General features: G+C 42.6%; 2 protein-coding genes across 2 annotated transcripts; one reads left to right on the top strand and one right to left on the bottom strand.

The window, feature by feature from the left end:
* Window positions 1-14,390: 14,390 nt before the first annotated feature.
* Window positions 14,391-16,166, bottom strand: LOC311306269 (zinc finger BED domain-containing protein 5-like; the record flags this gene model as incomplete). The annotated part of the gene is made up of 1 exon (XM_084434590.1): window positions 14,391-16,166. The coding sequence occupies one exon, from the start codon at window positions 16,164-16,166 to the stop codon at window positions 14,391-14,393; it is 1,776 nt and encodes a 591-aa protein (XP_084290716.1).
* Window positions 16,167-17,882: 1,716 nt separating this feature from the next.
* LOC311306270 (uncharacterized protein) lies at window positions 17,883-30,787 on the top strand (the record flags this gene model as incomplete). The annotated part of the gene is made up of 5 exons (XM_084434591.1): window positions 17,883-17,984; window positions 18,083-18,164; window positions 22,498-22,658; window positions 22,807-23,026; window positions 30,374-30,787. 5 exons carry the CDS (start codon window positions 17,883-17,885, stop codon window positions 30,484-30,486), a joined length of 678 nt encoding a protein of 225 aa, XP_084290717.1. The 3' UTR covers window positions 30,487-30,787.
* Between the last annotated feature and the right edge of the window lie 41,302 nt (window positions 30,788-72,089).

Here is a 72,089-nt window from a genome sequence, read left to right on the forward strand (position 1 = left end):
CTTGAAACTTACATTGACCTCTTCTGTAGTTTCTGATAGTCTTTCTGAAGATGGTTCACTTACGGGGATCCAGGCATCAAAACTGGCATGAGCTCTTGGCTAAACAAAAGAAAGGACAGTTTCAACGTAATCAATGCAACAAATTTGACCAAAATCTGTAACTCAACGACAATCTAATAAAGTATATTGCAAAATTACTAACAATATTGTCATTGCCAAAATGTACTTGTAGGCTACACATATTTTAAGATATTAATGAAGACCTCTGTGCAGGAGATGCATCTTGCAATACAATAGTATTTATTTAAAATAAGAAGACAAATAGTTATTCTTTCTGTTTTGTGACAAGTAGGATGTTCTGGCTAAAGACAGCACAGCACAAGTAAGGTCTAGTTTTACATTTACATGTTTAAAGTTCATGACTTACCAGATCCTGGTTTGGCTGATCAATCTTGGTCTCTCTCATTTCTTTCCTGGGGCCCGTTCTTCGTGCGTCGCTAACTCAGTTAGCTGGATTTGATTGTTGGGGATTCGGCATGATCTTGGATTGTTTGGTTCTTCGACGCTCATCCTGGACTTGCTGTCATAGCAACAGGTGCGCAATCTTAAACCTGCTCGGGAGCAGGCTTATTTCATGTTATCAGGATTAGACTGCGGCTTTATAAGCGGAGCTGATACGGGAAGTCCAGCGCAGCGCGATAGTGCTTTTTCTGAGATATATATTTTTTTCTCGTGACTCGTGAGATTGTCGTTTACATTATTAATTTGTTGGAAACGCACATTTATTTTAGACTTGTCGGAGTCGGGCTTTAACTAGCACAAAGTGTTTGCATTGCCCTAAGATTATTTGCGAGTGGCTCTTTCCTTTACACTATTGGAGATGCGGAGAACTTGATGGAAAGTGCTGTCTGTCGTGTCATTCGGAATTTACCTGGCGCTTTTAGGTTTAAAAAACAGTTTTAGGTTGTTGTTTTTTTGGCATTTCCAAGCCACTTAAGACCCAATGTTGTAAAGCATTTTTTTAAAGCCTTTTTTCTTTTCTTTTTTCTTTTTTTTAGGCTATCATAATTTTTTATGAAGATCATGCAATCATGACCATGCCGATTACACTATATGTCACTCAGGCTTCACTAACGTGATTGGTAGACTATAGGCTATAGACTGCCATCAAGGCCTCAATGAAGGGGATTATGTGAACAGAAAGAGGGTTCACATTCACAATGTAAATGTGCAGCCCAGTTACTATTGTGATTCTTAATATTCCAGATTAGTAATATTATATCAAATAAAAAAAAAGGCAGTTGACTAAAATCTTCCATATCACAAATGTGAAAGCAAAATGTCCAGGATCTGTGCATGACTTAAGCATTTTCAGAGATTCACATTCACATTCAGTGGTAGGAAAGTTCCACAATTAAATATCAAGCTCACTGTATTACATACACTTATGCTGATCCTAACAGAACTGCATTTTTTCATAGGTGATTACATGTTCCTGTCTGCAGACAGGTGTTTTATGACCCCATTCCCTGACCCAAACCAGTTACAATGCAGCTCTAGCCAGGACAAGGGCACACAATGAAATTAACTTTGGCTAACTAAAGGGAAGATGTCAGTGTCTGAAAACTCTTGAGGGTTGCACACCTGACAGGGCCTGTGACATTGTTGCATGTGCCATATTACACAACATTGCCAAAAAAACACACTTTTCATTAAATGTTTAATAAAATACAAATATGCTTAGTTCCTTGAGTTTTATTTCAGTTGTTCTTTGTAAAGAAAAGCCAGTGGTCAAGTGCCTGCAACAAGAGATATTAGACACATGCCTCATGCAACAAATAAAAAGGAAAAGTTGGCTATACACTGGCCACCTGTAGGCCTATGTCTCCTCTGTCTGTGCAGACTCTTCTGTAGGCCTTTCTGTAGATGTGGAATCCTGCAACTTATATTGCAGCCATAAAGCATACAAGTATAAATTAAGTAAAGTTATTTATGCACTTGCAGGTAGGCTAGTTCCTCCATATGACAGTTATCTGAGAGGGTTTATTCACTGTCCAGTGCAATGGAAACAAATGGACATTACAAAGTCTTATACTTTATTTATTTTGGAAAGTTAGAAAATGTCCACTTACTGCACATATTTCAGCCACCATTTTCTTGGGAACAGATACAAGTGTTAATATTTTTACATTAACATAAGTTTATCAGTTTTCACTTTCACAAGTCAAAGCAATTCATCACTCAAGATTTAACAGTTGAAATGACTATACGGCCTTAATTTAATGCAGCAAAAATTATTTTACAGTGTAGGCTACTAAGATCTTTTCTTTTCTTTTCTCAGCCTTTTTCTTGGTTGCTTTTATAATCAGACAACCATTTATTTAACAGTGCCTTTTATAAAAGAGACTATATAACAAAAAATTACCATTATGTAGAATATTTTTGTACTTCACTTTTATTTGTTCCCATGTTCTAGTGTGGTGACTCTGACATTACAATGAACAAAGTAATTATGCAATTATTAAAATACAAAAATTTAGGCTAATAAGTGATAAAAACATCTAACATGGCCACTTCTAACGGATTTAAATTGTCTGCTACTTTTTGCCAGCCCTCTCTCCTGGCTTTTGCAGACTTTGAGGTGTTCCCTGGCGTTTTAATTAAACATTAAAATTCCGAATAAACTTTGACTATTAGTTCTTGCTCTGCTAAGGAGAAAAACTGTGCGCACTCTTTGGCCACGCCCACGCTGAGCAGCCAATAGCAGTGTTGCTGATCAATGTTTCTACTATCGATACATATCCCCTTTTAACCAGCGCATGAACGCGCAATTATCTCAGATGACTCAATCCAGCTATACTAATCATATCCGGCAAGTGTGTTCGAAGAACCGAGTTAGCCAGATCATGATTAGCACAATGATATCATCTTGGATGTGTCATTTGGTCTCGGATGTTTTAAGCAACGTACGAAGAACGGGCCCCTGGGTGCAAGCAATAGAAAACACTGATTCATATTTATGTTTGAAACATCAAATTATTTAAATGTTTAGCTCGGAGCTTGTGTTGCCCCTCTGAGGAAATACATGCATCTATGAAATAAAAATGCTACTGTGACGTGATCATATCAATAGATGCAAAAGATAAATGGTGTAATCAGGGGTTCTCAAGGTCGCGACCCAAAAGTGGGTTGTGGACCCGTGGATCACGGACAGCTGGTCAAAGAAAAGTAAATAATATTTAATGCGCATCTGATGTTGGTCATGTATTTATTTTTATTTTTTTTGTGGAAAAGTAACTTATATTATCTGTCTCCATGTTGTGCAGTTTGATATTTAATTCACTCTGTACATGCAGGTTGTCATGCTTCTCATTTTCTCATATGCTCTGAAATTCACTTGTGAATAATACACAGTGATGGGCAAGCTACATGGAAATTGTAGTGAGCCAAGCTATCTGTTACTCTTTCACGAATAAAGCTTCACAACAAAATAGCTACAAAATAGCGGCCGCATGTGCGCCCAGCGGCCATAGCTAACGTTACTCTCTATGTCTATGTTGAGAATCCCTGTGCTAAATGCTAGTAACGTTAGACGATATTAGCCTTGTTGCAAATAATGTTATGTCATCCCAAGTAGGGTTGGGCAACGATTAATCGTGATTAATCGCATCCATAATAAAAGTTTGTGTTTACATAATATATGTGTGTGTACTGTGTATAATTATTTAGTCTATATAAATACACACATATGTATGTGTATATTTAAGAAAAATTTGGTATTTATATATAAAATATTCATATATAATATAAATTATGTATAAATATATCTACAGTATATACATGCAAATTTTTCTTAAATATACACATACATATGTGTGTATTTATATATACAAAATAATTATACGCAGTACACACACATATATTATGTAAACACAAACTTTTATTTCGGATGCGATTAATCGCAATTAATCGTTGCCCAACCCTAATCCCAAGTTGCCTTTCTTTGGCGACATCATGGCTATATAATCCCATTCAGAGCAAGACAAATAAAATGAACTATCCCCTTGTCATACCTGCCTCGAAAACAGTTTGAGACAAAACATAAAGTTAGCATTATCATGTGTTGCATAAATCAGCCAGAATCAAGCAACAACAGAAAAAAACCTAACCTTTTTTTCCATAACCATCTTGTTCTTCTTGGAATATCAGTTTGATCAGAACCCGGAAGAATATATTTCCTTTTCAATCGGACTCGGTCCATTTTCTTTGTCAGTACTCACCACTCACTCAGCACCGATTAGCGCGACGAAGGACTGAGCTCACGCATGCGTAATGCTTTGAGCGGGAAGGTGTGTTTTTTTTTATAATTTTTTTTTTATAAATATTTATTAAATCTTTACGATACAAGGAGTAAGAACACACAAATAGAGTCATTAATACAGAGAAAAAAAAAATATATAAACAAGAGCAGAGCCAGGAAGGTGTGTGTGATTCAAGTAAGGTACACACACTTGGACTTATTTCCTACCAGTTATTGTATTCGCAAATACAGCTAACGTTACAGAATGTCTGTTCTTCTGTTTATCTATCAAAATGTGTATCCCATATTTGACTGTTTTACAATGGCTAACTAGCTCTAATTGTGTAAATGTATCCCATGATGTTTGTATGTTTTACAATGGTAATCATTACCCGAATCTGCATAGTAAGTTTTTAAGGAGGCAGTGCCATGATTTAATTTCCCCCTATAACATTATATCTGAGTATTAAAGCTAGGGTAATTGATATTGTTTGATCAAAAACAATAGTTCTCTTACGAGAGGTTCTCTCGTACTGCGTAAGTCTTACGCTAGGGGAAAATCTCTTTTCCGCGAGATACTGAAGCCAAAAATTATCCTTAATTTTGAAATAATGTAAAACGCGTTGCGGCAGCATGCAGACACAGGCGAGACGGCTCGCGCGCCTATTGGCTGCCCTGCGGCAACTGCAGCAGCCTATCGATAAGGCCTTTTCGTGACGTCAGCTCCAATGGGGGCGCTTCGCGCCCAATACGTCACGTCCCGCCAGAATGGGCGTGGCCTAGGGCTATAAATATAGCTTCAAGAGGCTAGCTCACTGATTTTTCATCTCTTCAGCGAAGCTCTCGCATCGCTGGATCCGGAGAGAAGCCGCGCCGTCTGAAGAAGCCTTTCAGCGGGACGAGTTGACACTCCGAAGCCTTCCTGCTGCGCTATCCGGCGTTATATCCTTTCTCTGCTACTGTGTTTTGTGTATGTGTGTGTGCTCGCCGCCGCGACACACACTCTCATTGCACTAAAAGAGCCGGGCGTCTTTTTCAAGACGCCCCTTTCCTGAGGATCACGCAGCTCTCGCGCTCGCCGACGGCGACTGCCCTCACTGCGAGCCAGTTACTGCCTATGGTGACTCTGAGGACTCACCTGGCATCCTTCTCCGAGACTGCTCCTCCAGCAAGCCTGTTGTGAACACGCACGCTTGCAAGCAAACGCCGAAGAAAACATGTTGACGCTCTCTTATATGCTCATGCATCTATAAACCTTTGTGTTCCCCCCTGTGGCTCAGTGGCGGAATCATAGGTTTATCGCACGAGAGACCGGTGTTCGAATCCCGGTCTAACGGCAGATATTTTATGCCGCCAATGCTTCGGTCTGTCAGTTCCCTGAAAGGCGACTGCAGATGTGCATTTTGCAGCCAACGAGCGCGTTGTACAACCCGCTCGCCTGCACCCAAACACCGTTTCTATGGTTCCCGTGCGTCACTGGCGAAAGGAGAAAAGGGTGTTTTTAGCCCCGCTGCGGCCGGGCCGACATCCACTCATTACACATTTCTCATTCCCCTCTGAAGTTCAGGTGACTGGAAATGTCAATATTGCAGTGAGCGAGCCTGTTGTTTTGCACGCACGCCTGCAAACAAACGCCAGCATGTTGACGCTCTCTGATAATACTCGCGCTAACTGCATGCCTATGTGTCTTCCTCTGTGGTCCAGTGGGAGATCATCAGGCGTTCGCGCGAGAGACCTGTGATCGAATCCCGGGTCTACCGGCAGAAATATTTTTTTGCCGTCAATGTTCGCTCTGGCAGTTCCCTGAAAAGGCGACTGCAGATGTGTATTTTGCAGCCAACGAGCGCGTGGTACAACCCGCTCGCCTGCACCCAAACACTGTTTCTATGGTTTCCGCCTCTGAAGTTCAGACGACTGGAAATGTCAATATTGCAGTGAACAAGCCTGCTGTGATACACGCACGCCTGCAAACAAACGCCAGCATGTTGACGCTCTCTGTTTCTATGGCAACTTCTCACTCGTTCAGTTCCAGTAAATGCGACTGTTCCAGTGTATTCTGCAGTAAACAAGTCGGCGAAGCAGCCCGCTTGCCTGCACACAAACGCCGCTTTTACGGCTACCCAGATAAATCCCATAAGAGTGTATTTTCTGGTGTCCCGGCCACGGCCGATGGTGTTACGAGTGTAAACAAAATGCCCACTGCCCAGTGCTCATGCCTACACACAAACACAGCCCGTCACAGGGCTCGCGCACATGAAATCGACCCAGATCGATTGCGCATTAAACGTGGTAAATGTGCCCACTGCCCAGTGCCCACAAACACTACGTTCCGCATATCTCAAGGTTTCTGTAAAAACAAAACCAACGTGCATTCGCTCTGCTCAGACGGACAATGCTCTCAGTGTTGTAAATGTGCCCGCTATCCCGCGCCCACATTCACACATAGACATGACAGGTCCTACGGGACTCGCCCAGCCCTCCCCTCTCGGTTGACCACCGCAAAGGAGTCGAGCGCGGGCACTCTGCCCGCTGTTATCAGCGCGCCCCCTGCCTCAAAGCGCGACGCTTATGTTGCAGCACACCGAAGCCCCTCTGTCGTTGAGCGACCGGAGCACGCTCCGCATTCAGCCCCTAGCCATTCGTGCAGATGCATGGGCAAGGCTACCCGGGGGTTTTGAAGTGGGTGCTAGACATTATAGAAAGAGGCTATTCGCTACAGTTTCGCAGACGCCCTCGCCGCTATGTGACGCGCGTCAAAACTACGGTAAAAACAGAAGTAGCACCACCTACTTCGAGCCGAATTTTTGAAACTGTTGAGCAAAGGGGCCATAGAGCCGTTATCTCAAGCTCAGAGCGAAGGAGGGCTATACAGCAGATACTTCCTGGTACTGAAAAAAGACGGGGGTCTCAGACCCATACTAGATCTAAGGCAACTGAACAGAGTGCTTGCGAAGCGACAGTTTAGAATGCTCACGACCAGAAAAATCCTCATGCAGATTCGCCGAGGAGATTGGTTTGTGTCAATAGATCTGAAAGACGCATATTTTCAAATACAAATAGCGTCACGTCACAGGCGACATTTGAGATTCGCCTTCGAGGGCCAGGCATATCAGTGCTCAGTCCTACCGTTCGGCTTGTCTCTAGCACCCCGTACATGTACGATGTGCATGGACGCAGCGCTTGCACCCCTCAGACTACAGGGCATGCGAGTATTGAACTACTTGGACGATTGGCTGATTCTAGCTCAATCTCACTCGGTGCTCATAGAGCACAAGACCATTTTGCTCGATCACCTCGAGAATCTGGGTCTCAGAGTCAATTGGGCGAAGAGTTCTCTGTCTCCCAGACAGATAATATCTTTTCTGTCTATGATAGCGCGACTGTCACCACAGCGCGTACTAGACATTCAGCGCGCAGTGAGCTCTTTCCGCTGCGGCGCATCTGTCCCGCTCAAGAAATTTCAGAGGATGCTAGGTCTCATGGCCTCAGCATCATCAGTACTTCAGCTGGGCTTGCTTCGCATGCGCCCGCTACAGTTCTGGCTGAAAGCGCGAGTACCACGCCGAGCGTGGGCTTCCGGTCTGCTTCGTCTCAAGGTCAATCAGAAATGCATCGCAGCTCTGAAACCTTGGAAAGCAAACGACTTGTACTAATCAGGTGTAAGCCTGGGGACTTCCTCGAGTGTGAAGGTAGTGTCTACGGACGCATCCACCTTGGGATGGGGAGCACTGCTCAAGGGCAGACCGTTCTTCGGCCAATGGTCAGAACGGGAGAAGCTTCTACACATAAACTGCCTCAAAATGTTGGCAGTGGACAACGCGCTGATGCATTTTTGTCCCCAAATACAAGAACACCACGTCCTGGTCCGCTCGGACAACATGTCAGTGGTGTCCTACATAAATCGCCAGGGCGGCCTCAGGTCCCGAAACCTGCACAGGCTGACAGAACGCCTCCTGGTGTGGGCTCAGCGCAACCTGCTCTCGCTGAGAGCAGCGCATGTGCCAGGGCTCCTAAACGTAGGACCGGACAGACTGTTCAGGAACAATGTTCCGACAGGCGAGTGGCCTCTACACCCACAGACAGTCCAGCTGCTGTGGAAGAAATTCGGCAGAGCGGAAGTAGACCTGTTCGCGTCTCAAGAAAACGCTCACTGTCTGGAATTTTTCTCCAAGAGCAGGGACGCGCTGGCTCATGTATGGCCCCGCCGCCCGCTCTATGCCTTTCCTCCCGTCTCTCTCCTGCCTCAGGTGATATGCTCAGTGCTACTCGTAGCGCCGTTCTGGAAAAACCAACCCTGGTTCCCAGTTCTGATGCAGATAGCAAGCACTGCCCCATGGCCAGTGCCAGTGAGGAGGGACCTCCTCTCTCAGGCCAAGGGCTCGTTTTGGCATCCGCGCCCAGAGCTGTGGTCCCTTCATGTTTGGGCCATCAACGGGTACCCGCTGACCTCCCAAGCGGAGTGTTAAACACGATCACGCAGGCTAGAGCTCTGTCTACGCGACGTCTCTATTCCTCAAAATGGTCAGTGCTCTCCAGCTGGTGCACAGCTCGTGGCATGTCGCCCCTAGACTGTGGGGTGACGGAGGTTCTCTCCTTCCTACAAGAGCTGTTGGACAAGGGCAGGACCCCTTCCACGCTCAAAGTGTATGTTGCGGCCATAGCAGCGTTCTCAAAAACAACGCTGGGTCAGTCAGTAGGAAGGAACGATTTAGTCATCCGCTTCCTTAGAGGAGCTAAGAGACTGAATCCTCCCAGACCTCCCTCAGTCCCTGTATGAGACCTTTCTACAGTGCTGGAAGCCATGAAAGGTGACCCATTCGAGCCTTTACAGACAATTGATCTTAAACACCTGTCTTTCAAGACAGTGTTTCTTCTGGCTCTCGCTTCAGTCAAGCGCATAGGGGACTTACACGCGCTCTCAGTAAGCGCGACATGCATGGAGTTTGGGCCTAATGACTCAAGAGTTATACTCAAACCTAAGCACGGTTATGTTCCAAAATCCCTCAACACACCGTTTAGGGGGCAGGTCATTTCCCTGTCAGCCCTACCGGTCTCTGACGAGGAAGGAGACGCAAGCTTCCTTTGCCCAGTCAGGGCATTAAGAGCTTATGTGTCTCGCACGTCTGTTTTCAGACAGACAGAGCAGCTCTTTGGTTTCACTCTACGGACGTTCTAAGGGACTTGCCATGTCGAAACAGAGCCTATCCAGTTGGATAGTTGATGCTATAGTGCTGGCTTATACCTCTAAGGGCTTACAGTGCCCATTAGGTGTCAGAGCACACTCCACGAGAGGCGTGGCCTCGTCGTGGGCTTGGTCTAGTGGGATTGCCTTGCAAGATATCTGTATGGCGGCAGGCTGGGCCTCCCCGTCTACATTTATAAGGTTTTATAACCTAGAGGTTCCCGCCTTGCAGGCTAAGCTGCTTTCGGTCTAAAATCGGTACTGTCTGCCCTGATGTGTTCGGGCCAGAATACTGAAACTGCTTGAGCAAATGCTCGCTGTTTGATCGCGCAGCTCTATGGGCAGTGTGTAAGACCCACTATATTCGTCAGTCCAGGCCGGGGGTCGCCCTGACTGTACGACACATCATCAGTATAACCGCTCCTTATAGGATGTTATATTATTACAGGAATGATGCTATTCTAGCCACTCTTTCCTGGGCTCTCTGTGATTCCCTTATGATCATGTACTATATGAGCCCGGGCACTTGCCCTTGGGACTTTGGTGCTGGATCTTAGCATGCACGGCGTTTTACACTGTGTTCCCCTAGCGTAAGACTTACGCAGTACGAGAGAACCTCTCGTAAGAGAACGTACTCGGTTACTAACGTAACCTCGGTTCTCTCTAGAGAGGGAACGAGTACTGCGTATCTTGCCGTGCCTGCACACGCTCTGGTTCGCTTCGGCGATGAAAAACCAGTGAGCTAGCCTCTTGAAGCTATATTTATAGCCCTAGGCCACGCCTATTCTGGCGGGACGTGACGTATTGGGCGCGAAGCGCCCCCATTGGAGCTGACGTCACGAAAAGGCCTTATCGATAGGCTGCTGCAGTTGCCGCAGGGCAGCCAATAGGCGCGCGAGCCGTCTCGCCTGTGTCTGCATGCTGCCGCAACGCGTTTTACATTATTTCAAAATTAAGGATAATTTTTGGCTTCAGTATCTCGCGGAAAAGAGATTTTCCCCTAGCGTAAGACTTACGCAGTACTCGTTCCCTCTCTAGAGAGAACCGAGGTTACGTTAGTAACCGAGTACGTTTTTTGTTAGAAGGTTAAAAGACTAGCCTATATTCTGATAATAATAATTGCTAAAGAGTGTTTTTTCAGTAACAGGAGTCTCGATGTCTCCATCTCTTTAAAGGGGCATTATGCAAGTCTGAGTGTTTTTTCTCTACGAGCTCCCCCTAGTGTCTGGTAGTATAATGCTTTCAAACACTCTGTCGTAAAAACGAACTGTTGTCCCTCCCCCCTCGCCACGAGCAACCCAGCTGATCAGCTGTCAACCTAGCTGAGCAGAGGAACCGGCTATTTCAAAACCAGTTATGTCTACCGAGGCAAGTAAAGCAATACTTTCTTTCCAACTGATGGCGATTTTTTTATTTATTGTGTTGTCATGCATACTAGTATTTTTACCGGGAACGAACGATATGAACGAGAATGGGCATGAGCATAAAAAATATATATATATCGGAGGCTAATATTTGTCTAAAGTTATATTAGCAAGGTCTATAAGTTCATCTGGTAGAATGATGGTTTACCTTTGCTTGTCTAAGAAAACATCAGAACGTTTTTTCTAGCTCGATCATGATATGTGCAACATTTTGCGCGTCTGATATTGCCTACTATCAGACGCGTTGACTTAGTGACATAAAATAAAAGTGTAAGTTACACAAATAAAACCGACAGAGGAACGGCCACACAACTACAGAAATCAAACGTGTTTGCTAATGACAATGCCTAACATCAAAGTTATAGTATCTAGCGTAATGTTACTAGTAAGCCCCTAACAGACAGCGATCATAATAAAAACCTTTACAGACAATAGCAAACATCCTGAGGTCGCAATTACTTGAAATTTAAATATTAAACACAGTTTATTCCAAAGATACTTAACTTACAAGTGCAACAGCAGGATCAGCATCGTTTTGCAGGCTTCTGTTTCTCTCAGTTCTCACCATTCTGAAAAAGCCGGTCCGATATATTTACTCGAGTCTGACTTCTTGCTCGGTCAGTCTCCCGTTTCCTCTTTCGTTGGTCCTCCGACAAAGATTTCCTAGCTTTCTGCTTCTTTTTTACAGGCTCAGCCTCAGCCATAACTCAATCTATCGTTGCCCTTTGCTTATAGCTAGCCCGCCGGTGTTTGAATAGGGGCGTGTACGTGTGCAGTGCCGTCAAGCAATTCGTTACATCGCGAGACCTGATATCACGCGATCAGTAACGTGCGGTGAAATCTTGTCATGGGTAGGCTGTGACCTATCAATGTGGCATATATGTTTATATATTCATTCGGTTAATGTAGCAACCCAAGTTCATATCAGGCATCATCACGCTGCCTGCATACAGCAAAGTCAGTCATATGTGAGGCTAATGCACAAACAAATCTAATAATCAAATTAATGGACACATCTATCTTATGACTTATACAACAAACAAATGTTTTGTGCGGGAACCCAGTAACGTTAAGAGAGGGAGGCGGCGCGGTGTCAGCGAACTGACAAGCAGCCTAGTCACTATTGTAGTTTGTATTAATGCCATGGTTCAACAAATAATGTAAAGGTTAAATAATAATTCACTTAGACTTTATAAGAAGCAATTGCGACTTTATTTCACACAATTCTGACTTTATATCTTGCAATTCTGACTTTATAACATGCAATTGCGACTTTATTTCATGCAATTCTGACTTTATATCTCGCAATTCTGACTTTATAACACGCAATTGCGACTTTATTTCACGCAATTCTGAGAAATAATGACAAGATTGCGAGATGTAAACTCGCAATTGTGAGATAAAAAGTCGCAATTATCTTTTAAAATGTTTTATTCTGTAGCGGAAACAAGCTTCCATACCTCCTGGCCTCTTCCTCCCATCCATCCTCCCTGACGCGTTAGTAGGGCCGGCCCAGCTATCGGTAGGCGCCGGCGGTGCCGCGGTAGCCTACTCCTGAGAAAACGTTTTGGAAAAGACGGGCTATGGACCCAACCAACTCTATAGGAGGGGAGGGGAGAACTCCCTCACATGGTACAACCCATGCAGAGGCTGCGCGCTGCGGTGTCAGAATGCGGAACGTCCGAACGTGTGTAGCCTAATGTAACTAACGTGACAAATGTGAAAAAAGAAAATTTAAAAGTGAAGCGGCCCACCGGGAATTCTCCCGATTACCCACCCCGGGCCTGTTGACAGCCAACGCTAGGCGCTGCTAGATCGGGAAGCGCGGATTGAGTGAGAGCGAGTGGATCACGTGACATGAAGCAAGCTCGGTCTCTGCCTCAATGTTGATAATTCAAGACAGCATGAGAACTGACTGCGCATGCGCAAACCTACATAAACTACGTTCTATGGACCAAAGAGGCACTGCTAACCTCTGCCTCAATGGCCATTGCCTTGCATTTCCTGCATGAAACAATGGTTTTAGGAGCAAACAATGGCAAAATGAGTATATTATATGTGTATTCCTGAAATTTTTGTTACAAAAATTAATATTTGGAATAAAATAAATGCAATTAATAATGTGGTGAATTAATAAAGTTCTTGGAATTAATAAATGTAATGTCAACATTTCCTTTGGTGAGGCACTGCCTACCCTGCCTACCCTGACCGCACGTCCCTGCACGCGATACTTCCTGACACCGACCCGCGTCCCAAAGTTGCAAGTGAGTTTTTTCCGCTCTCGGGCACCAGGGGGGTGCGAAACCACCACCATTCAACCCGAAATGAGTAATATAACCATTCCACTGACTCCGAAGCTGTTCAGTTAAGGTTAAAAAGCTACCTAGTGTCCCTTTAATAAACAGAAAATACTTTTTCAGGTAACTTAGGTGACAAATGTCAGCCAATCAGAAAAGAGTACCAATTTATTAGCTTACATTTTTATAATGTTTCAGTTCTAATTTTTTCAGCTCAATTCTTTGTCTCATCACTTCCAATTGAAATGGTTTAATCTGTATCCTGTGTGAATTCTCTCTCCTGGTTGGACAAAATTTGGAACTGAAACTAAACTGAAAATGCATTTTCTGTTTGATAAAGATCTAGAGAGACATGGAGAGTCCTGTTACTGAACAAACACTCTAATGAACTATCATAATATACAGCGGGGGAAATAAGTATTGAACACGTCATCATTGTTCTCAGTAAATATATTTCCAAAGGTGCTATTGACATGAAATTTTCACCAGATGTTGGTAACAACCCAAGTAAGCCATACATACAAAGAAACAAACAAAAATAAGTTCAGAAATTAAGTTATGTGTAATAATGTGAAATGACACAGGGAAAAAGTATTGAACACATGAAGAAAGGGAGGCGCAAAAAGGCATGGAAAGCCAAGACAACTGCTGAAAACTTACAGTAATTAAAAAGCAATCCAGCCCCCTGTCAGTGGAAATTAATAACAGCTGGTTCAGTCCCAAATGATGGCCTACAACAGTGGTTCCCAAACTTTTTCTGCAGGGCCCCCCTTTCTGAAGATAAGAATATTTTCGAGCCCCCCCACACTGACACAAACATACAAATCCTTTGTTTCTAAACTCCACTGGACTTTACTTAACATTGTAAGTCATACAAAATGGCAACTTCTTCCTGAACAAAACTAAAAAAAAAAAAAGACAAATCACCTTCACAATTATTAAAAGTGACACTGCATCATGTATCATAAAATTTTACCATGTAATGGTGTTCATGGCTTTCAACACATCTTCTTATAAACTCCATTCCTGCATGAAAGTGGCCTTTTACACTTTACCAGCTCTCTGAAGAAAATAACAAAATCCTGAACATTTAACTCTGCAAAAACTGCACCTTTAATGTCCACATCTTTTCAGTGACTGGTGTGGGCTTGCTTCATGCTGCAGATCTTCTCAAATCGGGGTTGCAGCTACGAGACTGCTACTCTTAGTTCATTTTCAATGTCCAGCTTTGATCTGTATTTAGTCTTGATGGAGGCCACAGCAGAAAAACCTATCTCACATAGGTAAGACGTGGCAAATGGAAGGAGTGTGGCCAGAGCTCTTTTACCTAGCAGTGGGAAATCTTTCTCCACTCCAATCCAAAATGCAGCTAGTGTCTTAGACTTAAACTCAAGCCTCATTGTTGAATCAGAGGTGACATCAATGAACTGTTCATTCTCTGTAGTGCTGAATTCGGCAGGTGGTGTTGCACTGAAGGGGTCTCGGATCCAGTCATATTGTGTAGGATCCTGCACTGGGAAGTACCTCTGGAAATGCTTTTGGAGGGCAGAGATGTGAGCTTTCATGCATGGGATCACTGTGTTCTGCAGCTTGTTGACCTCAATGAATGACTTCAGGTTCTCAAACGAGTCTATATTTCCCTCTGTAACTCGCTGCTCCCACATCTCAAGCTTTCTTGTGAATGATGTGATTTTATCTGCCAGATGTGGAAGGTGTGTGTTGCTGCCCTGCATCTGCAGATTTAGCTCATTGAGTTTTTGAAACATGTCACTGAGGTACGCAAGTTTCTTGAGGAACTTGTTGTTGTTAAACTTGTGGGCAAGTTCATTTTCCTCCTCCTCCAAAAAGATGCGGATCTCATCCCGCAGTTCAAAGACCCTGGATAAAACCTTCCCACGTGACAGCCATCGGGACTCGCTGTGAAACAGAACAGCTGTGTGGTCGGAGCCCATTTCCTCACACAGTGCAGAGAAAATACGTGCTTTGACAGGTCGTGTTTTAATGTAGTTCACTGTAGTGATGACATCCGTCATAACATCGTGCAGGTCGGGACTCAGCTGTTTAGACGCCAGCGCCTCTCGGTGTATCATACAGTGTGTCCACTGCACGTTAGGGGAGATGCGCTTGATGAGCGCTTGCAGCCCCCCTCTTCTCCCAGCCATGGCCTGAGCCCCGTCTGTGCAGATCCCCACACAGTCCTCCCATTTCAGATCGGCCTCTCTCAAGTAAGTGTCAATTATTTTAAACAGTTCGTCTGCAGTGGCTCTGCTCGTCACTTGTTTGCAGAAAAGCAAATCCTCCCTCAAATCATCGGCATCAATGAATCTGACGTATGTTATCAATAAGCAGTCTTTATTACTGTCAGTCGCCTCATCCATCTGCAGAGCAAAGCGTCGGTCCCGTATCTTGTCATTTAGCTGCTCTTCTATGTCTTTTGACATATCATAAATACGCCTTGAGATAGTATTGTTTGAGAGAGGAATGGCCTTTAGCTTGCTGGCAGTGGCTTCGTCGATCATAGTTGAGACCATGTCGATCGCAGAGGGAAGTATTAATTCCTCGGCTATAGTGTGTGGCTTTTTACACTGAGCAACTCTGTAGGCAACTTTGTAGGATGCGATTTGAGCATTTGCAGGCAGGGATGCTGCTTTAGTAAAGCGACTCTGCTGTGCACGACACTGTGTGAGTTTTTTTCTGAAGAACTCCACCGGCTTGTCTTTGTGCTCGGGATGTGTTGTCTCCAAGTGGCGTTTTAATTTGTTCGGCTTCAGACTGTCGCAAGCTAGTATTTTTAGACACACAACACACTGTGGTCTTTCCTCCTTACCCACTGTTGTGCTGGTGAAGCCGAGTGCGAGATATGCCTCGTCATATTTTCTTGTCTTTGCTTTTGAAGTTGCTACATTTGAAGATTCATCATCTGGTTTGCGTTTAGCTGGGAGCGCTGTCACAAACTTGTCCATGCTGTTATGCTAGCATTGTAACTAACCCGGGAAGCTGTAGCCGTGCCGCGCCCCCCCTGCAATACCTCCGGGGGCGCGCCCCCCAGTTTGGGAACCACTGGCCTACAAAAAGGTCTCATTGCCAAGGTGTCACACAAGACACATCTCATGATGGGTAAAAGCAAAGAGCTGTCTCAAGACCTTCGCAACCTAATTGTTGCAAAACATAATGATGGCATTGGTTATAGGTGCCATTCTAAGCTTCTGAATGGTCCAGTGAGCACTTTTGGGGCCATAATACGGAAGTGGAAAGACAATAATTTCACCATAAATTTGCCTCGACCAGTGCTCCTCGCAAGATTTCTGATAGAGGAGTGAAAAGAATAATCAGAAGAGTTTTTCCAAGAGCCAACACCAAGTTGTATGGTGTTTTTAAGGGTAATGTGCACTGCCATTTCTCCTCCAAATATGGTGTGTATTATGGCATCCAAACAGTTCAATTTTGCTCTCATGTGACCACACTATATTCTCCCAGTATTTCACTGGCTTTTCCAAATGTTGTGCAGAAAACTTTAAATGAGCTTCAACATGCTTTTTTTTTCAGTAATGGAGTCTTGTGTGGTGAGCGTGCATACAGGCCATGGCGGTGGAGTGCATTACTTACTGTTTTCTTTGAGACAACAGTACCTGCTATCTGCAGGTCTTTTTGAAGCTCTCCACAAGTGATCCTTGGCTCTTGGACAACTCTTCTGATTATTCTTTTCACTCCTCTATCAGAAATCTTGCGAGGAGCACTGGTCGAGGCAAATTTATGGTGAAATTATTGTCTTTCCACTTCCGTATTATGGCCCCAAAAGTGCTCACTGGACCATTCAGAAGCTTAGAATGGCACCTATAACCAATGCCATCATTATGTTTTGCAACAATTAGGTTGCGAAGGTCTTGAGACAGCTCTTTGCTTTTACCCATCATGAGATGTGTCTTGTGTGACACCTTGGCAATGAGACCTTTTTGTAGGCCATCATTTGGGACTGAATCAGCTGTTATTAATTTCCACTGACAGGGGGTTGGATTGCTTTTTAATTACTGTAAGTTTTCAGCAGTTGTCTTAGCTTTCCATGCCTTTTTGCGCCTCCCTTTCTTCATGTGTTCAATACTTTTTCCCTGTGTCATTTCACATTGTTACACATAGCTTAATTTCTGAACTTATTTTTGTTTGTTTCTTTGTATGTATGGCTTACTTGGGTTGTTACCAACATCTGGTGAAAATTTCATGTCAATAGCACCTTTGGAAATATATTTACTGAGAAAAATGATGACGTGTTCAATACTTATTTCCCCCGCTGTAGAGCTATTTAACAATTATTTAAACAAAAAAATCACTTAACCTCAAGATTATGTAGGCTACAAAGGAACATTTATTTAAAAAAATGTACAGTGAGTGTTACGTTTGTTGATCACTACAGTATCACTGCAAGGTCTTTTTCCATTGGCCAAGTGGTTTACAGGACTAAAATCAATTCCATACATAAACACTTAGGTTACATAATTGAAAAAACAAAACAGTTCATGGAACCTCCTTAAAGAAGTCTAAAAATGGGACACAATTATTTTTTATTTATTATTCATTGTTGTAATGGTGTTGATTTTTGGCATTAAGAAAATCTATCCTTCTACGTGATTGTAGAAAAAGAGGCTACACTCAGAGCTGCTGAGCGTGAACTATATCCAGAGGACATGGCGGGCAAGAGGGTAAGGAAAGCCAAATGCCTAGACTTTGGTGAGGAAGATACCACCAGTACTGGCAACAAAGCCTCTGGCTCTGGAAATCCTAAACAGGTAATTACACAGCAAAGATTGATATATCAGATTAGGGATCATTTGTGTATTGGATTATCCATGATTAAATATAAAAAATGAACATCTTTGCCCTATAGAAAAAGGCCAAGGTTGCTGCACAAAGACGGGCGGAGGAGGAATTACTGTCTGAGGACAGAGCAGAATCGTCAAGCCTGGAAAGTGACCTTAACCAGAGACCCGCAGAGCCAGATCAAGGCTCTACAAAAAGAAAATGCCAAACTGCGGAACATGGTAGTTAAAGGCAAGTATTGAGTATTATATCATCAAATATTACTCTAAATCAAATGGTATTAAAGAGGTCATATAATGTCATTTTTGTACAAGCTAATATGATTCTTTAGGGTCTAAATTAAAAGTTTGTAATATACTTTAATTAAAAATTCTCATTAGTATTGTAAGAAAACACTCATTTTACCTGGGGCCCGTTCTTCGTACGTTGCTTATTACATCCGAGATCAAATGACACATCCAAGATGATGTCATCGTGCGAATCATGATCTGGCTAACTCGGTTCTTCGAACACACTTGCCGGATATGATTAGTATCGCTGGATTGAGTTATCTGAGATAATTGCGCGTCCATGCGCTGGTTTAAAGGGGATATGTATCGATAGTAGAAACATTGATCAGCAACGCTGCTATTGGCTGTTCAGCGTGGCCAAAGAGCGGGCTCAGTTTTTCTCCTCAGCAGAGCAAGAACTAATAGTCGAAGTTTATTCGGAATTTTAATGTTTAATCAAAACGCCAGGGAACACCTCAAAGTCTGCAAAAGCCAGGAGAGAGGGCTGGCAAAAAGTAGCAGACAATTTAAATCCGTTAGAAGTGGCCATGTTAGATGTTTTTATCACTTATTAGCCTATATTTTTGTATTTTAATAATTGCATAATTATTTTGTGCATTGTAATGTCAGTCACCATACTAGAACATGGGAACAAATAAAAGTGAAGTACAAAAATATTCTACATAATGGTAATTTTTAGTTATATTATAGTCTATTTTATAAAAGGCACTGTTAAATAAATGGTTGTCTGATTATAAAAGCAACCAAGAAAAAGGTTGAGAAAAAAAAAATAAAATAAGAAAAGATCTTACTTTCCTACACTGTAAAATCATTTTTGCTGCATTAAATTAAGGCTGTATAGTAATTTCAACTGTTAAATCTTGAGTAATGATGAATTGCTTTGACTTGTGAAAGTGAAAACTGATAAACTTATATTAATGTAAAAATATTTTATTGATCACATTTTTCCCGAGTGTAGTTCATTGTAATGACATTGTGTTTTCCTCTTTTGTGCAATTTTACACAATACACCAACACTTGTATCTGTTCCCAAGAAAGTGGTGGCTGAAATATGTGCAGTAAGTGGACATTTTCTAACTTTCCAAAGGAAAGAAAGAATAAGACTTTGTAATGTCCATTTGTTTCCATTGCACTGGACAGTGAATAAACCCTCTCAGATGACTGTCATATGGAGGAACTAGCCTACCTGCAAGTGCATAAATAACTTTACTTAATTTATACTTGTATGCTTTATGGCTGCAATATAAGTTGCAGGATTCCACATCTACAGAAAGGCCTACAGAAGAGTCTGCACAGACAGAGGAGACATAGGCCTACAGGTGGGCAGTGTATAGCCAACTTTTCCTTTTTATTTGTTGCATGAGGCATGTGTCTAATATCTCTTGTTGCAGGCACTTGACCACTGGCTTTTCTTTACAAAGAACAATTGAAATAAAACTCAAGGAACTAAGCATATTTGTCTTTTATTAAACATTTAATGAAAAGTGTTTTTTTTTTTTGGCAATGTTGTGTAATATGGCACATGCAACAATGTCACAGGCCCTGTCAGGTGTGCAACCCTCAAGAGTTTTCAGACACTGACATCTTCCCTTTAGTTAGCAAAAGTTAATTTCATTGTGTGCCCTTGTCCTGGCTAGAGCTGCATTGTAACTGGTTTGGGTCAGGGAATGGGGTCATAAAACACCTGTCTGCAGACAGGAACATGTAATCACCTATGAAAAAATGCAGTTCTGTTAGGATCAGCATAAGTGTATGTAATACAGTGAGCTTGATATTTAATTGTGGAACTTTCCTACCACTTTCAAATAATGTGCATAAATGTGAATCTCTGAAAATGCTTAAGTCATGCACAGATCCTGGACATTTTGCTTTCACATTTGTGATATGGAAGATTTTAGTCAACTGCCTTTCTTTTAATTTGATATAATATTACTAATCTGGAATATTAAGAATCACAATAGTAACTGGGCTGCACATTTACATTGTGAACCCCCTTTCTGTTCACATAATCCCCTTCATTGAGGCCTTGATGGCAGTCTATGGTCTAGCTAGCCTATGGTACCAATCATGTTAGTGAAGCCTGAGTGACATATACTATTACAGTATATGGCATGGTCATGATTGAATGATCTTCATAAAAAATTATGATAGCCTAAAAAAAACCTGCTTTAAAAAAACCTGCTTTACAACATTGGGTCTTAAGTGGCTTGGAAATGCCACAAAAAACCCCCCCAAAAAAACTGTTTTTTAAACCTAAAAGCGCCAGGTAAAGTCCGAATGACACGACAGACAGCACTTTCCATCAGGTTCTCCGCATCTCCAGTAGTGTAAAGGAAAGAGCCACTCGCAAATAATTTTAGGGCAATGCAAACAGTTTGTGCTGTAGTTAAAGCCCGACTCCGACAAGTCTAAAATAAATGTGCGTTTTCAACAAATTAATAATGTAAACGACAATCTCACGAGTCACGAGAAAAATATATATCTCAGAAAGTGCTGCGCTGGACTTCCCGTATCAGCTCCGTTTATGAAGCCGCAGTCTAATCCTGTTAACATGAAATAAGCCTGCTCCCGAGCAGGTTTAAGATTGCGCACCTGTTGCTATGACAGCAAGTCCAGGATGAGCGTCGAAGAACCAAACAATCCAAGATCATGCCAAATCGCCAACAATCAAATCCAGCTAACTGAGTTAGCGACGTACGAAGAACGGGCCCCTGGTCAAAAACAGCTCTGTTTTCAGCACGTTGTTTCAGTGCATGTGTCTTTAAATGATAATGAGCTTTGCTCACCCCGCCCCTCTGTTCTGTGGGCGTTTTGCCACAACAACACACATGGAGTGTTGCCTTGACAACAATTGAGGGTAATGTTATATTTTGAAGAATGGCAGCGGGAGTCTCTGAGGACACTGTGCAACCGTATCAATTTGAACCGGAGTTGGAAAACAGGACGTTTCTGAATGGTTGGTTAACGTAATGTCACTTTGATCTATCTTTGTGTGTACTGGCAGGGTAGAGTATTGAGATACGAACGCTATGTGTTTACTGATGTATACGTTAGTTCATTGACAGATTTATGTTACAGCTAATGGTCATGAAAAACTTTTTTTCGGTAAATGTAGGCTTGTCCGTGATGCGTAACGTTATCTATGCAGTGTTAGGTACAGCTGTCAGGGCTGAAGCACTAACATTTTCCTGATCTGTTTAAAAAATAACCAGTCTATGAGACTATGACAGTCATTAGGCACATAAACAACACATACTCAGACAGGAGCTATGATTCGCGCAAACATGAAAGCATTGCTGTTGCACGGACTATGATTGACAACAATCGTGGGAGGGGCGTCCGACCGTGTGACGTCACAAAATCGAACGGCTTGATTTGAGAGAAGGGAAAACATATAAGGAGATTTAAAAAAAAACACTGGGTGGATTTTTATCAGGCACTGCCAACACACATTTCAGTACAATCAACTTGTAAAAGTGCATGTACCATTTATATGACCCCTTTAATCCATTTATACCTGAAGGTTATTCTAAATACCCTAAAATACGCCCACCTATGTGGTCAGATAGGTTAACCGCATGCATTTTCAGAGCATGTTTGAAGAATAAATAAAAAATAATAATACCTCTTTATATTTATATAGCGCTTTTCAAAATACTCTTAAGACGCTTTACAAAAGAAAGAAACAAACTTTATTAATAAATTACTATTTAAAAGACTAAGAACTTAATGAACAAAAATCACGAATCAAAAAGACGAAGAAAATTAGGAGGGGAAAGCAAGTCTAAAAAGGTGGGTTTTGACAATTCAGGGTCAAGGTTGACACTTGACGAAACATATTTGTCACTCACTTACAGGTATAAGCAGGAAAATTATGTTGCAATTTGTTCCATGTGATTGTGCAAGTAACAAGTATCAACCATCGGTTGCAGTCTGTATCATTATACTGATTGCTACTGTCTAATGAGCCATGTGTGCAAACAAGAATGATATACTGTACACCCAGTGTCAGTCCTATTACTTGTTCCTGTTTTGATGTGTTTATTGTAATAATGCCAATTGATTTGTAGCTTCTTGGACAAGTTCAGCTCTAAATGGGTTAATATTAGAAAACTGGATATGTGGTTTTCAGGCACATATTTGCTTCTATGGTTGCTGTCTGTATAATCTTGTAGCACTTTTTTTTTCGTAGAAATTCCAGCGTTGTTGGTGGACGTGAGAAAGCTTGTCTCCATCAACAACCCCACCAACAAAGATGTTGTCGACCGCCCCACCAAAGATGTTGATGACCCTGATGCTGAGAGTGACGGCCCAGGTGAAACGTCACTTTGCACACCTTGCAGACCTTCACAAGTAAGTATTTATTAATTGGTAAATTAAAACAATTAAACAAAAATTAAAGCTTTTTTGACATTCTATTGCTTGTGGTGATTTTCCTTGTTTATTTCTTTGCTTATGGTCTTATTTATTTATTTATTTATTTTTTGTTTGTTTACAAAAGGTGAAAATCGGGAATGATGGAACAGTCACTGTCTCGTCACATTGTTGGGAGACTGCAAAAGCTAGTACCACCCCCAATGGGATGGCACGGGTGCTACTGATGGGGCTCTTCAGTGTGGATGTCCTCCTCAAGTCCAACCTGAAAGGAGGGGTCAGCAAGCTGGATACCTCTGCTGATCGTCAGAAGGCTCTCGACCCGAGGAAACTTCAAGCTTTACTAGGTAAATAGTTTTTAGAGCTGGTGCTTTCCAGAATCTACCAGGCGGGGGGAGGGGGTCGAGATTTTCGCAAACCTGAGGGTAGGCATGTGCCGGTATAAAATTTTCATGCTGCGATTAATTGATTGAGCTTTTATCAAGGTATACGGTATTATCACGATATTTTAATTGCTCAAGAGAAACGGATGGATTGGGTGGGGGGGGTGTAGAAAAAACAACAACTTGCATCACAATAGGTGTGATTGTGATTGTCAAAACATTTGGTAACTAAACACAATTTTACACAATTTTTACGATTTTAAAGGTGCTCTTGATTCATTGATCCAAGATGGCGGCGCGAGTACATCGCGAGGCTCGCGGTCTCTCCAGATTCTGTAATTTAGCAGTATTTTTCTTGCTCATTTCGGGTCTGTTCGTCCAGAACAGTTGTGCCTTAACATCGTACACCCAAGGTGAGCTTTTGGATATTGGTTTGCGAATTTCCGACAGTTTTATGGACAACCTTCGACTCCTTCCTGAGATCGCCAGATCACCCGAGGCTATGCACTCTGCCCGGCCGGGCGGAAGTGCTCGCAGGCGCCGGCGAGATCGTAAACAAAGGCGGGGGAAGCGCGGAGGACTAAGAGCTAAGCTAAAGCTAACACCACACCGGCTCTCTTTACCCAGCATTTTCCTTGCCAATGTACGGTCGCTGTTGAACAAAATGGAGGAGATTCGACTCAACATCACATACAGCAAGAGACTTTTGAACTGTAATGTTCTAATTTTCACGGAAACATGGTTAAACAGCGGAATACCGGACAACGCTATTGAGCTAGCGGGACGCCATACATTCCGGGCGGATAGAACATTACATGGCTCCGGTAAGACCAGAGGTGGTGGATTGTGCATTTACATTAACAAAGCTTGGTGCACAAACTCTGCTATTGTTGGGAGACATTGTTCAGCTAACCTTGAGTTTCTCATGGTTAAATGTAGACCGTTTTATCTACCGCGGGAGTTCACTTCCACTATTATAACTGCAGCCTATATTCCCCCGGATGCTGATGCCAAGTTTGCTATGAAAGAACTTCACGCAGCCATCAGTAAACAACAGACCGTTCACCCGGAAGCTGCGTTTATTGTTGCGGGTGATTTTAATCATTCAAACTTAAAGTCAGTGCTACCGAAATTTCACCAGCATGTTTCCTGTCACACCAGAGGAAACAAAACCTTAGACCATGTTTACACAAACATGGCTGAAGCTTACGTCGCGACACCCCTCCCCCACTTGGGACAGTCAGATCACCTTTCTTTGTTCCTCACCCCCAAATATGCACCTCTGATCAATCGCGTGAAGCCATCAGTGAAGACCATCAAGGTGTGGCCTGCGGGGGCAGATTTCTCACTCCAGGAAAGGTTTCTACACACAGACTGGAGTATGTTTGCTTCTCAAGCCACCAGTGGCTCTCACACGGACATTGACTGCTACACCTCCTCTGTACTGGATTATATTAATACCACCATTGACAGTGTTACAACCCAGAAGCAGATCACCACATACCCAAATCAGAAGCCATGGATGAACAGGGAAGTGCGACTCCTATTGAAGACACGCAATACTGCCTTCAGATCAGGAGATGCACAAGCCTATAGCACATCCAGAGCAAATCTGAAAAGGGGCATCAAAGAGGCCAAGCACTGCTACAAGCTTAAGATAGAGGGACACTTTTCCAACGCTGACCCTCGGCGCATGTGGCAGGGCATTCAGGCCATCAGTGACTACAAACCCTCTCACTCCACCCCCGCAGCCACTGATGTCAACTTCCTGAACGAGCTAAATGACTTTTATGCTCGCTTTGAAAGAGACAACAGAGAAACTGCCACCAAGCTCAAATCCTCAGCTGACCACCCACCGATCACACTCTCCTCCACAGATGTCTGCAATGCACTGAGCAGGATCAGCGCGCACAAGGCTGCTGGACCAGACAACATCCCTGGACGCGTACTCAGGGCATGTGCGGAGCAGCTCGCTGGGGTTTTTACAGACATTTTCAACCTGTCTCTTGCCCAAGCAACTGTACCAACATGCTTTAAATGCACTTCCATTGTGCCAGTGCCAAAACACTCCAGCCCGAAGTGCCTTAATGACTACCGCCCTGTAGCACTCACACCCATCGTAATGAAGTGCTTTGAGCGGCTGGTCCTGGCACACCTAAAAGACTCTCTACCATCCACATTGGACTCACACCAGTTTGCCTACCGTAGCAATAGGAGCACAGAGGATGCAGTCTCCATGGCACTGCACTCTGTGCTCACACATCTGGACAATAAGAACACTTATGCACGCATGCTGTTTGTTGACTTCAGCTCAGCATTCAACACTGTCATCCCAACTAAGTTAATAGCCAAACTTGGAGACCTGGGCTTCAACACCTCCATGTGCAACTGGATTTTGGACTTCTTGACCAACAGACCCCAGAATGTTCGATCAGGCTCCAACTGCTCCACATCCATCACACTCAACACTGGTGTACCACAGGGCTGTGTGCTAAGCCCGTTCCTCTACTCCCTCTTCACCTCCGACTGCAAGCCTGTGTACGGATCTAATTCCATCGTCAAGTTTGCGGACGACACTACGGTGATTGGTCTCATCAGCAACAACGATGAGACTGCCTATAGGGAGGAGATCAAGCACCTGGCCACATGGTGCACCGAAAATAACCAGCTCCTCAACACCACCAAAACGAAGGAGCTCATCGTGGACTTCAGGAAAGTGTCAAGAGGCACACACGACACCATCCACATCAATGGAATGGCTGTTGAGCGTGTCTCCAGTTTCAAGTTCCTGGGGACCCACATCTCGGCGGACATGACCTGGACAACCAACACCTCCAGCCTGGTCAAGAAGGCTCACCAGCGCCTCTTCTTCCTGAGGACACTGAGGAAGAATCAGCTTTCCTCCACTATCCTGGTGAACTTCTATCGCTGTGCAATAGAAAGCATCCTGACCAACTGTGCTACAGTGTGGTATGGGAGCTGTTCTGTTGCAGAGCGCAAGGCACTGCAGCGGGTGGTGAAAACCGCCCAGCGCATCACTGGGACTCCACTACCTGCCATCGAGCACATCCAGAGGAAACGCTGTCTGCATCGAGCTCGCAGCATCCTTAAGGACTCCTCTCACCCAGCCCACAGACTGTTTTCTCTCCTGCCTTCCGGCAGGCGTTTCAGGTGCCTCCGGACCAGGACCAGCAGACTAAAGAACAGTTTTTTCCCCAGAGCTGTCTCTTTATTAAACTCTAACCCTCATTGATCCCACTCCCCTCATATACTGATTGACTCTCCTCTCCCTCCTCACACCTGCCTCCATTTTGTTATTTGTTATTTGCAATACTATAATGTTCATTTGCACTGCTGACTGTTATTACAGTAACAACTGTTTACATATGCATCTTGCACTACTACCTTGACTGGAATATGCTCATTTGCACTGCCGACTGTTTATTTACAGTACCGACTGTTATATATACATTGCAATATCGTACCTTAACTGTAATATGCAATTACTTTCCACTGCACTCACTCGGATAGCTTCTGTCCAAACTTTATTTGCACTACTTTAAATCCATTGTTATACTGCTCATTAGCCTAACTTATACATATATCTATTTGTAAAATTCTGTTTATAGTAATATCCATCTGTATATTATGCTCACATTCTGTTTATAGTAACAGCCATCTGTATATATATTCATAGTACATATCTATCTGTAAAATTATGTTTATAGTAACAGCCATCTGTATATTATATTCAGTACATATCTATCTGTAAACATTCTGTTTATAGTAATAGCCATCTGTATATATATTCATAGTACATATCTATCTGTAAAATTCTGTTTATAGTAACAGCCATCTGTATATTATATTCAGTACATATCTATCTGTAAACATTCTGTTTATAGTAATAGCCATCTGTATATTATTATATTCAGTACATATCTAGCTGTAAATTCTGTTCACAGTAATAGTTATCTGTATATTATATTCATAGGACAATCTATCTGTAAATTTTTGTTTATAATAGTATTCAACTCTATATTTATTCAGTACATATCCATGTTCTGCACTTATGAACCACTGTATATCCTGCACTTGCTGCTATTGCACTTCTGGTTAGACCTAAACTGCATTTCGTTGCCTTGTACCTGTACTTGTGTAATGACAATAAAGTTGAATCTAATCTAATCTTGGTAACTTTTTAACCTTAACTGAATAGCTTCGGAGTCAGTGGAATGGTTATATTACTTATTTTGGGTTGAATGGTGGTGGTTTCGCACCCCCCTGGTGCCCAAAAGTGGAAAAAACTCACTTGCAACTTTGGGCCGGCGGGTCGGCGGCCTCGCCGTCAGGAAGTATCGCGTGATATCAGGTCTTGCGATGTAACGAATTGCTTGACGGCACTGCACACGTACACGCCCCTATTCAAGCACCGGCTAGCTATAAGCAAAGGGCAACGATAGATTGAGTTATGGCTGAGCCTGTAAAAAAGAAGCAGAAAGCTAGGAAATCTTTGTCGGAGGACCAGCGAAAGAGGAAACGGGAGACTGACCGAGCAAGAAGTCAGACTCGAGTAAATATCGGACCGGCTTTTTCAGAATGGCGAGAACTGAGAGAAACAGAAGCCTGCAAAACGGATGCTGACCTGGCTGCTGTTGCACTTGTAAGTATCTTTGGAATAAACTGTGTTTAATATTTAAATTTCAAGTAATTGTGACCTCAGGATGTTTGCTATTGTCTGTAAAGGTTTTTATTATGATCGCTGTCTGTTACGGGCTTACTAGTACGCTAGATACTATAACTCTGATGTTAGCATTGTCATTAGCAAACACGTTTGATTTCTGTAGTTGTTTGGCCGTTCCTCTGTCGGTTTTATTTGTGTAACTTACACTTTTATTTTATGTCACTAAGTCAACGCGTCTGATAATAGGCAATAAACATGTTGCACATATCATGATCGAGCTAGAAAAAACGTTCTGATGTTTTCTTAGACAAGCAAAGGTAAACCGTCATTCTACCAGATGAACTTATAGACCTTGCTAATATAACTTTAGACAAATATTAGCCTCCGATATATATTTTTTTTATGCTCATGCCCACTCTCCCAAAAACAAACAAACACGAAAGCAGTAGTTCGCCTCGTTCATATCGTTCGTTCCCGGTAAAAATACTAGTATGCAAAAAAAAAAAAAAAAAATCGCCATCAGTTGGAAAGAAAATATTGCTTTACTTGCCTCGGTAGACATAACTGGTTTTGAAATAGCCGGTTCCTCTGCTCAGCTGGGTTGACAGCTGATCACCTGGGTTGCTCGTGGCGAGGGGGGAGGGACAACAGTTCGTTTTTACGACAGAGTGTTTGAAAGCATTTACTACCAGACACTAGGGGGAGCTTCGTAGAGAAAAAAACACTCAGACTTGCCTGGTGTCCCTTTAATTCAATTCTTGGGATTTGATTTCAATCTTGATTCAATATTGACTCTTTGGATAAATATTAGGTAGGCTACAGTAGATAGCCTACATGTTAATTTTTCTCAAGAAAAAATATCTCTCACATAATGCTGTAAACATACAGAGAGCCCTGTCAGCTGGTACTATTAAAGGTTAAAAATTAACAAATTAAATTAAATATAATTTGGTTTTCATTATAATAACAATTATGATACAAGTAAAAATTAGGGCTGCACGATTTGGGGAAAATGTCATATTGCGATAATTGAGGTCAATATTGTGATTGCGATATAATAAACAAATGGTTTCATGAATCAACTTGCTTGGTTCTCAAGGAAAATAAATGCACACACAGATTAGTGATAATCTGCCTAAAGAAAAAAAGTTATTTAGTCAAGAGCAGTGAGTGTTTTTCTCTGTTCCCTTTGTTCTTTGATTAACTTTAGCGACAGATATAATTAGTGGCTACTGTGTACTGTCCCTTTAAGACCAGCCGCTGCTGTCAGAGACGCGGATCTCACACGCGCCTCATTCTCTCACGAGTCACAACTCTTCACGTTCATCATAAGACTGCTCTTATGTTATGAAGATACTCGACAAAAAGACATTTTGGCATAATTGTGTGTGTTATTGTTCGTTCAAGCTCGAAAGAGAACTGTATTCTGGCATGCTGTTTTGTGCGCACGCACGATATCAGCGCGAGTCTTTCTGTGTGTCACAGTCAGGACATTCACAGGCAGCGCGTTCATTTTGGCATACATGTGTGTTGTTCGTTCTACCGCGAAAGAGAACTTGATAGGCTGGCGCGCTGTCTGTACGATACTGGCGTGTATGTGTGTGTGTGTCAGGAGGACATTCACAAACAGCGCGCTCTTTTTTTGTCTTGTCGCGCATGAATGGTTTAAAAGCATTTGCATGAATAAGAGCGGGATCATGTAACACTAGCCAAAGGATGCCAAAAATGAACAGATGCTGCGTTAATTGCATTAACAGCGCTAATTTGTTTATTTAATATAAAATCGCAGCATTTTGCGTCATATAATCGCGTAGGCTTGACATCGCGATTGCGATACGATTAATCGTGCAGCACTAGTAAAAATATAATACAAATGTAATATAGTGCACATATTTAGCAAAATACTCCTCTCTATAGCTATTTTTTCTAGTCAACTAACGTGTTGGTCATTAAATGGCTTTCCTGAGGTAAATGTAACGTTCTGTGACATAATTGTTTTATTGACCTCTTTCTGTGGTTGAAAAACACTGATTGATCGATATTATGTATGAGGCATAAATAACTTTCGGTAAGTTGTACTGTATCTTTAAATAAAAAGTAATAGAGGATCGGTTTACTTGAACTGAGGCGCTACAGCGATCTGTCACGTCACATTTACAAGCACCAAAACGAGAGCATTTGAAAAGTGTCAATTGCGTGAGTCTCACGCTGAATGCGTAGAGTTGGTAGCCCTGCTTTTAGAAGGGGGATAAATCGACGGCAGCGTTCCTCCTTCCGCCATGCTTTTTCTCCATGTGAGCATTCATTACATTAGACTAGAGTGCTGCGCCGCATGCACACAGTGCTTCTACATGTGGGGATTGTTTACATCAGAGTGCGCACGTGTTTCGCACAGCATACACGCAGTGTTTGTTTAAGCGGTTGATGGAAAATAAGCTAATGCACGTTATATAAATATAAATTCTGATCTATTATTTTTCACGGTATTTTGAAGTGCCCGCGATAACAATATCGTGCATATACATTACCGTGATTTATCGCATTACCGAATACCGGCACATGTCTACCTGAGGGGCAGCTGGAGGAGTGAGGAGGGGTAGAGTAATCATTGTTGTTCTGTTCCACAGATGCTGTTGTAAACCAGTTTCCGACGGCCAAGGAAGCTGATGTCAGAAAATCGATTAACGGTAGAATCTGCGAGCTAAGACACCAGGTGAAGTCCAAAAGTGTGCTCGTTTAAATCAGTGACCAAGATGGACTCCTAACCAGGATAACGCACTGTTCTTTTGGCATATTTCTTGGCTTTTCCACAGTTTTTATTTATCTTATAATTATTATTTTTTTGTTTTTCTTTTATAGAAATTTTATTTATAATTTATAACAGCACTGCTGAATGTTTAGAACAGACATTGGTCATTTAAATTGCTTTAATTTATAATTTATATTTTGTGTTCAATGGTACCGTTTAAAAATGTTGCACTGTTAAGTTTATCTGACCATATGGTTTTAATACCGGTAGGCCTGTGTAGCTCTTTATTATCTGCCTGATTAAAAGAAAATAAAGGTAACTTTTGATAGATTACCCATTAGTCTGTGTTAATATGTGGTATAAAGGTTTGCACATATATTGCAGATTGCATATTTATTAATTCATATTTTAGATGTTACATGTAAATATACTGTATATATCACCATATGTATATACATTGTATGAGCATGTTCTCATATGTACACATATTGGCCCTCATTTATCATTCTTGCGTAGAAACGTACTCGGTTACTAACGTAACCTCGGTTCTCTCTAGAAGAGGGAACGAGTACTGCGTAAGTATCTTACGCTAGGGGAAAATCCCTTTTCCACGAGATACTGAAGCCAAGAAAATTATCCTTAATTTTGTATTATTGTAAAACGCGTTGCGGCAGCATGCAGACATAGGCAAGACGGCTCGTGTGCCTATTGGCTGCTCTGCACCAACTGCAGCAGCCTATCGAGCGAGGCCTAGCGTGGCCCGAAACGGGCGTGGCCTAGGCCTATAAATCCAGCTCGCAGGCAGCTATTTCTGGTTTTTCATCGCCGAAGCTTAACCAGAGCGTGTGCATGCACGGCAAGATACGCAGTACTCGTTCCCTCTTCTAGAGAGAACCGAGGTTACGTTTGTAACCGAGTACGTTCTCTTACGAGAGGTCTCTCGTACTGCGTAAGTATCTTACGCTAGGGGACCCAATGTAAAACGCCGTGCGTGCTGGGATCAAACACCAAAGACCCAAGGGCGAAGCCCGGGGTTCATATAGTGCATAATCACCAGGGGAACTCACAGGGAGTCCGGGAAGAGGGAGGGGCGGAGCCGCGCTCTTCCACATGCAGTAGCGTCCTTAAGACGCAAATGTCATCATACAGCCAGGGCGGAGTGCGGCCTGAGCTGATGGGAAATCGTGGGTCTTAACAATGCCCATAACCATTTATACGTCGATCAGTGAGCATTGCTGTTGAGCAGTGCTCAGCAGACACAGTATGCTGAACCAATAGCATTGGGACAGACAGTACTGGTGTATTTAGACCGACAACAGCCTGGCCTGTAAAGCGGGAACCTCTAGGTTATAGAACCTTATAAATGTAGACGGGGAGGCCCAGCCTGCCGCCATACATATATCTTGTAAGGCAATCCCACTCGACCAGGCCCACGATGAAGCCATGCTTCTCGTGGAGTGCGCTCTGACACCCAACGGACACTGCATGCCCTTGGAAGTGTATGCCAGCGCAATGGCGTCAACTATCCATCTGGATAGGCTCTGTTTCGACGCGGCCAGCCCCTTGGAGCATCCGCTAAATGAAACAAAGAGTTGCTCCGTCTGTCTGAAGACAGATGAGCGAGACACATAAGCTCTTAATGCCCTGACTGGGCAAAGGAAGCTCGCGTCTCCTTCCTTGTCAGAGACCGGTAGGGCTGACAGGGAAATGACCTGCGCCCCAAACGGTGTGTTGAGGGATTTTGGAACATAACCGTGCCTAGGTTTGAGTATAACTCTTGAGTCATTAGGCCCAAATTCCATGCACGTCGCACTCACTGAGAGCGCGTGTAAGTCCCTATGCGCTTCACTGAAGCGAGAGCCAGAAGAAACACTGTCTTGAAAGACAGGTGTTTAAGACCAATGGTCTGCAAAGGCTCGAATGGGTGACCTTTCATGGCTTCTAGCACCGTGGAAAGGTCCCATACGGGGACTGAGGGAGGTCTGGGAGGATTCAGTCTCTTAGCTCCTCTAAGGAAGCGGATGACTAAATCGTTCCTTCCTATTGACTGACCAAGCTTTGTGTTCGAGAACGCTGCAATGGCCGCCACATAAACTTTGAGCGTGGAAGGGGTCCTGCCCTTATCCAACAGCTCTTGCAGGAAGGAGAGAACCTCCGTCACCCCACAGTCCGGGGGCGACACGCCACAAGCCGTGCACCAGCTGGAGAACACTGACCATTTTGAGGAATAGAGACGTCGCGTAGACGGAGCTCTAGCCTGCGTGATCGTGTTTAACACTCCGCTTGGGAGGTCAGCGGGTACCCGTTGATGGCCCAAACGTGAAGGGACCACAGCTCTGGGCGCGGATGCCAAATCGAGCCCTTGGCCTGAGAGATGAGGTCCCTCCTCACTGGCACTGGCCATGGGGCAGTGCTCGCTAGCTGCATCAGAACTGAGAACCAGGGCTGGTTCTTCCAGAACGGCGCTACGAGTAGCACTGAGCATCCTTCTTCCCGATCCGCTCTATCACCTGAGGCAGGAGAGAGACGGGAGGAAATGCATAGAGCGGGCGGCGAGGCCAAACATGAGCCAGCGCGTCCCTGCTCTTGGAGAAAAATTCTGGACAGTGAGCGTTTTCTTGAGACGCGAACAGGTCTATCTCCGCTCTGCCGAATTTCTTCCATGGCAGCCGGACTGTCTGTGGGTGTAGAGACCACTCGCCTGTCGGAACATTGTTCCTGGACAGTCTGTCCGGTCCTACGTTCAGGAGCCCTGGCACGTGCGCTGCTCTCAGCGAGCCATGAGACCCAGCATCCTCTGAAATTTCCTGAGCGGGACAGACGCGCCTGGAAAGAGCTCACTGCGCGCTGAATGTCTAGTACGCGCTGTGGTGACAGTCGTGCTATCATAGATAGCGAGTCCAGTTCTGTGCCCAGAAAATATATTATCTGTCTGGGGAACAAAGAACTCTTTGCCCAATTGACTCTGAGACCCAGATTCTCGAGGTGATCGAGCAAAATGGTCCTGTGCTCTATGAGCATCGAGTGAGATTGAGCTAGAATCAGCCAATCGTCCAAGTAGTTCAATACTCGCATGCCCCATAGTCTGAGGGGTGCGAGCGCTGCGTCCATGCACATCGTAAATGTACGGGGTGCTAGGGACAAGCCGAACGGAAGGACTGTGTACTGATATGCCTGGCCCTCGAAGGCGAATCTCAAATATCGCCTGTGACGTGACGCTATCTGTATTTGAAAATACGCGTCTTTCAGATCTATTGACACAAACCAATCTTCTCTGCGAATCTGCGCGAGAATTTTTCTGGTCGTGAGCATTCTGAACTGTCGCTTTGCAAGCACTCTGTTCAGCTGCCTTAGATCTAGAATGGGTCTGAGACCCCCGTCTTTTTTCGGTACCAGGAAGTATCTGCTGTACAGCCCTCCTTCGCTCTGAGCTTGAGATAACGGCTCTATGGCCCCTTTGCTCAATAGTTTCAAAATTTCGGCTCGAAGTAGGTGTGCTACTTCTGTTTTTACCGTGGTCTCGACGCGCGCTGTATAGCGGCGCGGGCGTCGACGAAACTGTAGCGAATAGCCTCTTTCTATAATGTCTAGCACCCATTTCGAAACCCCGGGCAGCCTCGCCCATGCATCTGCATGGATGGCTAGGGGTTGAATGCGAAGCGCGCGCTGGTCGCTTAGCGACCGGGGGGGGCTTCGGTGTGCTGCAACATAAGCGTCGCGTTTATGACATTTGAGGCAGAGGGCGCGCTGATGACAGCGGGCAGATTGCCCGCGCTCGACTCCTCTATGGTGGTAAACCGAGAGGGGGAGGGCTGGGCGAATCCCGTAGGATGTGGGCACGGGATAGCGGGCACATTCATCACACCGAGAGCATTGTCCGCCTGGGCAGAGCGAATGCACACTGGTTTCGTTTTCACAGAAACCTGGAGACATGCAGAACGTAGTGATTGTGGGCACTGGGCAGTGGGCACATCTGCTACGTTTAACGCGCAATCGAGCTGGGTCGATTTTATGTGCGTGAGCCCTGTGTGACGGGCTGTGCTTGTGTGTAGGAATGAGCACTGGGCAGTGGGCATTTTGTCTACACTCATAACACCATCGGCCGTGGCCGGGACACCAGAAAATACGCTCTTTGTGGGATTTATCTGGGTAGCCGTGAAAACGGCTTTTGTGTGCAGGCAAGCGGGCAGTGGAACCGGCTTGTTGGCTGCGAAATACACTGGAACAGTCACATTTCTTGGAACTGGACGAGCAATGAGTTTTGGTGGAAGCCCGGCCGCAGCGGGACTTGAACACCGTCGTTTCCCCAGGCGTGCTAGGACGACTTCGGGACCTCGGGCTTCAGCGCTTCGGTAGGAAGCTTCATAGGCAAAATTTTCATCAGTCATGAGGCAATACAAGCAGTCAGATATTGAACAACAGATTTTATTGGCTGCTATGTGTGTATTATCACTCTCCTGTATCTTTGACATAAATGTCATTAAATAAAATAAAATTGAATGGTACAGGGTATTGGATATGACATTTTCAAACCTGAAAAAGAAAGCATAAATCACTGCTTTCAGTGCTTTGAATGAGAAATGTTTCTCTTCTCTCTGCTTGAGAACCATTTGAAATTAAATTTCAACTTTATTGTCCAACTCAAGGCCAGAAAATAAACAGTGTAGGGTGTAACGGTTCACAAAATTCATGGTTCGGTTCAATACGATACACTTGTGTCACGGTTCGGTACGTTTTCGATACAGCAAAAAGAAAGAAATGCCAGAGAAATTTCCTTGATTTATTTATTTTTTATTCTTTTTTTATTAGAACTAACATCATAAAGTATGACATTTTTTTTTCTTTGAGCAATGATGGAGCTATAATTGACTCTTCTTAGGAGCATATAAAACAAAACAGCTCCTTGGAAAAAATTTAATGTAATATTTTGTGCTTATAAACAAATGTTTATTTTAGTTCAGATTAACATTTGAGGGCAGCAATGTTATTCATAATGTCGAAATAAATCCGACATAACGTTACTTGAAAGCATTATAGCCTACTATTCCTGCCAAACTTCCAAAGTTGCAGTTAGTGTTACTACAGTAAATCCATGGTGAATATTGCAGATCTGTGGACACTGGATAGTTCATTCATGTCACAATGTTTCTTCCTGGTTTCCACGTCAGCGCTGTTTGATCCGTTAATAACGGAGAAATGTGAATGTTTCTCACTAGATCTCGCAGCGATGTTATTACTTTAGTGGCGAGTTCAAATGCTTTCTTTACTGGATCTCTTAGCGTTGTGTAGTATAAGATCGGCTCGCGCTGCGTTGGTCCAAACTGATAAACAGTCCTTCACGAGTAGCTCAGTTTCGTTCCGCTTACATTGCGTTTGCCATTTGATGTTGTGGTCGCGCCAGCGTCTACATTATAAGCGCTCGCGACGCGCTTACATTTGAAATAACCGTTCGGTTTGAAAATGCGTGCCTTGTACCGAACGGTTTAGTACGAATCCGCGTACCGTTACACCCCTAAAACAGTGACATAATCGATTATGGCACTTTGCCGCATCGATGCTGAATCGTGCATGCCCCGCATTGCGATGCATCGCCGAATCGATTATTGTTGACACCACTACTTCATAGCCTGTGACGCTTTCTGCACCTCTGCGAACCTTTCCGCTAAATCTTTAACGGAAGTTCCGAAGAGGCCAGCGGGAGAAAGCGGAGCGTCGAGGAACGCGGCGCGCTCAGACTCAGACATCTCGGAAAGCGTCAGCCACAGGTGTCTCTCAGCTACGGTGAGAGAGGCCATGCTCCGTCCTATGGCCTGTGCAGCAGACTTAGTAGCGCGGAGAGCGAGGTCCGTAGCACTTCTTAAGTCTGGCACGCAAATTGCATCTGGTCCTTTCTCGTCCAGCTTTCGGAGGAGATCGGCCTGGAAAATTTGCAGCGTGGTCATAGTGTGCAGCGCTGACGCAGCCTGCCCAGCGGCGGAGAAAGCGCGACCGAGCAGGCTTGACGTTGTGCGGCAAGCTTTAGAAGGTAGCGCCAGCTTAGCGCGCCGTCCAGCGGAGGGCGGGCATAAGTGGTTGGCTATCGCTTCTTCGACCGGCGGCAGCGAATGGTAGCCTCTGTTTTTAGCATCGTCAACAGCGGAGAATGCTAGCAAAACAGAAGAGCGCATTCTAGCAGAGTGGGGGGCGTTCCAAGACTTAGCGACTTCTTCATGAAGCTCGGGAAGAAAAGGCGCTGGTCTGGACGCAGGCGAAGCGCGCTCCCCAGGGAGAAAGTATCCGTCCAGCCGGTTGTGAGCAGGCTGTTCAGGCGTAGTCCACTCGAGGCCGAGGCTCGCCGCGGCCTGTGCGAGTACACGCATCAGCTCTGACTCGATGCTAGCTCTCTTGCCTGACGATGCGCGAGCAGATGGAGCGAGATCCGCAGAGCTCGCCCAATCCTCACTGCCCGATGCCAGGAGAGAGCAGGAATCATCTTCCCCTGACGCGGCTTTCTCATCAGCGTCGTCAACGGAAGCGGCGGCAGACAGCGGCCGCTGTCCGTCAGGAAGAGACGCTGACGAGACCGGTGAAGCTGGCGGGCGAACCGGCGAGCTTAGGCGGGTGGGGGAAGGTTCCGGGACCCGCTGAGCACGGCGCTTTTTACGGCGCGGCACTACAGCGGGCGGGGGTGCAGTCTCGGCGAAGAGTGCCAGGCGAGTCCTCAGAGTCGCCATGGGCAGCAGCTCGCAATGAGGGCAGCCGCCGTCAGCGAGTGCGAGAGCTGCATGATCCTCACCCAGGCATCCTCTCTTTTTTGAGAAAGAGAAAGAGAAACCAGGGAAGTGGAAAGAAACAAAATTGATTTCTAGATTTTTATTATTAATGACGCTTATTGTTATTTAGAAGAAGAATGTCGTTATTATTATTATTTGTATGATTATTATTATTTAAAAAAAGAATGTCATTTTTATTATTTTGTCAGTCTGAATTCTTTTTTGGTCATTGAAAGCCTTTCATTACTGAACCCAGTCCGTGCACACCTGCCGGGCCTAACCCTGGCCTAACCATCGTTTCAAAGAATAGTACAACGGCGAGCGCGGCGAGTATAAACACCTCGTCCGTTTGGGAGGTGCGCGCGCAGTCTGCGGAGACTCGCGCTGCGGAGCCAGGCGAAAGTATAAACAAGGCTTGAAACGTCAGGTAAAGCGCACAGGCTCGCAACTGAAGGAATACATATGCCTACAAATCAAATGCTTTGGTAAAGTCACACAAATTAAACATTAAAGTCCATGTTGCACAAAAATAAACACTGAAGTTTATAATTACTATGTTGTTGTTGTTTTTACAGTGGGTCATAATATATCATATCTTTTCGTTTGTCAGTGTGGTTTGTGGTGTTAGGAATTGTTTTTCTGCGCATTTCCGCACTAACTCAAAACGTGCGTACACCACCTCCTGAGCTGGCGTAGGATTTGAGCGTGCCGTACGCCAACGCCCATATTGATAAATCTCAAAGTCACCGTGGTTTTGGGTGTACGCCAGGTGTACGCTGGAAATTTGGTGTACGCACTTTTGATAAATGAGGGCCATTGTGTGTGTGTATATATGTATATATATATATATATATATATAAAATATATTCTACCATATATTAAACATACATGTGACACTATATCTTTACATATATTACCAAAACATTTTCCCATATAAATTGAAATACATTATGGTAGATATTTATAAATATAATATTGCATATATTTTGGGATATATAAACACATATATTATATATTCATGTTCAATATATTGTAATATATTGAAAGCGGCAATCATTTGTATATTTTGCAATATATTACATGAATATATAATATAGTGTATAATATATTTATCATCAATATATTATTCAATGTATTCAAATATATAATATATTGGAAAATAAAAGGGGAAAATAATATATTACAATATATTTTAAGAAATATATTGGTAAATATATTTTCTTTTCATAAGGGTTGGCTTGTCTAGCAGAGGTAAAGGCCTGGATGTCCCTAAATTTTCTTCACCTTATGAAGGCAAAACTGAGATTATAGTTTTTGAACCATCAGAAGCTGCTAGCTCCCTTTGCTCAAATTTTGGCTCATCTCCATGTGTGAAACCATTAGTGAAGAATCTGGGCGTGGTTTTCGATAGTGCTCTCAAATTTGACAAACAGATTAGTATGGTAGTCAAAACCAGTTTTTTTTTTTCATCTCAGAGTCCTAGCCAAAGTTAAATCATTTCTTTCTTTTAAGGACTTTGAAAGGGTGATTCATGCTTTTATTTCGACAAGGCTTGACTATTGTAATTCCCTGTATTTGGGCACTAACCAAGCAACTCTTAACCGTCTGCAAATGGTGCAGAATGCAGCTGCTAGGCTCCTTACCCCTGTTCTTAAATCTCTGCATTGGCTCCCAATCCGTTACAGATTTGATTTTAAAGTTTTGATGCTGGTTTTTAAATCCTTGAATGGATTGGCTCCTATATACGTTTCTGATTTACTTTCCATCCACAATCCTGGAAGGTCTCTTAGGTCATCCAACCAGAGACTGTTAAATGTTCCACGGGTCAGATTAAAAATGAGAGGAGATCGAGCTTTTGCCGTTGCTGCACCAAAACTTTGGAACAGCCTACCTGTTTTTATCAGAACTGCCACTACACTACATGAGTTTAAAACTAAACTCAAAACCTATCATTTTTCTTTGGCTTATAATTGTAGCTGATTTGTGCGGTGTCTGGTATGTTCTATGTTTTGTCCTGTATTTTATGTTGTAAATGGTGTTAATTCCAATGTTATGTGCAATAATGTACAGCACCTTGGTCAACAACCGTTGTTTTTAGTGGTGCTATATAAATAAAGTTGAGTTGAGTTGAGTATAACGATAAATCAATAAAAAGGAACACTTCAGTACACTACACTAGAGAAACATATATGGATTATCATATGTTACTTTAACCCTCTGGGGTCTAAGGGGTTTTTGGGGTCCTTGAGATGTTCTGACATGCCCTGACATTTGTGCTTTTTTCAGTTGCTTATAAACATATTAATGGCAAAGGTGTAATTACACTCTATTTAGCACAAACAGGGCTACCATAATATGTGAGCAACATGTATGTACATGTTTGTATTTTTGAGAGAATAATGTTTATGCATGGTTATTGAAAAAACAAAAAACTAAAGTTTCTGAAATAAGGCCACAAAACACATACTAAATATGTGTCAATAAGACTTCTGAATAATGCATTTTGTCATCCTGCCTTATCATTCACATAAAACAATACATTGATTTAAATTTTGCAAGACACTTTCTGTTTGGAAAGGCAATATGCGAGTGGGCGTCAACCATCCAACACCATCATGCATATTTAGTGGTTCACACCTGAGGAGACAATGGGGCCCGCATACTTAATGAGCCATTCATTCAGGTGTGTCACTGAGCGACAAGAAAGAATGCAAGAGCAATATGTATATATATATATATATTATACCAAATTGGTTCACAGTTGGAAGCATCTCATTGTTTTTTTTTTTTTTCATGTCTAGTAATTGTGCAGTTAATTCTCATACTGTATTTTCAGTTTTGGAATATGTATCCTCTCCCCAGATTTGTCACTAATAAAACACAATAAAAATTATTTAAAGAAAAGGCTTATATTTACCTTTTAATAGTTTGTTTACATCTACCTTGTAAATATATTTTTTTATCAAAAAGGTTACAATTACAACAACAATTCAAGTGCAATCTTTCTTTGTAAAAACTAAAGTATACATTTTATCATACATATTTCAAAGTTAAGGATTCATTACTTTGAATATAGCCAAGGCTACATTGGAACAAACACATAATAACATATTATTTGATTATTTTTGACAAAACATACTATATTTAACATATGAGCAAAAATTGGCAAACAAAAGCTTATTTGAGGTGGCAAATATTTTACAGTAAAAATGTATAATCTATCCAAAACTAGTCAACGAAATGTTGTCTTTCATATGTCTGTAACTTAGGTCTTTCGTTTATATAAGAAATATAAATGTTAATTTGCAGTTTAATACGTTGCTTTTACAAATACATTTTATTTCAACATATTTCAGTCGATTTTTACTCATCTCAGTATAGCAATATAGTTTGCTAAAAGCGGATCATTCATTCACACACAGAAATGCGATTCAAATTTAAACCGTCTTTTTGCGAGTTGTGGTAAACAGCGCGCATCTCTGCCGTTCATTCATTCACACACAGAAACGCGATTCACTTGAGAATGAAAAAAACTTACTACAGTATTCTCAGGATCCGTTGCTCCTCGAAATACCAGCACTTCTGAGGTACATTTTCCATTATTATTATTACGATAGTATTATTCCTCACAGCGCCGCGAGACGGTGTAAACAAGAACAATGATCTGAATGAACTTGATGTGTTTTCTCGAGCTGATATGGGGGCGTTCACAGTTTGCATGGATGCCTCAGTCATTTGCGTTTGCGTGCTCTCTGTGGGCGGGGTCACATTAAAAATAATTAGCTGAGATGAGAACGACTGACATCTCACTCTTTTCATACAGATTACATAAACTGAGAATATTTGTTTTTTATAAAAATTACTTCATTTAAAAGAAGAAAATTCAAGCTTCATGCCTGTGTGTCTGTATGCCTGTTTGACTGAGTATTCGCTGAGTTATTGTTCATTTTCGGACGCGTTTCAGAATTGACTTCACTGACAGAGAGAAAGCAGAACTCACATCATGTTTAATTTTCTTTATTTGTCAAAAAGCACAACACTTTGTTTTTATTGTGAGTATACACAAAAATAATACACACTTAACAGGATCGATTGATGTATGAAACTGGTTTGTAAGATCAAAGTCAACAGAGTATTTGGAGTCTCGTTTGAACTGATAAGAAAAAAAACGAACAAATCACGCTGGCGTGATTGCCGACCTCAGAGGGTTAAATGTTATCATTCGTTATGACGTTATGAAATGAGATTGGAGTAAAAACATGTAGCCTAATGTTTGGCCATAAAAGAAATGGACACAGCGACCCCATAGACTTCAACGGAGAAAAGTGAAGTCAATTAGAAGCACTCACTTCCTGATGCTTGAGCATACTGCGCAGCCTCAAACTGAACTTGACGACGTAGATGTGACGTGAGTAACCTGTCTGACAGTTGTAAGTCTTCTAGTAGCTGTGCCAAGAGAAATCTGAATCATTCCCTTCCGAATCTTACAGAGACGGAGAGCGTGAGTAGGAGCTGTCCATGAGCTAGGAGCAGGAGCAACTTTTGGTAAGTATTCTGATTAATTATTTTTTCATTTTGCCTCCACATCCCCCCGATTGCCTGCCAGCTTCTCCTCCTGTCTATACGGTAATTTCTCTACTGTGCGACAGAGAGTCGCGTGGTTATGGCGCAATTGTTAGCCTATTTTTACAAAAACAACTTTTACGGGGCCATAACGGAAGATACAAGGTAATGGAGCCTTTTATATATTGTTGTGTTTCTTTAGAAATAAATAATGGAAATATGGAGTCTTTAAACACCTCAGATGTGAAGTTATTCGCTATCAAAGTGACGTCAAAATGAATGGGAGTCAATGGAATGCTAACAGCAGGTGATGGCTTGCTAGCCAATGGCTGCCCCCATGGAAGCTTCGCTTTCCGGGTGCTGGCTTACCCCCTTGTGTTTGGCGCGTTTTGCTTTCAAATGCACAGTGCAAGTAACCCAAACTTACAATGCTTTACATTATTGTTACTACATTATAAACATCTACGTTTAAACAGATATCCACAAACAAAGTATTTAACAATAAACACGGGTCTAAACATTATAATATTCATCATGTTAGTGTAAACACTCATACTAGCCTACTTTTATATCATGCTGTGTTTTATATTATTGTGAGATTTTATTTTGTGATTATTTTGTATGTAAACAAGGTAATTTGATTTGCTGTTCATGGGTGATGCAATGGTGACGTTATGAATACGTATGGGGAATTGGCGTGTTGACATGCGCAGTTATTGTTATGTGTAAAGAAAGGAACATGCGCAGAAAAGTGTGTGTGCGGGTGAAGCTAGGATGACGGCAGTGTGTGTCTCACTAGATGAGCTCTGATAAATAAAAGAAGTCAGTAAAGTCCCTTATTTCCGTGTATGCCTGCATCAATACGTTGAACCAATTTACAAGAGACTGGAGCTTCCTCTTATGTTCCACAGCCCCTCTTACATTTCTAGTGGCAGCGGGTTTGGACGACGTGCACGGCGCGTTAGTGAACTTTCTCTTCAGCGGGTATTAAATGTGTCTGGTGTGGTATCACGACGGTGGACATCGATAACGAGCAAAAATTTTCAGCTTGCTGTTATCCGCGACTTCTACTTTGCTTGGTGTTTCAACCGTGGACAAGTTTGTTCGTGCGTTTTTCACAGTAGCGTCCATCACAGAGGATTACAGTGTCAGTTTGACCGCTTTTTAAAGTGGAACGGTACTCCTTGTTTAAGTTAATGGACTTTTTGGGACATTTTATTATTGTTGGATACCGAGAGAAATAAACTGTGTTGTAATATGAGTGAAGCAGATTCAGCACGTGATTTGCCTGGCACAAGTAGCTTGCATGGGGTGCAGCGCTTCCATGGACATTTTAAGTCCATCTTTTTGGGGGATGGGAAAGAAGATTTTCTTCACTGGTGCAGACGATTTGAAGTGACTGTGGAGGCTAGCGCGGATTTTGATAATGCCAGATTAGCTACGTTTTTGCCAACCTGCCTCAGTGGTACTGCTTTTAGCAACTGGGACAGTTTGCCTAGCGACATCAAGCAGGACTACAAAGAAGTGAAAGAAAAAATGAAAGATGTTTTTGGCAAGCAAGTTTATCTATCCACATTTCAAAGTTATGTTAATGCACGCACACGCTTGCCTGGCGAGGCTCTCCAGGTGTATGCAGCAGAAATTAGCCATTTGGTGGATGAAGCTTTTCCCACTTACAAGGCTAATGCAAGGAACGGAGAAAAATTCAGGCGTTTTGTTGCTGGAATTGAACCCTATCTACAGCTTCGCATACATGAACAAGGTGTAGACACATTGGATGCTGATCTTACGCTGGCCCTGCAGATTGAGCAGGCACACCAGGCCAGCAAGGTACTGCTGCCGTCTCACCCACAACAGTGGACTTCTTCAACAGCAGGAGCCTTTCCGGGATCCACCTTCAACATTTTTCCACAGACAGTACCTACCTCTTCCTGTTCTACAATATCTACTGCGGTTCACTCAGCTACATTAGGGGACTTCAGGAAGCTTCAACAGACTCTAGAAAGTTTGACAGAGAGAGTGGATCAACTACAGCTCGAGGTCAGCAGACAGAGATATGCCAACAGACACACTAGTTCACCAGATGGTCAACGGCGTAGCCTTACCCCGGATGATTCACGTGGGAGCACATCTGAACGTCGCAGGTATGATAGACATTTATATACTGACTGTGACTCTTTTTCGGAACAACGTAGACCTTCATACAGAGACACTAGTGGCGATAGGGACTATTATGAAGCACGCAGACAGGATGACTATCGTGATCAAAGTCCTAGGAGGTCACAGGAACGCGGCCAACGTATTAAAGCTCGAGACTCTCTGGATCATTCCTCTCGTTTCCACCATGGTCGGGGCGACAGGCCATCGGACAGCTACTCAATAGGGCTGTCACTTTACGTTCGATAATCGATTTCACAAAAGTTTCGAAAACGAAAATAGGGAATCGATTTTAACGGCCTTCTCTTGGAGCGCGTCCAGCTCGTCATGATACGCCCGCAGCGAACGCGCGTCACACAGCAACTGCAGGCTCTGACAAACACACATAACAGCAAATTATACTTCTGCATAATGTGTCTCTTTTTACTACAAAAATGTGAATTCTGCCGGTATTCAGACAGTCTCATGCATACAGATACAGATTCGGTCTACAATCGCCTACGTAGGCAAAATTTGTTTGACATTTCTAATCGTAAACACAGCCATGTTGAAGCCTGCAGTAATGTTTTTCATTGATGTTATCGCAGTCCACTCTTCTTATAGTTTTTCGGGAATGTTGCACTCCTGTTTGTCATTGTGCACGAAACTTCACGCCAATAAATCATCAGAAATATTGCTGACTTGTGCGCGTCTCAAGTGCTCTCTTAACGTTCGTCCTAATGCCTGTTAGTTGTCCATGGATTTGCCTATATTTGCCATTTAAAATGGAAACGTCTTTAGACATTTTAAAATCGATTCAATGAACACTTATGTCTCAAAAATAGAACAGGATTTTTTTTCACAAAAGTGACAGCCCTACTACTCAACGAAGCGGCTGAGTCATCGATCTCCAAGTCCTGGACATGTGCATTTCCAGTCTCTTCACATGGCCATCAGCGCCAGGGAAACTACCAGTGGTTGACAATGAGGGCCGATTGCCAACTGTTACTGACACCAGTTGTTGTTGAACATCATGGGACTTCAGACACTGGCCAGGTTGTGACGCAAAATGTGTCACTTGTAGTCGAAGACACAGTAGTTCATGCATTTGTTGATACTGGTGCTGATGTTTCGCTTATAAGTGAAGATTTCAGGATGTCTACTCCCACTTTGCGTCAGAAACCCTTGGTGAAACAGTTCATACCTCTGACATCTATTTCTGGTGACACTTTAGATTCAGTAGGGGTGTGCATTGGCACTGCCCTCACGATTCGATTCGATTACGATTCACCAGGTAACGATTCGATTCAATTCGATTCTACGATGCATTGCGATGCATCAAAATTCTACTGCACACAACAAGGCAAAATTTTCATCAGTCATGAGGCAATACAAGCAGTCAGATATTGAACAACAGATTTTATTGGCTGCTATGTGTGTATTATCACTCTCCTGTATCTTTGACATAAATGTCATTAAATAAAATAAAATTGAATGGTACAGGGTATTGGATATGGCATTTTCAAACCTGAAAAAGAAAGCATAAATCACTGCTTTCAGTGCTTTGAATGAGAAATGTTTCTCTTCTCTCTGCTTGAGAACCATTTGAAATTAAATTTCAACTTTATTGTCCAACTCAAGGCCAGAAAATAAACAGTGTAGGTTGTAACGGTTCACAAAATTCATGGTTCGGTTCAATACGATACACTTGTGTCACGGTTCGGTACGTTTTCGATACAGCAAAAAGAAAGAAATGCCAGAGAAATTTACTTGATTTTTTTATTTATTCTTTTTTTATTAGAACTAACATCATAAAGTATGACTTTTTTTTTTTCTTTGAGCAATGATGGAGCTATAATTGACTCTTCTTAGGAGCATATAAAACAAAACAGCTCCTTGGAAAAAATTAAATGTAATATTTTGTGCTTATAAACAAATGTTTATTTTAGTTCAGATTAACATTTGAGGGCAGCAATGTTATTCATAATGTCGAAATAAATCCGACATAACGTTACTTGAAAGCATTATAGCCTACTATTCCTGCCAAACTTCCAAAGTTGCAGTTAGTGTTACTACAGTAAATCCAATATTGCAGATCTGTGGACACTGGATAGTTCATTCATGTCACAATGTTTCTTACTGGTTTCCACGTCAACGCTGTTTGATCCATTAATAACGGAGAAATGTGAATGTTTCTAACTAGATCTCGCAGCGTTGTTATTACTTTAGTGGCGAGTTCAAATGCTTTCTTTACTGGATCTCTTAGCGTTGTGTAGTATAAGATCGGCTCGCGCTGCGTTGGTCCAAACTGATAAACAGTCCGTCATGAGTAGCTCAGTTTCGTTCCGCTTACATTGCGTTTGCCATTTGATGTTGTGGTCGCGCCAGCGTCTACATTATAAGCGCTCGCGACGCGCTTACATTTTAAATAACCGTTCGGTTTGAAAATGCGTGCCTTGTACCGAACAGTTTAGTACGAATACGCGTACCGTTACACCCCTAAAACAGTGACATAATCGATTATGGCACTTTGCCGCATCGATGCTGAATCGTGCATGCCCCGCATTGCGATGCATCGCCGAATCGATTATTGTTGACACCACTAAGATTCAGTGGGTACTTTTTTCACTAATGTCACTTTGGGTAAACGTACAGTGTCACATTCATTTCAAGTGATCAGAAATTGCTCAAAAGCAGTTGTACTCGGTTGAGACTTTTTGTCTATGCACAAAATTGTGATTAACATGTGTAACATTGTTATGATGATGAGGAAGGAGAACCCAGGCGCAGACAAAGTACACTAAACACGATTTATTATAGGCAAAAAGGGGAAAATAAAGCCCACAATGGGGTAAAACAAGACAAGACTGAGGATACTAACTAGACTATAAACTTGACAGAAGACTAGACACTAACTAACAGCAAATACACGAACAGGATCTTCACAGGACTCGCAACGAAGACAGGATACTCACAGGAACTATTTTTGCAATGACTCACATGAAATAATAGCACAGGCAAGATTCAAAGAGTAACATCACAGCAGTATTCACAATGAACCGACACAGGACAGAAAACATGAGGGGATTAAAAAGGGAGAAACTAATCAGGAACAGGTGACACAGGTAAAGCAATAATCTAACCAGGGACACAGGTGAAACAATAATGACTAAACAAGGGGGCGGGGTTACATGACGAGACAACGCAAGCACATGGCCAAACAAATGGCCATGTGCTGCACATGAAACATGGGCCTGTCATGATCCTGCCTCAAGACCAGGGAAAATCAGAGACAAGGCAGAATCATGACAGAACCCCTCCCTTAAGGAGCGGCTTCCAGACGCTCCCTAAGGGCACACTAAACACGTGACATGACAGACTGAGACAAGGACACAAACCAACAAAACATGACGAACAACAACAACGGCAAACAAGAAAAAACTATAACAGGGTTGGGATGAAAAATCAAAAACAACAAACAAGGCAGAGGAGGTGGAGACAAAGAGTTCATGGGGGAATGTCCAGGGTGGGTGGGTGGGACTGTGGTCTTGGGTGGACAGGACGATGGCTGAGGGCGAGGGGACCGGGCAGACTTGGCTGGGGACACACGAGGAACAGTCTTGGGGAAAACAGTCTGGGGTGAAGTGGGTGGGACTGTGGTCTTGGGTGGACAGGACGATGGCTGAGGACGAGGGGTCCGGGCAGACTTTGATGGGGACACACGAGGAACAGTCTTGGGGGAAACAGTCCGGGGTGAAGTGGTGACAGAGGGAACAGCTACAGTCGGCAGCGGAGCGAAGACAATGGGTGAGGCAGGTGGTAAGGGAGTGGAGAAAGATGTAGACTGTGATGCTGGGACAGGGCTGGACACAAAATTAGGGACAGGGCTGAACACATTAGCTGGGACAGGACTGGACACAGACATCCTCCTGTCAGCTGGGACAGGACTGGACACATCAGCTGGGACAGGACTGGACACATCAGCTGGGACAGGACTGGACACATCAGCTGGGACAGGACTGGACACATCAGCTGGGACAGGACTGGACACATCAGCTGGGACAGGCATCTCCAGAATCTTGGCTAGACTGGACAGATACTCAGACAAGGCTCTTGCAGCGATGACAATTGGCATCTCGTGGCTCGCCGAAACCGACCGCAAAACAGCCTTAGCAGCTGAATCGGCCGCTGCTCGCTCTGCAGCCCTCATGACTGCAGACTCTGGAACAGCGCTTGCCGTGGCGGGCTCTGGAACAGCGCTTGCCGTGGCGGGCTCTGGAACAGCGCTTGCCGTGGCGGGCTCTGGAACAGCGCTTCCCGTGGCGGGCTCTGGAACAGCGCTTGCCGTGGCGGGCTCTGGAACAGCGCTTGCCGTGGCGGGCTCTGGAACAGCGCTTGCCGTGGCGGGCTCTGGAACAGCGCTTGCCGTGGCGGGCTCTGGAACAGCGCTTGCCGTGGCGGGCTCTGGAACAGCGCTTGCCGTGGCGGGCTCTGGAACAGCGCTTGCCGTGGCGGGCTCTGGAACAGCGCTTGCCGTGGCGGGCTCTGGAACAGCGCTTGCCGTGGCGGGCTCTGGAACAGCGCTTGCCGTGGCGGGCTCTGGAACAGCGCTTGCCGTGGCGGGCTCTGGAACAGCGCTTGCCGGGGCGGGCTCTGGAACAGCGCTTGCCGGGGCGGGCTCTGGAACAGCGCTTGGGACAGCTAGAGATGAAGAGCGAGAGGCTCCCTTTCTCCTCTTCTTTCTCCTTGAACGCGAAGCCGAATCTGTAGCTGGGCTAGCGACCAGTTGGAGATGTTCAGCTGGAACCGTAACAGGAGCAGGGATGGCGTTCTCGGGCAGCGCTGACTCGGTCGAGGAAGACTCAGACGGGGAATCCCAGGAAACTCGTCTCCCTCGTTTACCATGGAGAACAATGGGAGCAGAAGGGGCCTCAGGAGAGGTGGAACCAGCCGGATCACCAAGGGCAACAACGCCCAGGACACGACCCTCTGGGATCACAGGTAGCGAGGCAGATGGTGGAGACCTCAAGGAAGAAGCCTGCGGCTCCTCCCGGGAAAAACGATCCCAGAGTTGGGCATAATTCCTCAGGATCCACTCACCCTGGGACGAGAATGGGAGGTTGACCCTCTTTCTGTCGGTGGGAGCCGACAACCAGCATTGTTCACGGATCTCCATTTGTCGCTGGAGCTGGGAGGACATACTGTCTGCTGGGTTCTTTCTTGGTCGGTTCATTCTGTTATGATGATGAGGAAGGAGAACCCAGGCGCAGACAAAGTACACTAAACACGATTTATTATAGGCAAAAAGGGGAAAATAAAGCCCACAATGGGGTAAAACAAGACAAGACTGAGGATACTAACTAGACTATAAACTTGACAGAAGACTAGACACTAACTAACAGCAAATACACGAACAGGATCTTCACAGGACTCGCAACGAAGACAGGATACTCACAGGAACTATTTTTGCAATGACTCACATGAAATAATAGCACAGGCAAGATTCAAAGAGTAACATCACAGCAGTATTCACAATGAACCGACACAGGACAGAAAACATGAGGGGATTAAAAAGGGAGAAACTAATCAGGAACAGGTGACACAGGTAAAGCAATAATCTAACCAGGGACACAGGTGAAACAATAATGACTAAACAAGGGGGCGGGGTTACATGACGAGACAACGCAAGCACATGGCCAAACAAATGGCCATGTGCTGCACATGAAACATGGGCCTGTCATGATCCTGCCTCAAGACCAGGGAAAATCAGAGACAAGGCAGAATCATGACAAACATGTCTTTTGACATAGGTGATGACTCCTTATCCTTTATAAGTGTAGACCACCATAACCATAAACGTTTGGATGTTACAGTGTCGACCTGCCCTGTCGGAAGCCGTAATCTCTGCAAAACTTGCATCACATCAAACAGGGTTACAACCAAATGGCTACACTGTTTGAGACACACTATCGTATTGACTCAAAAGTAGGATTTGCATGGACTGTGACAAAAGCAGAGAAGGGGTCAATTTATCTGAAAGTGGTCAATCTCTCTGCAGATGACATTTCCTTGCACTGTGGCACTCCAATTGGTACTTTCCATTCCATTTCTGAGGGTGATCAGGATGGATTTGTGATAATGGATAAAAGTGTGAATAATGTGAGCGTTCAAAATGTTTTTGGGTCCAATCAAGTGTCAATGCCCAAGTCACCTGTACTGCCTGATCTCTCTAACACTGAGCTATCTGTGACACAGCACAAGAGTCTAACAGATTTGCTAACCTCTTTCTCTGATGTTTTCAGTCAGAATGCTCAGGACTACGGTAGAACCAGCTTGGTTACCCACAAAATCAGGACCATAGATGACTCTCCCATTTCTCAGCGAGCGTACAGGACTTCTCCTGCTCTCAAGGCAGAAATTCACAGTCAGGTAGAAAAACTCAAAGCACAAGACATATTAGAGGATAGTGATAGTCCTTGGTCAAGTCCAGTAGTGATGGTGCGGAAAAAAGACAATCCTTACAGATTTTGCGTGGACTATCGCAAATTGTTTTCTGTAACCCAGGGCTCGAGACTAACGGCGTCCTATCGTCCTGGGGACGATAGAAAATGTGTTTAGGACGAACAGAAATATTCTCCAGGACGCCTTCAGGACGAAAGACATTTTTGTATGTGTGTTCATTTATTACTAGCCTATTAGGGTAACTTACTTAGAAAATGCCAAAATGAACCGACCAAGCGCTGACTACAACGGAGCGCGTCTTCTCATGCTGTTACTATAGTTACTATCACTGGCCGGCTACTCACCCGGAGACTTGTTTCGCGGTACATCGATCACATGGCTTATTTTCACAGACGAAAACGAGACGATAACTAAATAAAAACTAGTTTTGAATTACAAAAACTATAACGAAAATCTATTGACATTTTCGTCAACGAATAAAAACTAGACAAAAATGTTAGATAGTGACGATTTGCGAAGCGATCCAGTCAGAAATGATGTCCTGCGTTTGTGGTAGATGCGCACATTTGTACTGTAACGTGCTGATCTACCCAGCGGCACACGGGTTGACATGCGCTGCATGTCTCATAAAACGTTAAAAAAATGTAAACGTCTGGGAGATTGATTAGAGCAGACATATAGATCTGAATAAGAGTGACGACGCAAAAAAAAAAAAAAGCTCTATTCGGTACGGTTTTCTGTGCGCGCACACCCGACCCGAAGCGTGCAGCCATACTGAATTGAGCTCTCTTTCGTGTCTGAATGGACAAATACACACAACATTATGTCGAAATGTCCGTTTTGGAGAGTATTCACGTAAACTATGTTGGTTATGTCTTAAACAGTGCATGTCATTGGACATGATCCGATGTCTTAAAGTGACAGTGGGTAATAAACCTAATGCGGTCTGTGTCCTTAATATTGATCAAGCAACAAAAGAAAAAGAGAAAAGCATTCACTGCTCGTTAATAGCTTTAATAAGGTATCATTATATTTAATTTATACAAATAAATATGTCTGCGGCTTGAAAGAATAAAAAATGATGATATTTTTGAGATATGTAGTCACCAGTATTTATTTGTTATTGTTTAATCCAACCAACTCAAAAACGTTTTGAGCTGTATGTATTTTTCTCTTAATTTTCGTATATGTAAAAAAAAAGAAAAAAAAAGAAAAAGATTTGTTCTGCATGAATACAAAAAAGCATTTAACTCCTGTTATTTTTTATTAAATCTGTTTTTTACCTGTTTACAGATAACTACTTTGAATGGAGCTAAATAAATATAATAATATATATCATACACATTTTAATGGTGTTTTTATTATGTGACTAACAACTATAGATGATAATAACAAAGTACAGAAACAACATGTTTATTTTGGGACGGTTGACATTCACTTTAGGACGGTTCAAATTGTTTTTCAGGACGGTTCCAGGACGGAGGTGAAAAAAGTTAGTCTGGAGCCCTGCTGTAACCATTACTGATTCACACCCGTTGCCTCAGGTGGACGATAGTCTTGATGCGTTGTCAGGGTCTCAGTATTTTTCTACCATGGACATGTCTTTGGGTTATTGGCAGGTAGAATTAGATCTGGACTATAGCATTTTAGGTGATGCCTATGGGCCTGAAAAATAGTCCACCAACATTCCAAAGGCTAATGGAATTAGTTCTTAGAGGTTTGCATTGGACAAAGTGTGTCATTTATTTGGATGACATCATTTGTATGGGTAAAGATTTTGAGGATCACATGAAAAACCTCACAGACATTTTGACCAGGTTTAGGTCTCAAGCTTAACCCCAAGAAGTGTCATTTTTGTAAGGCATCTGTAACATACATGGCTCATGTCATCTCAAAGGATGGGTTGGCTCTTGATCCAGCTCATAGCCAGAAAGTAAGAGATTGGCCAACACCTAAATCGGCTACTGAGGTACGAGCATTTTTGGGCTTGAGTAGTTACTATAGGCGCTTTGTGCAAAATTATGCTTTTAAGGCTCTGCCCTTACACAGACTAACCCACAAGATGTTCGATTTGAGTGGACCGATGATTGTTCAGCAGCCTTTCTGCAACTGAAAGAAGCTCTGACATCATGGCATTCCCTAACGTTGATCAGCCATTTACACTGAGTACAGATGCGTCTATACAGCGGTTGGTTCTGTCCTGTCTCAAATCCAAGACGGCAAAGAGTGGGTTGTTGCATACGCTAGTCACGTACTTACCTTGACGGAAAGAAAATGGTCCACTTATGACAAAGAACTGTGGGCTATACTGCCGTGCAAAGGCAAAAGACCTTAACTTCAATTTTGGTCAAAATTAGTTATTGCCATTTTTGGAACAATGGACATCAGTTTTATCATGTGGAAAAATATATTGAGTCAATTTTGTTCTTTTCTGCTAAAAATAAGATGTTGTTTTTGTCATAACTTCCAAAAGCTGAGGGAAAGCAAAGGCAGAAGCCCTTAACATCAGTTACAGTCTTTTAGCTTGGTTCCGCTGCACTCTAGAATGCTGGAATCAAGTTACAGTTGGAGTTAAGGCACTCTGCCTTTGTTTTACCAACGTAAAATTTTTGCCGCGCTGAAGTTAACGTTAATGCCTATATGTAATTTAAGCACTTTTGCCACACCCATTAAATAAATAAAGTGAAAATAAAATTGTTGCAGTGGTTGTTTTTTAACTTTATCTAGCATTAAGAATGGCCTATCCTCGCGGGAAAATGATGGTGGAGATGGCTTTGAAACGCAAACACCAAGATCAAGGTAACGTTAAGGATGATATGGATACATGAAGAATTTTTTTTTTTAGATATGCAATTTAACTTACTTCAGATTTTATGAAATTCAGCTAGGATACTGGTAGCCTAGTTAGCTAGCTAGCGATGCAAACTTGGGCTAAGATAGGCTACTTGACACACAAAACACAACTATTCCTGATCCAAAAATAGCCTAATGTTACATAATAGATGGTGTGTCAGCTGTAAGCAGCCGCGGCGCTACCATTGGGCCCGGGTGGGCCTGGGCCCACCCATTTTAGGTCCGGGCCCATCCATTTTCTACTATGGTTTTGTACGTTTCTTCATTCGGATCTATTTGCGATCCATTCCATTCTAAACAAACAACGCGGTTTACATGCTTCGTCCTTGTTACATTATTCATTAAGATAATAATTAATAACGCATAATTATCAGTGAACTTGATAAATGTTGCAGATATGTTTTACTATGCATGCAAACAAATGCCTTTCAACTTATGCGTGCAAAATTCAGAATAAAATGAATGTGCAGCAATTTGTACAAATAGAGAGTCTGTAGGCCTACTATATGTGTTGTAGCCATTAAATAAGCTCATTTAGTTTAATATTTGCTAAAATATTATAATGTTGTTTTTTCATCTATGTTGATTATGAAAAGTGAACGCACGGCACGAGTAAGATAGGATGCGCAATATATCGAGAGATGTGGGTCAGACATGATTTTGACCACTTTTCGTTTTGTATAAATTGTATCTTAATTTTAATCATTTTTTTATCAACCAATTGCCAATTGGATTTGATAAATAAGAAGAAAATATAGCAGACAATAAAATCATGGAGGCCCCCGCACGCTCACTTGCATTGCTCGTGAACAGGAGCGCATCTCATCCTAACGTAACGAAACTCAACGTATGAAATATATCTTAAGAAAGCTTGAAATGTCTTTTTAACAATTTAAAACGAAAAGAAAAAGGCTACTCTCTGATTATGTAATCCAGGAGTGCGTTTCCCGAAAGCATCGTTATCCAACTATGATCGCAATGTCCATTGAACTCTATTGGTAACGACGGAACTTGCGACCATAGTTGGCCAACGATGCTTTCGGGAAACGCACCCCTGGATGTGCATTTCTCTCTATAGGCGCGTTCACTATATGGAGATGGCGATCGTCAACTTCATCTTTACAGCTGTTGTTGCTGTTAATAAACAAAAACTAATAGGCCTATAATTTTATTAAACAATAAATTAAATTAAATTGTAATTGTATTTAAAAAAGCAGCAAAAAAAATCTTTTTTTTTTTTTTTTTTTTTTTACCTATGCTAATTACGCATTAAATTCAGGTAGGCTAGTGAATCGCGGTCCTCAGTGCCGCAGAAAAGCGCTGAAACGGAGATGAAGGGGAACCCGTTTTTTTTTTGGGGGGGGGGGGGGGGGGCTTATTTTAACTGGCCCATCCAGTTTTCTGGAGGCCCACCTACAATCAAAATCCTGGCGCCGCTAGTGGCTGTAAGACACCATAAATCAAAGCCTGGATACTATCCATCCAGCCAATCTGACAGTCGATGCACTCACTGACAGAAAACAACGCGAGTGGGTTGGGGACGCCTCACAATAAGGGGAGGAGAAAACATTACCACGCAAACAAACAAACAAACCAACCCAGCAGATATAACTTAGATTGCAGCTTACCTTTTTTTAACATGGTCAAACTCAAAATCCATGAAAATCCTGTTTTCCCAGGACATGTCCTGTTTTCACGTCTTGTCCTGGCCGTCGTGGCTGTTTTTTTTTTTTTATAAAGTGATGAAAATGTCCTGGTTTTCATTATTTTTCATTGGGCCGTTAAGCATATACTTTAAATTTACTGGCGCTTATCTTTGCACACACAACATTTGAAACCGGCTAATCAGCGCGTTCCTCAATCCGCAACGGCAAGCAGAGAGCACGTCAGAAAACAGAGGCCTGTGTGTGTGTGTGTGTTCATCTCATATTTGTGAAAGGTTACTTTAACTTCTTAAAGTATTATTTTACTTAAATTAAGAACACCGATAAAGTTTTAAAATGATCCAGTACAGTAGCCTTCTCATTGTTTTTTATTTTGTAATATTCTATTGATGTAATATTAAGCCTTCTAAACAGAACTCACTAAATGTTATTTTAAGACTATCATTGTTATCATAGAAATGTTTTTATAGAGTGATAAAAGTCAAAATGGTCAATAAATTAGAAGTTAAGGTACTTTGCCTTTGTATGAGCCATTATTGTTTTGCAGATAATGCAAAGGCAGAATGCAGTAACTTCCGAATAAGGGTTAAAGGTCAAGTTTGAGCTCAAATTTTTTTTATGTAGATAAATATATTCATTATGACAACTACTTGGCAACTTTTCAGTGTCCTACCTATCATACAATTGGCTGGACAACAAAAAAACTTTAAAGTCATTTTTCTCAGTTTCACACTCTGGTGAGTTAAGGTCTTTTGCCTTTGTAGGGCAGTATAGTTTGGGCATTCAGGCATTTTCGTCACCACTTTTGCCCTTTTACAATTGTCACCGATCACAAACCTCTGGTTGGCCTGAGGAAATTAAACTTTGACATTGATCCCACAGGACGTAGAGGTCGGTAGGCTATGGAGCTTGATCCGTATGAATGGGTGATTGTTCACAAAGACAGCAAGAGGCATACTAATGCGGATGCCATGTCTCGAATTCCTGTAGATTCATCTACGACTCCGAAATCCTTCACACAGACAGTATCCATTCAAACAGATGACTTTCCTCTCACTTCTCAGACGGCTGTTTTTGTTGGTGCCAACAGTACAGAAAGTCAGCCTAAGGTGGAGTCACAAGTTTGTCTGACCGAATGTGAAATTGTGGACAGTTTTTCTGAGTCTGTTATTAATGTGTTGTGTACGTCGTTGGGTAATGAGGGAAAAGACATTGCATACTATCAGAAAACAGATCCTCTGCTTTCACAGGTGTATAGCTGGTTTGAAAATCGAAAAAGACCTAATTAGTGTTGTCAAAAGATCCGGTACTTCGATACCAAGTCGGTACTAAAAAAATTTAACCGTTACGGTACCAGCTTTTCTTAAGTACCGGTGGTGCCGAAGTACCGGATTAATCCGGTTCTTAATGCGCTGTCCAAAAGGTGCACAGTTGCGTCCTCTTCATAAAAACACTGAGACATGGCGATCGGCGGTGCTACTAATGCGGTGGCTCTGAATCCACTCGTTGACAAGAAAGGAGGAAAGAGCCACATATGGAAATATTTTGGATTAGGCTAATGTCACGTTGCTATAAGGGGCCGTTCACATAGCGTATTGTTTGCGCGTGCAAATTCGTTATTTCAAATGTAGGCGCGTGGCATGCGCGCCCATAATAATAGCGGCGCACCTTTGCTCATGGTTGCACAGCAACGACAGACGCCACGAGAGAGCAAGCGCTTGTGGAAAGGAGAAAGCGGTGCGAACTGCCAAGCTTTCGATGTTGTTACGGAAAGGTCGAAGCTGATCGGTTGGTTTTTGTCACATGACCTGTTGAGATGAGAAGTTGAGACGGTTTCATCTCGCCGCGGCATAGCCTACATTTGAAATAAAGATTTTGCACACGCAAAAAATGCAATATGTGAACGCCCCCTAAAGTGGTATCGGGTGCGGTTGTATCGGGGTAGGTTTACGAGCACAGTATCAGACCGACACCCAAATACTAGTATCAGTATCGGTACATCCCTATTTATGTCATTAATATCAGTCCGTCAGAAAAGCAGTTCTAGGCTTATTCTTGGCTGGATAACTCTTAGCAGGTTTAAAAAGCCCTTTTCAAATTAAATATGAACGCAGTTTTGGATTAAATAAAAGTACAGTCAAGTCAAATAAAACACGATATACACTTTAATATATGTAAATTTAATCTATATTAAGCTTTGGTACCGAAATTGGTACCGAGAACCTTGGATTTTCACTGGTATTGGTACTGAATACTGAAATGTTGGTACCGTGACAACACTAGACCTAATCTTAGGCAGGTAAAAGGGAAATTGAGACAGCTTTGGTGGCAAGTTCCACATATGGTGTTGAAGGGTGGAGTGCTGTGTCATACGGCCTATAGTGCTCCAGGTAAACCTCAAACTTATCAGGTGGTCATTCCTGATGGTCTCATTAACCCTCTGGGGTATAAGGTGTTTTTGTGGTCCTTGAGATGTTTTGACATGCCCTGACATTTGTGCTTTTTTCAGTTGCTTATAAACATATTAATGGCAAAGGTGTAATTACCCTCTATTTAGCACAAACAGGGCTACCATAATATGTGAGCAACATGTATGTACATGTTTGTGTTTATGCATGGTTATTGAAAAAATAAGGCCAAAAAACACAAACTAAATATGTGTCCACAAGACTTTTGACTAATGGATGTTGTCGCCTAGAGTTTTTGCTTCAAAATGATCTGAAAATCATCCTGCCTAATCCTTCACATAAAACAAAACATTGATTTAAACTTTGTAAGACATGTTGGGCCCTATTTTAACGGTCTGAAACACAAGTATCAAGCGCGAAACGCAAGTAACTTTGTGGGCGGGTCTTGGGCGCTGTTGCTATTATACCGGCGGGATAAATGACTCTTGCGCCCGACGCAAATCTAAAATGGGTTGGTCTGAAGTAGCTTCATTATTCATAGGTGTGGTTTGGGCGTACCTTGAAATAAACCAATCAGAGCGTCATCTCACATTCCCTTTAAGAGCAGGCGCGCTTGTTCTATAGCGGATTCCTATTATAACGGCGGATTTGCCAGACACACGCCAGGAGCGGTTCACAGCCGAGGAGACCAACGTTCTCGTCAGGGCCGTAAAATACAGAGAAGTGTCGTTGGGGATGGAGAAACACACCCAAATTAACTTCGGTTAAACAGGCGTGTGATAATTTGGGTAAATGTGTAAGCTAGATGTAGGCCTATGCTTTTATAATAAACTATCTATCTATCTATCTATCGTAATAATGTATGATTTGCAAAAATGAAAACTGCTGCTTCTGTGTAGATGAGAAAATCAAAGTGTATGCGCGTTGTGCACACGCTATATTGATTATGGCCAAGCATGCGCCATTAAAATAGCATATGAATAACATGCACAACGCGCCACTGACTTTAAACTAGGTTTTTTCGGTCAGTGGCAGAATTGTTTTCTAAACCTGCAAAATAGCATGAGGGAACGTTTGCGCCGGAACACGCCTCCTCTTTGCGCTGAACCGCCCCGGAGAGCGCAAGTGTATTTCTTAGTTAACTGACGTGCGTCTGTGGAGGGAAAAGTCCGCTGTGCGCGGGTGCAAAATAGGAATGATACATGCGTCGGTGTACAAAGTCAATTGACCCTTCGCAGGGAGCTTGATTGACAGGTGATCTGACCAATCATACTTGGCCATCCGCCATTTTGTCCGACAAAGCAGTCAGGCAGGGCCGGCCCGAGGCATAAGCGAACTAAGCGGCTGCTTGGGGCCCCGTCGCCACCAGGGGGCCCCCAAGCGATTATTATTATTATTATTTTTTTTACATATTAATTAAATTAAACAAGTGACATAAATGAATGAATGGATTAATAATTCAAGACAAGAAAATTCTGATTTCATGATCAATATACCTGCCTACAACTGCTGCGGTGTCTGCCAGTGTTTGAGTGATGCGCATAACCTCGCGTGCATAGACAATTCGTGCGCAAAGTCACGGTAATGTTAAGCCATGTCGCAAAAATTTGATTTGATCAATGATTTATCCTTTAAATTTAATGATATTCAGAACAGAACAAGAATAAAAAAATAACTAAAAACAAGCCAAAACGAAATAATTTAAAGTGAAAGTGCTGGGCTCACGTATCTCTCTCATTAGAATCAAAATGTTTTAACATTCGCGATGGATTTGGATGGTAAACTATTCTTTATTATAGGTTTCTTTGTACTTCACCCACGTTCCAATATCGAGGGAAAAAAAATCATTCTCTTCACATGCGCAAAAATGTGCTTGAAATCCAATATGGAGGGAAAACAAAATCACTCTCTTCACATGCGCAAAAATGTGCTTGCAAATATCACAGTGGAGCGGTGCTTAGGCTACGCAGCGCTGAATACGAATTGTTGGCTTATTTAAACAGAGCAGTGCAATTTTTATATGTTAGGTTGACTATTTTATTACTATATTTTATTACGGCTTTAACGAACAGGCTGCGATGTCAAGATTGCAATGCTTGAATATGTTGTGTGTGTGTGTGTGTGTGTGTGTGTGTGTGTGAGGCGCGGGCGCGATCGAACAGTGGAAACATAAAAACATACTCCGTCATGTTCATACAAGACATCATTCAAACTGCAAAAACGTTGGAGGATATTTTTCAAATAAGTTTTTTTTTTATATGTTTTGTGACAATTTGTTTTCAGAAGTTTCAAAGAGTTAGTAAAAGAGTAAAGAAAAAGTTAAAACATTTTTAAGTATCTATTTTTTATTAAGTATTTATTTTGTATTAATACATAACCTCATTGTATTAATTTATAATGTAACATTATAGAGTGACATTGTGTCAATAATCGTCAAGCACAGGTGACTCCGCGTGGTGGGAGGGGGCCCCCAAACCAAATTCTGCTTAGGGCCCCCAAAAGGCTCGGGCCGCCACTGCAGTCAGGAGAGTTAGTAGATTAACGTGGGAGGATTTGAACTTGAAAATCGTAGTGTACTGACGCCTTTCCGTGGTTAAAACAACATTCCTTCTTATGTTTGTTCATGTTTATTTGAGGCTATAAATTAACTAGAAGGAAGAGATGATCAGTTCACGAGCAGCTTTAACTGATGCTCTACAGCGATCTGTCATGAGTCACGACACATTAAAGAGCCACAAAACGGTATTTATTGTTTAAATTTCTTTTAAAAATGACCAAATTTGAAAGGTGAGACTTTGTTTAATATGTTTAATATCAAACGTAACCGAAAAGTAACCTGGTCTGTCCTGTCTGTCAGCGTGTTGTCAGTCTCCTCTCTGCTCCGCAATGTATTTTTCACTGCGTGAGAACATGGTGTGGCGTGAGAACCGCGTAGCTTGACATAGCGACAGTAACTAAGGGGGGCGGGTCTTTGCGAACGGTCAATTGCGCTGGGTGCAAGATAGGGCCCGTTATGTTTAGAAAGGCAATATGCGTGGGGACGTGAATGATCATGAATAATGCTCTGATTCACACCTGAGAAGACAATGACCTGCATCATGAGCTGCATAATGAGCCTTTCATTCAGGTGAGTACCACAAGTAAAGAATGTGAGGACTTATTTTGCATGCATGCAAATTGTATAATATCCACGGTAAACATTTCTAGTAACTATGCAGTTAATTCTTATACTGTTGTAACCCCTTGTCTCTGAGCTAATTATGATACTGAATGTAGCTAACCCAATTTAGTAAATATAACATGAGATGGGGCCCTGGGTCTGGTTCTAAAATAAATAATAATAAAACAAATAACGCAGGTGTTGGTTTATTTTATGACTACTTGGTTAAATAAACTTTGCAACAACTTACTTTGGCGGTGCCTCCACTTAGTTGTAAATTATTACTTTAATTCAAATTATCCTACTAAGAATGTATGCTTTTTAACTCACAGATTAAACCCACAAAGAACTGTGTAAAACTGTAAACTGCAGGGAAAAAACACACAGAAATGTGAATGGAGTAATTATATGGGCCATTCTACAGAATTGGTGCAAACTGCTGTCCATCATCCAAAAAACACATCTGAAAAGCATTTAATTATTAAAATCTTAGATGTTTACTAAGATCCTTCAATTATCTATTGAAACCCACAATAATATTTAAGATATCAGTAAGCTTTATATATATAAAATCATCATTTATGGGCTACTTTCAATTAGGAGGTGGCTGTCCCAAACCCTAACCCCTCAATTTCAACTTGTGAAAATGATATTGAAAAAAAAAATTGCACATTTTTCCATTCTTGTTTTAAAAAAAATAAAAAAAAAATTTTTAAATCATGAAACTTTATCTAAAAAAAACGTGTCCTGCATTTTCATGTCACTACCAAAACAGTGAATGTTGTAGTCCATTGGCTGAGACTGATTTTAACCACACCCCTACATTTTTGATCAGGAAATATTCCTGTGTCCCTCTTTCTCATGTGCTATATGGTGAGTAGATTGATCCCATCATTTTGAGGTAAATTAGGCTATGTTCTAAAGTCTAAAAATCTAAAAATCTGTGTGTAACTTTAAGGAATGTCACTACCAAACTAATTTTTTCTGCTATTGAGAAAACTTTTTGGGATGTTATTCCATAAAATTTTGTTGTTATATGTGTTCAACTGTTCTGACCAGTGATTGCTAACCATGTGCTGATTAGCATCTTCGAGCTAGGCTCAAAAGTATCTAAAATTGTCACTACCAAAACAGTCACAACCGAAACATGTCTTGAAGTTTCGGTTGTGACATTATTGTTTTGGTAGTGACAAAAGGGAACACATAATCCTTTATTTGGAGGAATAAACTACATTTTAGTACAGTTATGCAAATAATTAGCCTACTACTGTAGTATGTTTTAGTAGTGTTTTAGTGTTTTAGTATGCATGATTCTGTTAAAATTCTGTAATGTGATGAGGTTACAATTACTTAAGGTTGCAGTCCATGATACTAGCTTAGGTGTAAGGTTGTTGTCAGTAATGTTAATTTCTATGATCAACTTGACAGGGAGAATGACATAAAACACCAACATGCCAAAAAAAAAAACTATAACAGAGAGAATAAGTGAAGACCCAGTGAAGTACGAGGAATACTTAAAGATGAACTGAACTGAAAAAAATCAACATTGATAACGTGTTGTTTATGACAATTAAAAGTAAATTACACACAAAATTTTTTTTTTAAATATCAATATAGCTTTTTTTTAAGCAACACAAAAATTGCGTTTGTTAGTATTAGAACGCTGGCAATTCTGATGACATCACTGGCATGGTAGAACCTGCGAAGGTATATAGGCAGCTGCAACTGCAGGTCCTATACACACGAAAATTAGTCATTTTGGTTACGCGTTTGAGCCTGTGAGGGACAGGCCAGTAGTACCTGACTACCACCACAAGGAGGACGATCAGTTTCAGGCTCCACCTACAGTACAGGATCGTTTGGGGGGAAGTGACTGGTGTGGGTGCGGGCGCTGCCGGAGCATGGACACTGCATCGGAATCGATCTGTTGCAGAGAGGTCAACCTGGAACATTTATTTTTGAAATGCGATATGGAATGAGACCATATCGCATATATCGATATAGTTCAAATTTGTGATCCTTGCTCCCCGCGCCCGCGCCCCCGCTCCTCCTTTTCCACTCTGCGTGCGTGTTTAGAGCATGATATGAGAGGCGAATCTTGACTACTTCAGAAAACCCAGCACAATAGGAACTACCAGGCAGTGACATAAGTGTACGCTGAAATAAAGTTTTTCACCTCAGAAAAACTGACTTTCTTGTCCTGTCAGCCGTTATCCTGTTCTCGTAGCGCACACTCTTCAATTGCACGCGCAAATGCAGCGGCGCGCGCTGTATCGCCTCACTGATCCAAGTGCAAAAGAAACTACGAGCATGCAACGCCGTTACGTTGTAAATTACACGAAATAAAAGTAATGCAGGTATGATACAGATTGTATTTGCAATGTACATAGTCAATTATTAATGGAGCAATAGTGGTTCATGGTGTTATAAGAGGTAAATGTGGTGGGAGGTTGGAGGGCTGTAGCCTGTCATGCACTCTCATTTATTGTATACAAGCACATTATGCATTTTAGTAAATAGAGACTGCTTATATATGTCGTGTGCATTTAGAGAAAAATACTAAAACATGTTTGAGGTACTGTGCGTTTTAGAAAGTCGAGGACGATAAATGGCAAATGTGATTGGACGAATTCATCCAATGGGATCGCTTGTTAAGTTAGCTGCACGCAAAATGTTAAAGTCAAAATACTGCACAGATACCTCTTACTATGGACCTAGCAGCTAACGTTAGTTCTGCGAGTTGAACTCCCTGCATCAACAATGTTTCCTGACACGATGAACATCAGCTAGCTTCAGGGTGAGTAGAGAGGGACATTGGATTCTGTTTACAGACCTGCTGCGGTTTAGTTAGCTGCTAGTAAACGCATTATTATCTATCTGTGATATCGTCGGAGTCATGATTTATTTATAGTTTATATAGTCGGAGTGGTGTCTAGCTTGTGGAGTTTGACAAAAGTGCTTCCAACGTGTTTAGCTGCTAGCCCTTTACCTAGGTTGGATCGTTTGGTATCTAGCTTGGTTTTGTGACTCAATTTCAATGAATGCCTAGTGTGTCAGTCTCAGTTTTGTTGAACGCTATAAAGCCTGATTTCCTTGTCAAAGGTAGCCTGTGAAAATGTATCGTAACCCCAGCTGCCTTAGCACTATACCATTCATTACTACAGCCAGGGGCAATACAGTATTAACCCCCCCTAGAACTGTTGGTTTCTGTTTCCTCAGCCATGTCAGCTAGCCTCAGACTATGTACATGCTATGGCTGCTCTGCTTGTGTTGGTTAGCAACAGAGTAGCTTACCATGCCAGTGACGTAGTGGAATGCTGAAATCCAACATGGCGGCGCCCGTGTAACAACAACAACATTTTCAACATACCATTTTATCCCTTTTAACAAATTTTGCCATTTTAATAATTGTACCAATGAGAATAAATAAAATACATCTGTTATATCACCTTTACTCAAATTTTCAGTTCAGTTCATCTTTAAGGAAAGAAAGAGAAAGAAATAAGAAACGAAGGGAAGAAGGAAAGTTGAAGAGTATCAGTGAATTATCTGACAGGGAGCAAAGACATGTCAGAAAAGCACGGAGGAAAAGACAGAAAAGACACAGGATGATGGTGAAAAGACAAAAGAGGTGGAGACATTTTGCAGGGCTTCCACACCACCTAGCACTTCCAGTGAGGGTGATCAGTCACCAGTGCACATACACACTGGGGGTTAGGGTTAGGGTTAGGTTAGGGTACACACACACACACACACACACACACTACAGTGGTTCTGGAGATTTATCTGAATGAGGAAAATTATTCTGAAATTAATGTTTTATGTAAACACACACACACACAGTTCAGTGGTTCTGGAGATTTATCTGAATGACTCATAAACAAAATGTTGAAAATAAAACAAAGTGGTTCTGAAACAGTCTACATTGTAAGTTTTTTTTTTTTTTTTTTGGAAGAAAAATCTATGAGCATACCTCTTCTCACTTGCACCTCAAGACCCAAAGTATAGAATAGCTCTAGGTGTTCTTATAAGATATTTACTGTCAGATGTGTGTCTGCTATATGTACTGACTGCATATGTGCATCATAGTTATTTATTTATATTAACATAAAATGTGGACAGTCTGATTCAGCCATGGCAAACTAAGTATTGTGGTCACTACCAAAACATTACCGTCACTACCAAAAATGTGCAGTCACTACCGTAACATGGGATGTTTTGTCAAAAATAAAGTATATTGAATTATCAACTAAGATGTTATTATAGTGTTTGGTTCAATGCATATTCAAACTAATGAATCCTTAACTTTGAAATCAGTACGATAAACTTTATGCCTTCTACAAAGAAAGATTGGGTTCAAAATACAACAAATCTCATAAATTACACTTAAAATATTATTAAAATTATAATCTTTATTGATTTAACCTGTAAAAATATTTTTAAAAATAGAAAAAATATATATGTATAAGGTAGATGTAAACAAAATCTAAATAGGTCATTATAAGCCTTCTTAATAAATTATTTAATATTGTGTTTCGGTAGTGACAAATTTGGGGAGAAGGAAAATATTCGAGCATTTTCTGAAAAAAACAATATGAGAATTAACTGCACTAGAAACTGCAACTAGAAAAGCATACCTTGGATATTATACAATTTGCATACATGCAAAATTTGTGGGAAAAAACAAAAAAATTTCAAGATGTTTCCAACTCTGACTTTGCACCAATTCTGTAGAATGGCCCATATACAATTTACTGAAATGAAATGAAAATAAAGTATTAAATTTTTGTGATTAAATATGTTGAATTTAGGGGGAAACAGTTAAATAATATGCAACACAAAATTAAAACAATTCCAATATGAATCCTCAATTCAATTGACACCCAAATCAGATTAATGAAATTTCAAGTTAGTAGAACCTTAGTGACAATAAATCAAGTGGGCCCACACACTCATTCACCTCTCTCATACATTCAGTCTTAAACAAAATAAATTGTTGCAGGCCTGTGACATAGCTTGAGAGCGTGGTGGCCAAAAAAAACACAACGGCCGCTTCACTTTTAAAGCAAACAAAATAGTTACTGCGTGTGCTTGGTAGTACCAGAGACAATTTATATAAGAGACATGCCACTTCCTCAATCCTCAATACAACCAGAGAATGTCTAATAAGGCGAGAAGTTTCACTCTCGGTACACTTCCGGCTTCTGAACTGGTTGCAGTTCCTCTCTGATTCCATATGAGGGGGCTCACAGGACGAGTGCAGAATGAATGGAGGTCTATGGCGCTATACCAATAAAAATCCACTTTTCTCAGGATATAATTTTTTGTCTAGTAATTTGAATGTTGTATTCGAAAGGAGATGCAAATAAATTACACATTGCTGGGTGTTAGATTTTTTTGAGTCACTTATTTGCTTTAAAAAGTCTTTTAAAGTGTCAATGACGTCATACACATGTACGACCAGAGATACTGCTTTACGGAAATCCTTCAGTCACTTTGGTGCTTTCGCGCTCTGCACTTTCTTTTCTCTCAAGGCATCGACAACACAGCTGACACAGGTAAATACACGTGCTAGAAGAGTTTTTGTTTTGTTTGTTTCTGGTCCCGCTTCGGATGCCACGATGCCATCAAGCGGTATCTCTGGTCGTAATCAGTCCTTCACTGACCAATCAGCGTTCATTAGAAGAATGCTAGCGTGTTATGGGCAACAACAACTCAACCTGTAAGAAATCGAAAGGACATAAGTACTCGTTCATTCAACTTTCGACCTAAAACCCATGTTGAACTTGAAAAATCTACAATCAGATCTGAGATTTCTCAACTGCAATCGGGTGAAAGAGACAAATTTAGCTGTCTAGCCCCATTGACTCCCATTCATTTTGCACTCATGGCGATCGCCCCCAGTGGAACTCTGGTGGTACTACAACCAAAATTCGGTACAACAGGGCTTAATAGGGAGTGGGCAGGCTCTCCGTAGACGGGCTCTGATACAACTATATAAGGAAAACCCGTAACGGCAAAGATGGCGGTTGTATGCACATTGTCCCGCCCCTCCCGCTAGAAAGCCAATCGACTGCTTTTAACAGTCAAGCCGGGAAACATTTAAGCCTATTGTCTGGTTCCACTGACGCATGCACACAGTTGAGGTTTTGCGACAGCGGAGACGATTTGACGACAGCGAGTTGTGGTGTGTGCAAGATCAGATGGAATCCACATGGAAGAGAGTGATAACAACGCGAAGGCACCGGACTACCAAGGTAGCTAAAGCATTATATATCGACCACAAATATGTTACCTTACATTCTAAGTAAAAGACACAAAATATGTCGGTAACACTTTATATTACGACCCGCAAACTACTGCGTAAGTAAACCGAAATTTCTTTAATTATAGTGTACTTCCGTGTAGGTATGGAACAATAATTAAGTTTTGGGTAATAAAGGGGTAACAAGCAGATATACAACCTACAAAGAACTTCGTAAGTAAACCAAAATTACGGTGTACGTTTCTGTAATTATAGTGTACCTCCGTGTAGGTATAAGGGAACAATATGTTAAGTTTTGGGTAATAAAGGGGTACAACCAGATATACAAGCAAATTATTTATAATGTAATTATTTTAAAACTAACAGGTACCTATTCTGTTAATATATTCCAGGCAAAAATTGTACGTCTGTTGTATATAAAAGTTTTTATCACATTTCTGGCAAAATATGTTCTTGTGCAATGTAGTTACAGGGTAATTTTGACATCTGTGGGTTGTAAATTAAACGTGTGTATATATATATATATATATATATATATATATGGCTGTATGTAAGCACAGTATGATAAAAATTGAATCTGAAACAATTTTTTAAACAGCTGATTTCGAAAAACATTGGCAATGCTATTTATTGGCTTTTCTTACTAAACTACTTAACGTTAAGCCCAAAAAAATTGTTTCTGCTATGATTTTAATTTAGAACGTACCATGTAGTACTTAGTACTTACCTTATCACATTGTATTGCAATGACACTTAAATGTCAGGGCAAATATACTGTGTAATAAAAAAAAAAAATTGTTTTGTTTTTTTAATAAGAGTACCTTTCTCTGTAATTAGTGTTGTTTCGTATTGTTACATAGTAAGTAGTGTTTGTTACCCGTTTCAACTGTGTATTTACAGGGTAAGTGTAACTCCTGCGGGCTGTAAATTAAAGTAGTGCTTGTTACCCCCTTGTTCTGTGTAGTTACAGGGTAAGTGCAGTAAATATACAATAAAGGATCCCATTTAATTTCTGACTTTTATTTTACAAAAAAAATTCAAAACACTTTTTCATCTTAATAAAACATTGTCTTTTCTACAGTATACTCAAACAATATAGTAACACATTATCGGTGTTGCCTACACCGTGTTATCCTCTTTTAAAAATTTGCACCCTGTTGACTTAAATGGGGCAAGTTTTAAACCTGCTTTTAGCCTCTTAACATCCTTAATGTGTCATTACAAGTGCCCAGCCATGTTATGTTACGTAAGACAGAAACAGGATGTAAATGCAATGACGCTCTTTATTAGTACTCAGCACAATGGTCAGAAACACTGAACAAAGACGGCCGTCTGCACAGCAGAACAGACGGGCGGACACAACGCAGGGTGGAACTGTGACGCAGGGACCTCGGTGGACAACTGGTGAAGGTGTTTAGTCCAATGATGATCCCTCGTGAATGATGCTCTGGTCCAGTGCAGTAAACCCTCGTGACGGTGCTCGGTGATTCAGTGCAGTGCAGAGAATCCAGGAATGAACACGACGACGACACGGGGAATCCAATCCAACGAACAGACACAGGAACAGGCACAGGAAACACACCGGGAAGCACAATGATCTGACAACATGAGACACTGGTTACTGAACTTATAAAGGGAACAAACAATTGAATCCAGCTGGCGCTACTGATCACCGCTGATCAGTGACCACGCCCACACACACACACACACACACACACACACAACAGCACACTAGACGAGAGAGAGACAGTGAATTCATGAACCGTGACAGTACCCCCTCCCCAAGGAACGCCTCCTGGCGTTCCCCGACGGACTTACCTGTCGATTGTAATCATCGATAAGGGAGTGATCCAGAATGTCTCTAGCAGGAACCCAACTTCTCTCCTCCGGACCTTAACCTTCCCAGTCCACCAGGTACTGAAATCCGCGTCCCCTCCTTCTCGAGTCCAGAATACGGTTAACCGAATAAGTTGGTTCCCCATCTACGAGACGCGGCGGGGGGGGAACCGGGACTGGCGGATTAATGCGTGCCCAAAACACAGGTTTAATCTTTGACACATGGAAGGCGGGATGAATTCTCCTGTACGCAGGAGGAAGTTTGAGTCAGACTGCCACCGGACTAATGATCTTGGTGACAGGAAACGGGCCGATGAATTTGGGAGCAAGTTTATTAGAAACGGAGCGGAGAGGAATGTTCTTGGTTGAAAGCCACACTTTTTGACCAACGACGTATACGGGAGGCTTCGACCGGTGGCGATCGGCCTTAGCCTTGGTGCGCGCCCCCACTTGGAGAAGAGTCTCACGGGCTCTAGTCCAAGTGTGGCGACACCTCTGGACGAAGGCGTGAGCGGAGGGGACCGCGACTTCGGATTTCCGTACTAGCAAAAACTGGTGGCTGGTAACCTAAACTACATTCAAACGGAGTAAGGCCCGTGGATGACACTGGTAATGAATTGTGGGCGTACTCCACCATAGAAAGTTGTTGGCTCCAGGAGGAAGGATACTTGGAAACCAAACATCGCAACACTCTCTCCAGATCTTGATTGGCTCTCTCCGTTTGACCATTGCTTTGGGGATGAAACCCCGAAGAGAGACTGACAGTCGCCCCCAGTAACTTACAAAATTCTTGCCAAAATTTGGACACAAATTGGGGTCCCCTGTCGGAAACCACGTCCATCGGGAGGCCATGTAAGCGAAAGACGTGATCTACGACAGTAACTGCTGTCTCCTTGGCTGAGGGTAATTTGGGCAAGGGAATAAAATGAGCCGCCTTCGAGAACCGGTCCACGACAGTCAAAACGACCGTCTTGCCCTGGGAGGGCGGGAGGGCGGTAATAAAATCTAGCGCAATGTGGGACCAGGGTCTCGAAGGGACCGACAGCGGTTGGAGTAACCCATCCGGGGGTCGATTGGAAGTCTTGCCAGTGGCACAAACCGAGCAAGCCAAAACAAAACTGCGGATGTCGCGAGCCATTAATGGCCACCAGAATCGTTGCTTCACCAAAAAACTGGTGCGATTAACTCCTGGATGACACGCTATACTGGAACAATGACCCCACTGAATGACGTCAGACCGATACTCCTCTGGCACAAACAAACGGTTCGGTGGGCAATCGGGCGGAGGCGTTACCCCTTCTAAGGCCTTCATGACCTTCGATTCGACCTCCCATCTGAGAGTGGAGACCACTAATGTCTCGGGTAAAATACACTCGGGAGTAGACGGGCGTTCGGAATGGTCAAAAATACGAGATAAAGAATCGGGTTTGATGTTTTTGGAACCCGGGCGGTACGAAAGAGAAAAGTCAAAACGTCCGAAAAAATGCCCACCGAGCCTGCCTAGAGTTGAGTCTTTTAGCGGTTCTAATATATTCTAGGTTCTTGTGATCGGTCCAAACGATAAAAGGTACCCCTGACCCTTCCAACCAGTGACGCCATTCCTCCACTGCTAACTTGACCGCCAACAATTCTCTGTTACCAATGTCATAGTTACGTTCGGCAGGTGACAAACGATGAGACAAAAACGCGCAAGGATGCATCTTGTCGTCTGCGGAAGAACGTTGGGAAAGAACTGCTCCTACCCCCACCTCTGACGCGTCGACCTCCACCACGAACTGACGTGATGGATCAGGGGCAACGAGGATGGGAGCCCAAACGAAGCGGCTCTTAAGTTTGGCGAATACAGCTTCCGCTGTATCGGACCACCTGAACGTCGTTCTGGGGGAGGTTAAGGCAGTCAGAGGCGCGGCTAGTTGGCTGAAGTTGCGAATAAAACGCCGATAAAAATTGGCAAACCCCAGAAACCTCTGTAGGGCCTTACGGGAATCTGGACTTGACCAATCTATCACAGCCTTAACCTTGTCAGGATCCATACGCATTCCCTCAGACGAGACGATGTACCCTAGAAAAGGAACAGACTGTGCATGAAAAACGCATTTCTCCGCCTTGACAAAAAGCCCATTCTCTAGCAACCTCTGAAGCACTCGTCTGACGTGCTGAACGTGTTCCTGCAGAGAAGACGAAAAGATCAATATGTCATCCAGGTAGACATATATTAATTGGTCAACCATATCTCTCAGCACGTCATTGACGAGTGCCTGGAAGACCGCTGGGGAGTTGGACAGCCCTAAAGGCATAACCAAGTATTCAAAGTGTCCCCTAGGGGTATTAAACGCGGTCTTCCATTCATCACCCTTCCTTATGCGAACCAAATGATAAGCGTTACGTAAATCCAATTTTGTGAAGATGGATGCTCCCTGTAATCGCTCGAAGGCTGAAGACATCAACGGTAAAGGATAAATATTCTTTACCGTGATGTTGTTCAACCCTCGGTAATCAATGCACGGTCGCAGAGACCCATCCTTCTTCCCCACAAAAAAGAACCCCGCCCCCGCTGGAGATGAGGAAGGTCTAATGAATTTGGATGCTAGAGAATCAGAAATATATTTCTCCATAGCCTCCCTCTCTGGAACAGAAAGTGAATATAACTTGCCCTTAGGCGGAGACTCACCTGGCACTAAGTCTATGGCACAGTCATAGGGACGATGTGGAGGAAGAGAAGCAGCACAAGACTTACTGAACACTTCTCTCAGGTCCTGGTACTCCCCGGGCACGTTAGACAAATTCACTGCCTCCTTCTGGAATACAGACACAGGTACAGACGAACACGCAGACACTAGACATGACTCATGACACGTATTACTCCACATAGATACAGAATTGTGACCCCAATCGACTCTGGGATTATGCTGTGTGAACCAAGGATGACCGAGTACGATGGGTGCAAGAGGTGAGTTCATGAGGAGGAATGTTATTGTCTCAGTGTGGTTGCCAGACGTGATGAGAGTGATGGGTTCAGTCGCGTGTGAAATGTTGGGAAGCTGTTGTCCATTAAGAGCATTGACAGAAATCTTGTACGTGAGAGGGGTGATAGGAATGTGAAGACGATGAGCCAGTCCTGAGTCCATAAAATTACCTTCTGCCCCCGAATCCAGTAAAGCCTTGGTGTCGTGTGTGTTGGTTGCCCACCTTAGTCTTACCGGAAGGAGAGTAGATGATGGTGATGATGAGGTCTTCTCGGCGGAGATCCCACCTGATAGTAGCCTCATAGTTACTACCGGGCTCGATCTTTTAACGGGCATGAGTGGATTAAGTGGCCCGCCTTCCCGCAGTATAAACACAGTCCTTGGGACCTCCGCCGTTCTCTCTCCTCCCGGGAAAGCCGAGCTCTACCCACCTGCATGGGCTCAGGATCGCAAATGGGACTGACCGTGTCCAGGTTGTCGGAGCGCAGGGTCTCCGTGCCGCGAAACGGATGGTTCTGTTGGAAGCGAC

The sequence above is a fragment of the Rutilus rutilus genome, assembly GCF_951802725.1.
Source record: "Rutilus rutilus genome assembly, chromosome: 16".
Lineage (NCBI taxonomy): Eukaryota > Metazoa > Chordata > Actinopteri > Cypriniformes > Leuciscidae > Rutilus > Rutilus rutilus.